This window comes from Diplotaxodon limnothrissa, linkage group LG2 (genome assembly GCF_057381915.1).
Source record: "Diplotaxodon limnothrissa isolate DT_005_m linkage group LG2, D_limnothrissa_male_GT1.1, whole genome shotgun sequence".
In the NCBI taxonomy this organism is placed as follows: domain Eukaryota; kingdom Metazoa; phylum Chordata; class Actinopteri; order Cichliformes; family Cichlidae; genus Diplotaxodon; species Diplotaxodon limnothrissa.
Window position 1 is genome coordinate 4,414,404 of NC_140597.1, and position 60,948 is coordinate 4,475,351.

Genomic DNA, 60,948 nt, shown 5'->3' on the forward strand with positions numbered 1-60,948 from the left:
TATACCAGCCGTCAAGCACGGTGGTGGACGGGTGATGATTTGGGCTTGTTTTGCAGCCACAGGACCTGGACACTTTGCAGTCAGAGAGTCAACCGTGAACTCCTCTGAATACCAAAGTGTTCTCGAGCCAAATGTGAGGTTGTCAGTCCGACAGCTAAAGCTCGGCCCAAATTGGATCATGCAACAGGTCCGTTATCCCAAACACAGACGCAAAGCTACAACAGAATGTTTAAAAAAAAGAAAATAATCAAGGTTGCAACCCGATTGAAATGCTGTGGTGGAACCATAAAAGAGCCGTGCATTAACAAATACCTGCAAACCTCAATGAATTTATTTAAGCAATAATGTGAAGAAGAGTGAGACAAAGTTCCTCCACATCAGTGTGAGAGACTGATAAAGCCATACAGTAAATAAATACTTTAAATTATGCAAGCTGTTGAGACAAAGTGTACTAAGTTTTTAGTTTTTCACTGAGATACCTGTAAAATTGTTTGTTCTTTACACAAGATTATTGTATTTTAACCGTGTTATTAATGGTGATCTATTGGATTTTGTTTAGATTTTTACCTATTAGGCTCCTTTGTGTCATTTGTTATATTGTATTCACTTCATTCAGCTTTTCTACTTTATTTAAGTTATTTTGTTATAGATTGTGTTTAATGTTTTAGCTACAGTAAAACAGGGGTTTTGCAACTTTTGCATGAAGTGTCCTATCTAAGCTTATTAATATTAATTTTTGGGACTCACAGTGGTTTTGGCTCTTAATACCTCACATACTTCACTGATCATATGCGCTGAGGAGTGCACAGCCCTCTCAACACTTACGTTTAAAGACTCGCTCTCTAATCGGCTCCCTATTTATGGTTCATAAGGATGTTTTAGATGCTGTATTTGTCATACGATGAGAGCTGATACTCAGACTTTTTTCTATATAACCAGCAGCAACATGTAAAAACCCTTCTGGGTAGAATTCATCGAAGCAGTAATCCCCACGTCTCTGCAAACATCTTACTTACTAAACAACAACCCTTTCACAGAAAAATAAACAAATTCTTACATTCACACACAACCAAGCCTTCATACTGTTAAGTACACAGAGGAAGGGGGTGGGGGGGGGGGTTGTTTCACCCTTATTAGCTTGGCACAGAGTTATCTCTTCAGACCTTAAACACACTACAGAATAGCCGCTGTTATCACACAAACCTGCACACACATACATAGACACACACAGAAAATTACACACAGGAAGTCTGTGATATGGGGCCAAAAATACATCACAAACCTTGCATCACCTTCCTCTCAGTGTGTCCACTCTTCCACTGTGTCCCAAAGCTGGGTGGAGGTGTGTGTGTGTGCGTACGGGAGGTGTGGCATGCAGTAGATAATGGGCCAATTGTAAGTGATTAGAGTTGGAGCCAACCAATCAGCACAGCCTGGTACTGGACTGTGGCCAATGGCAAGATGTTCAGCGCAGCTGGGGGAGGGCGCTCTCGCTCACACACAGGAAAAGAAATGTGGCCGAGCCTTTGCACAGTACCTCCTATAATTCAGTGCATGTGTGTAAATATGTTTTTACAATTTTGTTTCATTTTCTTTTTCAAATTGATTACATACAATTTATTTTTAGATGGACGTCCTTAAACAAAACCCAGAGTTGGTTTCCAAACAGACTAATGTGAACAAAATGAATAACTAACAGCTTTTTCTCCATCAGTGTCATTTGTTTACACTATGCCACAAACATTTTTTCATCTTTATCCTTTTTTATCTCTTTCTGCCTTTTCTGTAAATGTAGCAACGTGTTATTAATGTTTAAATATGAGTCACTCCTGTGCACCACATATAACTCGTTGTCATCGTCACCAGCCTTTACTGTAGTGTATAATTTTCCAGACTCCAGCTCATCATCTTGAGTTTGTTATTTTGTCCTGCAAACTTCAAAATATCCTTTACGCTGATTTAAAACAATGAAAGCAGCCGAATTCTGGCATTTGGAAAGATAAAAATGTTGTTTTCAGACTGATATCTCATCCTGATTATTGTAGGAGTAGCAAATTTTCTGTTCTTCCACCAGCTTCAATAATTGTTTAAGCATTATGCAGTTATACAAGGCTTTTTGTCCACAGCTTTGTGCTTCAGCTCTGAGCTTTTCTAGACTTTTACAAAGTCTGCATGTGTGAGACAACTCATGTAATTACGCAGTAAATTCACAGTAAACCACGGGGCATCAAGAGTCTGCCTTCTTGCACGCTCTACCCTGGCAGCTGCCTCACCTGAATATTTACAGTCGTCCTTTTGAGGCCAACATGTAAGTAAGAGAACTGCTCCTGCCTGGTTGATGCATGTAAATTGCTTCTCCTCTACCAAAGAGACACAAGGGTAAAGTCTAGAAATGTTCAGGGATGCAGTGCATGTTGAAAGCAGCTTAAGTGTCTCCAGTGTCATCCATTCGTTCTGCTTTTAGCCCAAAACCTCGTTTTTTCTCTTATCCCTGTTGGTTTTCATTTAACTGCATTTCTATTGTATATATAAATAAATGTGATGAGTGACTAAAAAGGATCAAACTAAGCTCTGCTTGAAAGGGATGATTCAATAAAACAAGCCTAGAGAAACCAATAAACACAATAAGAGGTTATTAAATCACACATTATTATTTTTATTTGGATGAAAGATTTGGTGCCAGGTGTTCATGTGAAATATGGTTTTAATACTGCGCGCTGTTTACATCAAAGCTGTTAAATGCATCATCTGTTTGTCTTCCTCAACATCTTTGTTATGACTTTGGCTCGTGTTCCCACGTGCCACTAATTTTTCCATTAATTTTTTTTGAGTTTCTTTATTTGAAGCATTTTTCTTTATCTGCACTCAAAAAAATGAATGAGGTGGATTGTTCAGTGTATATTAATTATTTATTTTCATTTTACTTAAAATATATGTTTTTGTTAAGTTAACATGTGTTTTTCTAATCAAGTCTACGTAATTGTGTCTATTATTCAACGTACATAATACTAATGTGTTACTTGATCGCATAACATTTAAGTTAAGTCAATTAGGATCGATATACCTTGTATATCCACAAGGTGGCAGTAATGCAAAAACAGTTGTAATGAAACCGCGCAGAACAAGAAGGTTTCACGGCTTGTGCCTGCTCATGCGCAAGACTTCAAATTTAACTGAAAAAGGCTGTTTTGGCGCCAAGCTGCTGTTTCTTTGAGAGGTAAGACCACTTTTTTCTTTGACTATGTTGTGTAGTATCTATATGTCCAGCATGGTTATATTTTGCGTTTGTCTTACAAGACATGTTATATCGTTTGCGTGTGCTTGTTTTACATTAGTTTTACTGGGTCCTGGACATGCTTATTTTGTGGACTGTGTAAGAAACATTTTTATTGTTTTTTGTTTTATTAACGGATTAGCTACAGGGGTTCATGGGGTTATTCTTTCAAGGGGTTATTTTTCCATTTGCTTTCTTGGGATTCCTTTTCTGTAATCCGAGAGTCGGAAATATCGAATAGGATAGCAAGGATAGCATAAAGTGACATTTAAAATCCAAAAAGTCAAGGGCGAAAGCCACTGTGACACCATTGTTCTGCTCTATCAGTAATCTGTATTATGTAAAAATGGTCTGTAAATACAGCATGTTTCCTAGCGGAGTTATACATATCAATGTAGTTATAAATTACAGTTTGTGAAAGTACACACTTAATTTTTTTAATAAAATTATTCAAGACATATGAGTGGACAGACAATGGAGGTCGACAGACCTGGTGATAATTGCTTCTATAGAAAGTTAGCACATGGCAGTGTCAATCTCTTGCTTTTCTTCTGAGTAGTATTTTATTTAGTTGTAATTCAAACAATAATTTGCTTCTTGAAATTAAGGAATTAATTATTTTTTTTCTTTATAAATCTCAGATCCTGCCTTTACCTGCTCCCTCCTATACTGATGTGGTGTATGTGGTATGTGAACTGTTATACTTTTAAAAACAAAACTGTTTTATAAGTTAAGTTTTCTTTTGTGACCCATCCCATGCCCCTGTTATTTCGTCTCCACATCTGAACCATGGTAAAGGTTGCAGTTCAAGGGCCTGAGGCATGAAATTCTTTTCAGATCAGCTGTGATCAATATTTTTTGGAACTTGATAAATAACAATAAAAGCTGTAATGGCTCCATTAGCATTTTGTGTAAATGTTTGTGTTAAAATTATAGCTTTAATGAGGTCTTACTACATTAGTTTTAGTTTGTATATGTGTACATATAGTATGTATATTTACAGTACAGTATGTTGTGTTTGTTGACATATTTTCAGGTGGAAGCAGAATATGTGAGGATTACTACTGCTGCACATGTTCCAAGGCTTTTTACACAACTTGACCAATACACTGACCAGCTCATAAAAGTCTTCAAGAAAAAAGGAGGCGTTGCAGGGAAGAAAATTAGACAAACTTTGGCCCCAGCCACACAGGTGCGTTATTCTGTTGGTAGCAAAATATTATGGCTAATAAGATAATTTTCAAATTTAAACAGCTAGTGTATGGTAGCTGCACAGTGCACTTACATTTATATTAAGCAAGACAAAGTTTGGTACTCAAAACGTTGGAAAATTTAAATTACCTAAACATATGTAAAATCTGATCCCTTGATTTAGGTTAAACCAGAAGTGAATGTTTTTATGTTATGTTTTGAATGCAAAAAAGATGATGTATTAGTTTGTCTTTACCTCCATTATGGACATATATAATGTGGTGGAAACCCTGCCCAACAGGTTAACTATTCATGTCCATGTGATGATTAGTTGGTCTTGTGTACATGTCTATCTGTGCAGTGGATATGTCATTCATTTTGCGTATAATGTGAGTTTCTGTCATCCTAAAGTATATCTGTTTTCTCTTCCTGTATCTCTGCCACTCTCTACAGAAGGAAACCATTGAAAAGGGGAGGGAGTGTGTCCTCAGGGCACTACCTTTTTACCTGAATGAAGACCCAAGCATCCTCTTCAAAGAATAATTGGTTGGTAATTTTAGTTTAGTTTTTTATCTGTATTAAACCAAATTTTGAATAACTAATGTTGTTGCATGTTGTAATGTTGTTGTTGTTGTAATTTGCATGGAACCTGTTTAAATGTTTTGGGAAATCTTCTTGTATACCCAAACTATTTATATTTATCGTTGAATCTGTAGTCTAAAATAGTGGCGCACTGGGGTGCATGTTCCTAATATTGTGTTTACGTCATTAAAGGGTAGCTTTGGCCCTTTTTCTTTCTTTTTTTAAAACTGGATGCCATTTTTCTATGTTTTTGTGTCTAAGCTACAGCTGTTCAGAGGGAGCTGGAACAAATTACCCTTGCTATCTTTACCATCGAAAGAGCTGATGCCAGCACTCCTCCAGCCGATGTGGGTGTAAGCGCCAGACGTCTGCTTTATATTTTTATTTACGATTGAGTTCATGTTTGTTTTATAATTCATAGATTCATTACATAAGTCATCTTTTCAGGATTAATAAATGTGAAAATATATGTGTTTACATAAAGTAATTTTAAGTCACTGTTTTGGGATTGGAACCTAAAAGGGGGTACCTCTCACTTTAATTATGTAAGTGCAATAGTAGCATGAAACCCTGTGTGAGAGGGAAGGGGAGGAGCATGGACAGAGAGGTTAGGAGTCTCACGGTTTTCTGACCGTGTGCACAGCTAGTTCTGGATAACTGCTATTTTTTGGAACTTTCATGCTTTTTAGGAAGGAGTTCATTGTTACATCTTCCGTTTGTAATAAATAAACAGTCTTCAAATCATAATGCAACTGGAAGCATTTCTTTTGGAAACCAGGAACACGCGTCAGCCATAGACTCTTCTTTTTTGAACTTGGTTTATTGGAAATTACCCTACAGTGGGTATAACCATCTAGTGTGTCCTGCATGACCTGGAAGACCTGGCCTCTGCATGTGCACTCTTAATGGGTGGGATATATGCACTGAATCTCAGTTAACCTCAAGACTGAAAGCTAAGAGACAATCAAAAGTATTGAGATTTAAAGGATTTAATTGAGAGATGATACTGCACCAGAAATGTTGAAGGGTGGTGTGTATATTAGCGTTCAAGGCATATTGTTATGAGGTGGAAATATGTTCATATTCAGTTTGTGTTACATTGTGTGCATTGTAAAGGTAATTGCAATACATACTAAAATTAAGGGTAAGTTAGGAGGTTGATCTGATATCCTCGTGTTGGTGTTGTTCCCAGATCATCATACTAAATGTTGTTCCAGGATCAACATTGCAAGTGACCAATCAGAATGTTGTGACGTCATACTTTTGCGACTTCGGGAAAAACCGGCGTAAAACAAAAAACTGTTCTAAAGCTGCGAGAAACCGCCTCTGTCCGCCGATCAACTGACCCTAACCCTAACCGTAACCCTTTAATAAACAGTAAGCAGAATTGATATTGTCCTTGCAACATTGGAATTTCATAAATGCACAAATGGCTTGGAATAGAATAACGTCACAACAATGTGATTGGTCACTTGCAATGTTGAACCTGGAACAACATTTTCATGATGGTCTGGGAACAACACCAACACGAGGATATCAGATCATCCAAGTTGGGAATGCAGGATGAATGTATATTTTGTGGACTTTTAAAGACGAACAATTGTTTCCATGTTAAAATGTTTCCATCTGAAGTTTTTTGCCCAAACACTGGTAAAATAAATGTTGACAGTGGCGAGTGTTAAATGGTTACTGCTGTGCTGTTGCAAAAAAACTGAACGCTGACAAGCTGTTTTATTGTTAGACCATAATGTTGGCATGTTTTGTTAAAGTTTTATTTGGGATGGTGATGTAATTTTCTTTGATTGCTAATATCAGTGGACTATTTATTATTATTATTATTATTATTATTATTATTATTGTTGTTGTTACATTTTTTTTTTTTTTTTTAATTGTGGCTGTTGAGGTGGACACTTCACTTTGCATTGTTAAAGGAAAGCACTTCATTGGCATTGTGTTACTGGACTGACCCTAAGCAATCATTGCAAATAGCAACTTTGCTATCCATTTTAGACACTAAAAGAAAAAAACACTCACAGACCTTACTAGCATCACATGTGCATAACTCAAGTGTCATCTTATCAATGTGTTATGTGATCTTCAATGCGTTTTTTTTTTTTCTTCTATTTCTGGTAGATACAGACATTTAATTTAAAGTCTTGATGTTGCATCTGTCTACATACTGTTAATTACTAACCCTAATGAGCTGTTGTGTTTTATTTTGGACTGGGTTTACACAAATGCTCACTGAATGTGTTGGCAATAAAATAAATTTAAAAAAATAAGTTGGATGTACTTAATTCATTTGTGTGGAACCTGTTGACAAAATAGATTTATGTAAAACTAATTAATAAAGCACAAGGTGGCTGAAAATATAATATTTGAATTAATCTAACTTAAATTTAACATTTTACTGCCACAAATAAGAAATGTGTTGAAGTAACTAATCTAAACTATCTAACCTGAAAATATATCATCTATGTTCATACAACATAACTTGATTTAGTTAGTCTTAAATATGTCTTGTTAATCTTAAGTAGTTTTTTTAAATTAGATGAACTAAAGATTTTTGCTTTAAACTAACATAATTCAATTTCGTGGAACCTGTTGACAAAATAATTTTAATTAAAGTCAACGTTTCATTTTTTTGAGTGTGGGCTTTTAAACCATTTAAAAACTAAGATCCATGTAAATATAGCCACTATTTATTTACTGATTTCATTACAGAAATATCTCACAGTAACGTTGGGTGCTTATGGTTGTTAAAGCTATTTTTCTCTATTATTGCTTGTTGTGATATTTTGATACCATGGTAGCATTTACAGGATATTGTTTTATAGTGATATTATACAGGAAAACTGTTACTCAATAAGGCCCATTTACTAGTTGTTTTTCTCTTTCTCTGTGACCCAAGAATTAATGTGTAAGAATCACAGGATGGTACCTCAAGGTCGAAAACACCACAGAGATCACTTCCTTACTCCCATCCTCCCTTCTTTATCTCCTAGAAAAGAGCTTGTTAAAGGCCAGGTGGTTTGTTTCAGAATTCACTAATGAAAGAACTCTATATTCTATGTCTAGGAGTGTATTTTGCTGGAATGATCATAAATTGTAGCTGAACTGATAAACTACACAAAGGATACTTCTTTGCTCAGAAGGCAGGAAGACGTTTCCTTATTTGGTCTGTACTGGTTTGAACTGAGAATCTGCTGACACACGAACCTTTTTTTCCTCTATATAAACTGTTGTATACTGAATAAACCTTTGAGTTGATTTTGGAAGAGCAACCTGAAGCAGTTTCTGTGTCATTTTGTTCTCCCAAGCTACTCCCGGCGCTGTAACTAACCTGCTGAACGGCATACCTGAGCTTACTTTGAATAATAAATTTTATACAGAACTCTGCTTATCGGTGCTCACGCCTTGGAGGAAACCCGATCCATGGAGAAACCCGGGACGGAGATTTCTTTCAATTTGGTGTCAGAAGTGGGATCGGCTGACGAAGGTAAATACACGTCTTTAATATTTATATGGGACTGTATTATACCTCTCTCAGTGATCGATCTATAATGAAACGGGATATGCTGACGAAGTTTCACTTAGTGATCCAGAGAGATACACTGACGACTTCCTTAGTCCCCGAATAAAGTAAATTAAAAGCAGAAAGACACAGGAAGTTGCCTGTTGTATTGCGAGAAGTTGCTCGTTAAGTGAGAAATTGCTCACCCAAACAAAAATTGCTAGCAATAAATTTAAAGTAACCTCAGCTGTGCCGCAGCAAAATACTAACATAAATCCTTCAAGCGTGTAAACCCCTCTGGAAATCACTGAACATGGGTCAGAATAATTCAAAGACCACAGACAGGTCCGATAAAAAATCGAAATTACCTGTAAAACCAAAAAATAATAAAATAAAATATAAAATCACAAATAACGGCTCAGTACAACTCCCACTTCCGGTGACGTGTAACCTACGTCCGCGAATCGGTGAAGACTTCCATGATTACGTATCCAGAACATGTGGAAGTGCTTATGTGACTGACTTTGTTTACAATTTAAGAACTGTAAGTTCAATGCATTTTAATTTATTTCCGGAGCCCTATCCCGAACGATTATCGCCAGAAAACAGGTCAGTAGAAATGTTGAATATCATTTGTGATAAGAAAAGTAGTCTGCTTAAACAGTCCTGTAGAAAATATATGATAGAATGCCGCGACGTGATACATCGAATGTTACCGCTATGGAAAAAGGGACCGGAACCAGGTGTAGATGCTTTAACATCAAATAAAACTAGTGCAGGCTCTAGCATAGAAAATAAATCTACCGCAGGAAAAGCTAGTCTTGCATGCTCAGCCGTTCAGCCTACAGCCCCACCCCCTTACGAAGATGAGACCGAATTAATCACATGCAACGGATCTTAGCCACCTAATTGAACAAGATCAGGAAAAACAATATATACGCCGCGAGGAAGAATTAGCAGAACATAGAAAAAGAGAAAAACTTTTGAAAGAAGAATGTGAGGAACTTATGAAAAACAATTTAGACGACTATGAAGAAAAACTTTTGCATCAGGCAGTGTCCACGATAGACACCCACATGAAACGCCACGATATCGTAGCTAGAGGTTTAGAGGTAGCTAAAGAAATACCTGTTACCCGAACTTTAATAAAGACTTATCTAAAAGGAAAAAAGGAAAAACAAAGCCAGAATGACAAAGGTCCTTACGCCAACACTCGCGGTAATAAACAAACAGAACCAAAATCTAGTGACGTCAATGACACTTACCCCTTTATGATAATAGGAGATCAGTGTTGTATTCAGCCCCCTAAAATCTCAGAATTAGTGGTAACTATTAAAGAGCTTCCCGATCCTCTTAAAAATCCTACAGCCTTTGTCTCTGCATTACAGAGAAGTACCAGATATCACCATTTGGGTGGTCCAGATTACAGGTACATATTGTGTCAATGCATTCCTGGAGTAACCGAGTCACAACTCATAGAAGAGATAGGTGAATTAGACCCAAAGCATGATAAAGCATCCACAACTGCAGAGTTTTTGTGGGTAAATAATGACAAAATCACCGATTTCTTTAACCCTCAGGGAGACCTACGGCCATTTTTTCGTCCTCAGCGTTTTTTAATATTAGGCCATTTTCACTGTGTTGAATAGAATATAGCCAAACCTTCCAACCCTTTTTTTTTTCATTTTTCTTTAGAATTGCCGTCTCCGTTTATTCGATTAGCTTAAGGTGGCTAAGCTAAAAACCGACATCCACTTGAGGTCCTAGAGCCATAAATCGCCCCATTGAAACCCATTATAAACGCTATTTTTCACTGCAGGATTTATACCGTAAGCATCTCGGCGATCGCTTAAGTATCATTTCCGTGTTGCAGAAGAGACCTTAGAGTTGTAATTTTTTTATTTGTCCACTGGGTGGCGCCCTTGCTCCACATTTGACCCCGGGCTGGAAAACAGCGGGCTGCCGTAACAGACCTGCGGGAAATGAAGCCTCATTTCCGGCGTGCAGCAGCGGCTTCGCCCGCTGATGGGGCGGGACCATTTTCGGTCCCTAGGACCATTAGAGGGTGCATTTTTTTTTTAGTCAACAGGAAATGACGTATTTGTTGTCACGTGGTATCGGACGTGTGTGCTGGAAAAATGAGTCCCCGGTGATCGTGCCCCGGTCATCGTCGCGACGTACCCCGGCAAGATGCACTTATTTCGGCCTAGAGGAGCAGCATTTGCCGCCTGGAGACCATTTTCTGGTCCTGAAAAAAAAAAAAAAAGGCGATCGAAATGACTGTTGGTGCCGATCTTTAGTCCATCTAAAGGCCTAATTATAATAACAATTGAATATTACCTCAAATGTTTTTTTTGGAAAATATTCAAGTTTTATGTTTTTTGGGGCAAAAAAAGCAGTGCGCTCATGTGACGAAACCGGGATATAAAGGGTTAAAATCCGCGAAATGTAATTAAAACTTGACATGAATATTTCAAGGAGAAGTAGGTCTAAAAGATTGGCTAATTTAAAGTGGAATAAAATATTAATATATAAATTTTTTATAGCACTTTTATGGGCGTGGTCGATTAGGACCGATAGTGTGTGCATTTTATGAAATGCGCTCCTGCAAAAAAAATAAAAGGCGATCGAAATGAATGTTGGTGCCGATCTTTGGTCCATCTAAAGGCCTAATTAAAAGTACAATAAAATATAACTTTCAAATGTATTTTATGGAAAATATTTAATTTTTTCATTTTTTTCGCCAAAAACGGCCGTGCGCTCATGTGACAAAACCGGGATATAGAGGGTTAAAATCCGCGAAATATAATTAAAACTTGACATGAATATTTCAAGGAGAAGTAGGTCTAAAAGATTGGCTAATTTAAAGTGGAATAAAATATTAATGTATAATCTTTTTATAGCACTTTTTATGGCAAGGTCGATTTTTGGCTCTAGGACCTCATAAGGGGTATTTATTTTACACGAGCTCCTGCAGAAAAACTAACGGCCGATCAAAGTGAAGGTCAGTGGTAATTTTTAGACCATCCAAAGGCCTAATTAAAAGTACAATAAAATATAACTTTCAAATGTATTTTATGGAAAATATTTAATTTTTTCATTTTTTTCGCCAAAAACGGCCGTGCGCTCATGTGACAAAACCGGGATATAAAGGGTTAAAATCCGCGAAATATAATTAAGAATCTAAAGAAATTCCTGCTAACAATGTCCAGAGACAAAATTGACTTAAATGCAGTAACTATGTGTAAACAGAAGCCTGATGAATCTATCCTAGTATTCATAAAACGCTTTATGCACTGTTGGACTAACGAGGCATGCATGCCAGAGGATGGTAATGATCAGATTTTCATTACTACCTTTTTGAACAATATCCACCCTGAATGCTCTCAGTTGCTAAAAGTGACAGCTACTGATAATCTCTACGAACTGAGTAAAGATGCTTTCTTAAAGCTTGTACAACTGAAGGCCAGTGCAGACCTTTTTCCTACTACCACAAAAGCTAAAAGTGTTAAGATGATGTTGAATTTTGATGTTGAAGGCTCAGAAGAAAGTGAGAAACTAATGTATGCAGGATCATCCGCTCCAGCACAGCCAGGAAGTTTCAGAGGACGGAAAGATAAGAGTAGAGATATGTGTTTTTGCTGTGGGAAGATAGGACATTGGTCTAGGGAGTGTCGATTTGCAGCTTCCAACAGGGCACACGCGCCTCGACCACAGAACGCAGTACAAGTTCCTGCCACTAGGCATCAGCGGAGCTCTTCCAGTCAAGGTAACTGGCAACCACAAGAAGCACGCAATAATGGCTCCACATCTAGGCAGCCTTACAACCCGAATTTTAACCCACAAGGTAGACAAGCTAGAGGTGCAAATTTAGCTCAGTTTTCCAGCAGCCGCAGACACCCAGAGCAAAAATGAATTTGTGTATTTCATTTAACACAAAGGGTGAAATGTTTGCTGACACTGATAACAGCTTATGTTTTTTCTTTGCTATGCACCGACATGATGGAGAAGGAACAGCCTCTGTGTCAGCTGGACGCCTCAGCAGAGAATGAACTCAACATCCTTTTTCTGGTATTCCACGTCACACACTGTGCCAAAAAAAAAAAAAAACGTGTACAAATATAACAAGCCACACTTTTGTCTCTCTCACACTGTTCAACAACATGATAACTGCTCACACCAGTGATTTATTGACTGCACACCTTATCACGCACAGCTGAAAAACAACAAGCCAGTATATGTCAAGCAATGTCTCATTTCTTTCCGAAAAAGCCGCAGCCCTAGATGTCATCATAGGAGATTTATTGACTACAGGAGTAATAAAGCCCACAGTATCTCCATATAACACTCCTGTCAATCCTGTGCCAAAGCCTAACAAACCTGGCGTATGGCGTTTCATACAAGACTTAAGGCAAATTAATGCAGTCATTATGCCTCTGCCACCTCTCAGACGTTCCCAGCATATTGACATCTATTCCATCCACAGCTATACATTTTACCGTGGTGGACCTGTGTTCCGCCTTTTTCTCAGTGCCTGTGCATGAAGACACACAGCCGTTATTTGCATTCACACATAGAAATAAGCAGTACACTTGGACTCGTTTGCCCCAAGGCATGATAGACAGCCCTGCGGCTTTCTCAATGGTGGTCCGTGCTACCCTGGATAGCTTCACTCCTCCGGAGGGCTGTACTGGATGACCTCCTCCTCTGTGCTCCGAGTGAGGAACTATGTCAAACTGCTACACACATGCTTCTCCAGCACCTCCAACAGACTGGCCACAAAGCATCAGCAAAGAAAATGCAGTACTGTCAGACTTCTGTTCAATATTTGGGATTCACACTGTCTCACGGAAAACGTTCCATGACTGCAGACAGGGTCAAAGCAGTGACCTCCGTCCCTCGGCCTACTACACAGAAGGAAATGTTGTCCTTCTTAGGCATGGTGAACTATTGCAGACAGTGGATACCAGACTGTTCTTTTCATGACCACATTCTGCGTGACTGTTGTAAAAAAGACAAGCCTCCTCGAATACTGTGGTCCACAGAAATGACTGCCTCTTTCAATTAAAGGGAGTGCTGACCTCCGCCACTCAAAGGTGCTGCCTGTGGATTGTTCAGGGGATGCCGGCCTGCCTGAGGGCGGTAGCAGCTTGCTCTATCATGATAAGGGACTGCGAGAAGCTTACACTCTCACATGACACTATTCTACACACCAATCACCAGGTCACGACCATTCTAGCAAACATAACTACACAACATATGCAAATCTCACTATAAAAGCGAGCAGCACACCCAATTCGCCAGCACATTTATTGATCCATATGCTGTGTTCTTCTGACCGACAGGATGGCTCAGACAGGCTTGACGATCATGACTGCATGACACGTATACAGGAATCCACAGCACCACGTCCAGATTTAGAGCAAACACCTATCCCAGACTCAGCCACGGTTTATGTGGACGGGTCCTGTTCAAGGCCGAATGACAACTCATTTCTTTGTGGCTATTCAGTGGTGACATTGCCTGACATCATACTAGAGGCTCACTCATTACCATTTCACTCAGCACAAAAAGCAGAGCTCATGGCTTTAATACGTGCCTGTGAGCTCCATTTGGATAAGCATGTGACAATTTACGCAGACAGCCGCTATGCGTTTGGCGTCGTACATGACTTTGGCACATTGTGGAGACAAAGAGGATTTAGATCTGCTGACGGAAAATCAATTGCTAAATTCTGATTTTGTTCAAAGATTTTTGCAGGCTATACAGCTACCATCGGCCATTGCAGTTGTAAAAACGAAAGGACACAGTACAGCTGACACAGACGAAGCAGCAGGTAATGCTCTAGTAGACGTGACTGCCAAGGCTGCAGCTGCATCGCAGCTCCCACCTCCACAGGAAGTATTATCTGTGCCCCTACAGTTGCCACTTGTTACACTCCCAGACTATTTAGAAACAAATGTTGATTTAAACTTTATACAAGAGCAGGCCTCTGCATCTGATTACACCTATTGGGAGGATAATGACTGTACCTTAGATGACAGAGATGGCCTATACAAAATTTTGAGGGTTTGATTGCCCTCCCATATTCCCTGATGCCAGTCCTTGTCCGACATTTTCACTGTGTGAGTCATGTCGGACAAAGAGGGGTAATAGGGGCAATAAAATCAAGATTTGTAATTGAGAAAACATCACATGCAGTAAAAAGCATATTACCAACCTGTCTAACATGTGCACGAACTAATGTAGGGAGACCAAAAGCGAAACATCAGCATTTACCACAACCAGATTTTCCATTTCATACATTATGACTCCATCTGCAGTAACCAAATTATCTCCATTTGAAATAAGACTATTTCCAACACCATGGTCAGCTTCCAGAGGGGCACCGCTAGTAGAAGGTGATGTATATTGCATTGTCCGACTATGTTCACAATCTGGTAGAAACACTGAATAATAACTATCAGAAAGTTTGTCTTTCTCAGCCTTTCCCCTCCACAGTTCCACCAGTGGAGACAAGGAGATGCGGTGTTGGTGAAGTCGCTAAAACCAAGGACACTCAGGGAGGCCGCGCGTTTTCCAGCCCCCAGACTGTACTGGCAGTGACGAAGAACCAGCATCCTCACAGACGGACAACCTCAGTGGATTCATGCCAGCAGGGTTAAGACCAGCCCAACCAGACCATCTCAGGCGTCGGATCAAGCAGACGACGTCTCCGGCGAGCCAACGCCCGGAACCAAAACAAATAAACACACAACGGGTAGATGACATCTCCGGCGAGCCAGCGCCCGGATCCAATCCACCTACACACACGCAATCACTGATTAACACACAACGTCTGAAAGAGCCACAGCAAGGTACTCGAACATCCAGCAGGAATAGAAAGCCGAGAGTACCACAGGATGTCTAATCTGATAAAGCTAGACTCATTCCATCCTGATAATGGAGAAAATGAAATGCCCATTGTCATCATACGACGCTTATTCTATGTCTCTCGAACCTGGGACCAGGCCAGAAGACGACTGAAGAACTGTTTTTCTTATATATTTTCTTATATATTTAGGTTATTTATCATATCTATCGCATTAACCTTAGGATTTTTCTTTGCTATTTTGTATTGTAAACTGCAACCATGTTCACATTTCTGCAGGTCATATTTTGCTGACTATACCTCATGCTCTACTTTGCGAGACACCTACTTAATACGCTCCTCACAATCAGTAAATAGCAACATAGACGCCACTAATAAACCATTTTATGCGCCCTCTAGAGCAGGAGTCAACTCCTGGTATGAAAATGCCAGAACAGCCGCTCGTGATTTAGGAAACAGTAACTGTTATGTCTGTTCAAAGGCTAATCCAGAACAGGTAATAGTAGGATACCCCATATCCGGTTTCCCCCTCACTGAGGGACTAGAGAAAATCGGCGGAGATAATGCTCTCCTTAGACACTTTACAGTTGACTCTGAGCCCTCTCGACTGCTTACTTAGACACACACACACACCAACTAACCCTGAGACTCCATTAGGCGAATTATTGAAGTTATCTAATGACACCGCAGGGACCTGCGCCCCAATGAAACGCCCCAAGAATAGGTTAAAACCCTCACTACCCCTAGGACAGATCCCTTTCCATTTTAATACTAGTATGATATGTCTGCGTAGACTAAAGTTAACTGGCCCAGACACACACATAGATTATACAAAGGATAACTATACATTCTTCTCTGACTCCCCAGGTGCACGCTGTAATGAGACATGGCTAGCTGTCTCTGTGGCTGAAGTTGTATCATATCTGGAGGAACACACACACAGTTCAAGTTCGAGCGGAGAATCGATCATTGTTCCCCCAGAGGGTGTATTAAATGACACTGACTGGGGGGAGTTAGTTAAATCACACATGGTCACGCGCCTAACTAGACCAATCCCTAACGGTTATTGGTTGTGCAATAATACTCTTAGACTAGCTTTACCTGTTAATTGGACCGGTACCTGTGGTCTAGTGACCGTTGATGTATGCTGTACTTTCATTCCCAATAACACCGCCCCTAACGGTTCATTCACACAAGCTATGAATAGACTTGAAGCATTGCAGATAGAACTAATTGCCAATACAGGCCACGGTCAGTGGCTACATAAGTGGCTACAGGACACGTTTGGAAAATGGAAGGAACTAATTGTAGCCTTTGTAACCGTTGCCGCATGTTTTCGATAATTATTGTCTGTTGTGTGATACCATGTATACGCTCTCAGAATTTTTGATATTAAGCTTGCTCGAAGGACCAGTTACATTTATGATTTGTTTTATGTTTATGATTTGTCTTTATATTATGTTATTACATTCTGTCTTTATACTATGTTATCATTTCATGATAAAAGGGGGGAACTGTTGTGATATTTTGATACCATGGTAGCATTTACAGGATATTGTTTTATAGTGATATTATACAGGAAAACTGTTACTCAATAAGGTCCATTTACTAGTTGTTTTTCTTTCTCTGTGACCCAAGAATTAATGTGTAAGAATCACAGGATGGTACCTCAAGGTCGAAAACACCACAGAGATCACTTCCTTACTCCCATCCTCCCTTCTTTATCTCCTAGAAAAGAGCTTGTTAAAGGCCAGGTGGTTTGTTTCAGAATTCACTAATGAAAGAACTCTGTATTCTATGTCTAGGAGTGTATTTTGCTGGAATGATCATAAATTGTAGCTGAACTGATAAACTACACAAAGGATACTTCTTTGCTCAGAAGGCAGGAAGACGTTTCCTTATTTGGTCTGTACCGATTTGAACTGAGAACATGCTGACACACGAACCTTTTTTTTCCTCTATATAAACTGTTGTGTACTGAATAAACCTTTGAGTTGATTTTGGAAGAGCAACCTGAAGCAGTTTCTGTGTCATTTTGTTCTCCCAAGCTACTCCCGGCGCTGTAACTAACCTGCTGAACGGCATACCTGAGCTTACTTTGAATAATTAATTTTATACAGAACTCTGCTTATCGGTGCTCACGCCTTGGAGGAAACCCGATCCATGGAGAAACCCGGGACGGAGATTTCTTTCATTGCTCATGACATTCAAGGCTGTGAAATGACAAAATATGCCTTTTTCTTTTTTACATTATTCTCACAAGTCTCAACACTTAGAGGACAATAATAATAATGATGATGGCTGGGCTCTTTTGGCTGCTTCCTTGTTTACCCAAGGGGCTCTGCAGCGGATAGAACTACATGTTTGATTTGGCACATTTTTTACCCCGGATGCCCTTCTGAATGCTCCCCTCCTATTTATCCAGGCTTGGGACTGGCACTGGGAGTACGCTAATACTCCTTAAATACAAATAAGCTGGGGGTTAGTTGACTGACACTGGGTCTGTGTCCTCCCAGCCCTAAAGAAGGGATATTTCATAACAATAATAAGAATGTTTCTTACCGACATGCAAAAACTGTTTACATGTTTCCAACACTAAAGGGTTATTCAGTCATTCATCCCTTTCCCTTGATGCTTTCTTTCTTCCTGCTGAATAACTTCAAACTTTTTAAAAACACAATGATGGTTAATTTTTTAACCATCATTGAACCTGTGACCAAAAAATCTACAGTAAGTTGTGTCAACAACTATTGGCCAATTCCTCTTACCATGATCATTCCTAAATACTTTGAAAGACTGCTATTCAATCACATAAAGCTATGCGTCACAGCGGAGGTAGATCACCAGGTATGAGATTTTAACACCAACTGCTCTCAGACTGTCAGCCTGGGCAGGCAAACACTCCCCATCCTCACTCTGACCACGGAGTTCTGCAAGGCTATGTGCCGAGACCCTTCCTGTATGCTCCGGACAGACATGACCATCAGTGCATGCACAAGACGAATACCACTGTTACGTTTACAGATGATACGACAGCCATTGCACTCAATTTGACATCATAACAATATGATGTCATGTGTGTGTTTTAATAACACACACACCAAAGAGATGATTATAGAGTCCCGAACCAAAAAGAAAACCACAGACACACCACTACACATCCATAGAGAGAGTCTACTGCGCACCACACTGCCACCAACACTGCAGCTTTTACAGCACAGTAGAGAGCATCCTCGCAGCTTGGTGTGGTAGCTGTACCAAAGCTGACAAAAGGCCCTCCAGCATGTTGTGGAAAGATTGTGGGCACAGAGCTACCATATCTGGATCATCTTTACACCACTTGCTGTGTGAAGAAGGCCACAAAGACTCTCCAGACCTCCATTTGTTCAAGCTTCGCCCATCAAGCAGGTACTTCAGAGGTGTACAAACACGCAAATAGGCTGAAACGCATCCTTACACACAGAAAAACAAAATCACCTTTCACTAAACAGGACAAACTGGAATGGGTTAAAACAGTGCAGCGCTCATCCTGGATGTCACCACCTTTCTGTACTTCTTCCTGGAGGTGTATTAGTCTTTTTTTTCCCATTTCATTTCTCAGAGTTGCAAATCTGAAAGTATTGGTGGAAGTTGCACTTGTTTAAATGTCTTATGTCCTTACTGTTTACATCCTTTTTTACTTAGACAGAAATACCCACCAAAATAATGTTCTATACCCAAGTTTGAGGCAACACACTGGACTTCTCTGAAAAGTGAGGAATAATCAAACTACAAAAACGTTTATGTTTAGGAATGCAAGCAAATAACTGTAAGGTATAAATACTTTTCTATTATCCTATTTATTTTTTATTTATTTTCCTCCTACTGTTTGTGTATGTACGTCCGTGCGTGTTGTGCTGTGTGTAAATGTTGTGCACAAGGTTAGGGAGGGAGTATAACTGTCACTTCGTTATGTTTCCATAGTAAGTGCTGAATCCTGAACGTCTTCAGAGTCAGTACTTACACCGTCCCACCAGATGGCGATAGTGAGCGCTGAGCCCATTCTGAGCTGATAGAAAAAAAACACAAACAACCACAAGAAAACCACAAAACCAAGATGGCGGTGCAGGAGACAGCATCTCAACTGTCCATGGCTCTCAAAGTCCAAGAATATCCCACCCTGAAGGTAAACACAAACGCATAATGGTGTATATTGATAGCCCAATGAGTCTGCTGTTGCAAAAATACGCGATGCGTGCTGTGCCACTTGGAAAGAAATCGGAATTAGTCGTTCATTAGATAGCGAGTGAACTCGTCAGGGAGGCTAACGCTAGCTGAATTAGCTTAGCCAGGCACCCAGTGTCCGTAAAGTGCTTGTTTTTATGAACGGATGTAAAAATATGAGTGGTCCCCTAAATGATATAAGCTGGGGGTTAGTTGGTTAGCTTCCTGCTGGGTTAATTCTTTTTTATTATGGACTCTGAGTCCGTCAGAGGCCCAAAAGCTGATCGCTTGACTTTTTGTTGGGTTTGGCCTGATTATCCTTTTAACCATGGCTCGTGAGCTCACCTAAGTACCTACCACCTACCTAAGGGTGCATCACCTTAAAGATGGCTGGCCTGTGGGAAGCATGCTTTTTTGTGTAGTGTATGTGTGCGAGTGTACAGCTTGTCTCCTGCGCTGACCTGGACATTTAAAAAAGACACTGGGATAGGAGGTTTAAGGGTTACAGTTTATATGGTTACATGGAAGCAGCATGGTTACTCGCCCCCAGTCAGAGAAGTGACATGCAAACGTGATTGGCCTGCTAACTCGGCCGTTAGCTTAGCTACGGCACTTAAAACCAGTATTTGTCGTGTTTAACGAGCAGCCTGCCCAATTCATAACGTCAAAGCAAGCGAAATCCGGGCTGGTTCGGAGATACGTGGGTTTAAAGCTTTCGGGGGAGGAGGAAGATCCCCTAACCCGGTGCTGTCAGGCGGAGAAGCAGCACTGTGAGTTAGCGCAGTGTCATCAGATTGCTGCTGCTGCTGCCTCTCTGTACTTCAAAATGGCCAGTGAGAGAAATCACAGCCTGCCGCCGCCGCACACACGCACGGTTTTCCTCCATTCCACATAACGCTGCTGCTGCGACACCGCTGCTAAAAGACAGGTCCGGGCTGCTTCCTGTGATCAGGAGAGCGTCGTCATATAAAGACAGCAGGGCTGTGAGTACCGGCGCATTTACTGCTTTTGTGTGGTAACTAATTGTGTAATGTTGCATGATGGATAGAGGCATTTCCTGCTGCAGCTGATGTTAAAATGCCTCTGTGCTGAGCATGCATGGCTTTGGTTTGGGGATGTCTCTGGCTGCTATGGTTGGATGCTGCAGTGAGATGATGGGCACCATTTTAAGACAGGAGTGATGGTTGTAATTGGCATCAAATGGGAGTCTACAGCTGCAGGACAGCAGTGTTGATTACATTTGGAGCTGTATTGAGCAGAATTTTATCATTGTAATAATGCCTGTCCCAGAAACTGAAGAAGGTTCTAATCTGATCTGTATTTCTGCATTACTAAGCATATATAAAGATCTCACAATTAAGACACAAAGGTATTAAAATGTTGACAGCAAAATGCAGTCAAAATGATAATTAAATCACTTGAGCCTTGTATTGATTATTACTGTGATTGTTATTAATATGTAATGTTTGCTGTTTGAAATGGGCTTCCTGTTGTCTCTTCCAAGGATTCACTTAAAACAATTATGAATGATAACCACCATACTCATATACTGTATGGCTTTTACTGTGATAACAGTCTGCTTTGTGTTCATGGCTGAATTACATGTTCACTCTTGACTAAATCAAGGTCATATCATAAAGGGGTTACTAATCTTAGCAATGTTATAACATCTAGTAGCCAGTCAAATTCAGAAAGGGGATATTTCAGTTTTCCCAACATGCAGCTAAAAATTTTTTGCAGACATGGGCCTTATGGATTATTTAAGAATATGTGTTATTTATTTTATAAAAATGTATCTGAAAAGCTGTTAACAAAAGACTTTATGGCTAAATTATAAAGGAGAATGTGTGCTTCCATGTGTGGTCACCACCCTCAAAGCCTTCTTTTTGAGCCAGGAAAAACCCTGGGTTAGCACAGTCTGTGCCAGCAGGTATGCCATTGACATGACCACCTACAGAAAAAGTTATGAGTCTGTTTGAATTGCCATGAGGATGAGTCTGCCACAGAAAAAATATGTAATCATTTTCAAGCAGCTTTTTAAAAAAATGAGCACCGAGTTTTGTAAAAGTTAATTAGAGCTTACCAATCTACCATTTAGCTACTATATTACTATGTTACCAAAGCCTGCTACATGTGTTTTTCCCCAGAACAAAATCAAAAACATTGACATGTTCAATAAGTGTTGTGAACTGAGGAGACTACACATTTGTGCCTGTCAGCTGGCCAATAACAGCAGGACAATTAATAGATTTATATTAAAAATGTAACACAGACATATTGAAATGACTTTGACGTAATGCAAACTGATTATCTCTAATGACCCTCTCTGAGCCAGGAAAAACCTTTTACCTATGTTATAAATATACCTCGGCTCTTCCTTACATCTTGCTAAAATCATCGTCTTCTGTGTTGAAAAATTTGAGTTGTGAGTACCGGTAGTTATTTGTTGATCTGGGCAACCAGAATATTTGCTGGTCAATAAGTAAGTATAAACCTTGTCTGTGGCGAATCCTGACTCTAATGTAGTCGTCACTGAAAGATATTAGGGAGTGGAGGCTGACATAAAGGTAATGTTTAATCTCTGTTATATTCTGATGGGAGCTGTTAGTGTAATACGAAAAATCCATCCAATAATTTTTTTGTATATACCAATATGTGGTAAAGTAAGCTATCTGAGAAATGCGGCCCATTTGGTGCTGCATTTTCCAGTTTGTCCCCCCCGATTCCTTCCTCGCCATCTTAGTAATCTGTGACATAAACTTGGCTCTGAGTTAAAAGAAACGCTCCTTTCAATCGGTCAAAGCACTTCTTTTGTTGATCCAGCATGTCAGCAGAGGGAATATCAAGAATCACATGAAACTAGTTAAGTACTTTTATTGTCGTGCAAAGAAAATAAGTACATCATTTAACAAAGCAGGTTTCTCTGAAAAGGACGTGGTTTCGAATGCTTTTTTAGCTTTTTCAAGCTGAGTTTTCAGAAGTTTACAGACTCTGACTGCGCTCCAGTGTGTGCCAACTGGTGAGGGGAAATGGTGTTTTTTTTTTCCCCCCTTCTCTTTGTGGTCTGGATGAAGTTCTTGAATCTGTTGTGACAGCTTACTTGCTTTTCTAAAATTGAATGACCATAAATTGATATGGAAGTTTTATTTAAAGTGAACTGACGGAGAAAGTAACATTTTTACAGAAATCTGTTGCAGTTTTTCAGTTTAAGTATTAGGAAATGTTTAAGCAGGAGTTTAGCATCATGTTTTTGTTCTTCATTCCAGATGAAACGGCATAAATTAGAGAACAGAACATCTCAAATTAAGGATAATGATGGCCAATTGTTCTGTATCAAGGATAAGAAAAAGTAAAGCTTTAGTATTTAAACAGTTTTCTACCATATTGTCTTGAGGTAATTCACATATTGAGCTATAATCGTAGCTTATAAAATTACACTAAGATGCATTAATCCCCTTGAATGAATGTCTGAAATAGAACATTTATGATGTCTACAGGTGCCATACGAGACTCTGAACAAACGCTTTAGAGCGGCTCAGAAGAACATCGACAGGGAGACGAGTCACGTCACAATGGTAGTTGCAGAGCTGGAGAAAACGCTCAGCAGCTTCCCCGTGGTTGACTCGGTGGTGTCCCTGCTGGATGGAGTGGTGGAGAAACTCAGTGCCCTGAAGAGGAAGGTAAGAGATACAGGCATACACATTTTCCAAGTGTAACAGTCAAGTCCTTCCAGACTGGTAAGAGTGCCAAGTTTCCTTTTAGTTTTAGTGAGGGAGTTTGCAGCTCTTGAACATCATGTTTTTGAAGGCATAAAAGTCGATATTTTCCGCCACCTTTTATGATAACACTTGATTTTATGAACATGCATAGCTTTGCACATGTTCTTTTCATCCCTAACAGTAAATCTCCGATGGCGCTGACTCTCTGCGGTTGCTTGTTTTCTGTTCCACTGAAGCTGACCACACAATAGAGGTTCTATCAGTTTCAACTTTAGCCTTTTCTCTGGAAGCAGTCAGAAGCACTGCTTTTATACAAAAAGGCAATTACAGAGATAATCAGGCCCAACAGGAAGATGGCTTTCAAGTGCAACTGTGCAGCTGTATATAGTTCTATCATAATAGTCATCCCTGTGTATGTTGTCATTGCTACACTTATAGGCCTGTGTTTTAAAATGTTTCTGGCATTATTTAAAATCTCGCTTCTGGAAAGAGAGAAAACGGTTTCCAGAAGGCCAGAGAAATCTCAATTTTCCTTGGCAGCTGTTTGAATGCGATTGAGGGAAGAAATAATTTGATGCTTTTTGTAAAGAGATAAAGTGCACGCCTTAAAAGAGGTACTTCAATCGTGCAGCTAAATTTTGGTCGTGCTCTGTGGGCCTTTCTGAGTTACTCGAACCCGTCTGCACACCATCATTTTGCCTAACATGTAAAATAGTGTGAAGAGGTAAAGCAGAACCAACCACCTACATCTTGTTAACCTGGAGTAGAAAAGCTGTTATACATCTATGCATCACATGTATTATCTTCTTTACAAACAAAATCTTGCTTCACGTAGAGCCGACCATGGAAAACCACAGTAATCACTGTTTTAGCAAAAGCACCTCATTAGGTGGATTGCATTTGTTTGCCAAGGAATGCTCCAAGGGTGGCTCGTGTGTTGAGCTGTCAAATCGCACTTTTGCTTTTTTTTAAAAATAAAAAATTTACCTTTATGTCGACATTCTCAGCAGATACAAAAGGTTCATTTTGGGCGGAGGAAGGGGGGGTACTTTAATTGTGTATCAGATGATGTCATTAGACACTGCACTGATTGGGCATCTGAAATCTGAGAAGTGAAAAATAAATCATGCTTTGTTCCATTTCTACCAGGAAAACAATGCTTATCTAAATTGGTGTTATACAATTTTATATTTGTTTCTTTTTCAATTTACTCTAAAAGTACAAGATGTGCTGAAAAGCGAGCCTAGGATTGTAATTATGTGCTGAAGGATCACCGAGTCCTTACTGCATGTAACAGTGGAAAGAAATTACTCCTTTGTGGTTGTGATCCATAATTTCCATCCTGCCATGTCTGTGAAGCAGAAAGCAGCAGTTTTGTTCCAACGAAACTTGAGCAGCGTTCAAGGTTTCTGACTTCTTGGTTTGAGTGTTCAGGGTTTGTTCCTGTTCTAAAGTCAACCATGTTACATGTCATAAACATAATTCATTTTAATTATCCTTCTTAGAGAAACGATTAACAGGAAGCATTTTGTAGCTCTCGTGATTGTGTTTGTGTCCCGTAGGCTGCAGAGTCCATTCAAGCAGAAGACGAGAGTGCCAAGCTGTGTAAGCGTCGCATCGAGCACTTAAAGGAGCACAGCAGCGACCAGCCAGCTTCAGTTAACCTGTGGAAGAAGAAACGGATGGACCGCATGATGGTGGAGCATCTGCTGCGCTGTGGCTACTACAACACAGCTGTGAAACTGGCCAGACAGAGCGGTATAGAGGTAATTACAGGGCTCCTACAGTTCATGTACAGAAAGAGGCAAAGGTTTTGGGTTTTCTGTATTTCTTCATAAATATGACCTGAAATCATTTTTTTAAAAAGAGAACCTAATTAAAGAAATTGTTCTATGATTTACATTTATTTACTGAGGGTTTGATCCAGTATTATGTATCTGCAAGGGGAAAAGGTATTAACCTTTACTGTCAGTATGTAGTGCAGGAGTAATTGCAACTTAACTTCTGATGTGCAGAACTTGTCGTTCTGCACATCAGTTTAAAGGACTTTTAACCAGTTCCTTATATACAGAGTGTTTAACTCCAAGAAGGATTTCGCTGATACAGACCAGCTGGTTGGTCAGTGGCAGGCCCTGTTCAGATCTGTGGCAGATCCCTGCTGGATCTCCATCTGCTCCTTGGCTGTTAGGAGATTTAGTGAATACAGCCCTGACTCTTAAAGCAGAGTTAATGGTACTGTCCTTGTGTTTCTGTGGCTTTTGGCTATTGAGAGTGAAGGATTATGGATGTTCTGTCTTTGCACATGTCCTTGCATATGGTCATTCAAAACAACAGCAGCATGTGGCACTACGGTGGTGATGATAGGCAGAGGTAGAGTTAAAGGGAGCAAGAGTGGAATTCAGCAGCAGCTTGAAGTACAGGCTGTGGCTACACTGGACAGCTTTCATTGTTCTTAACACTCTGTTTCTTTACACCATAAAAAGCTCTTTGTTATGATTTAGACTTGCAGTTGAAGGTAAACCAAAAAGACCAACAACAGCGCGTACACGAACAAGACAACTTTCCCCACTGCCCTGTGTTCATAATAAACAGCTACAACATGTAGACACCCCTAAGTAGGAATGTGGTTTTACATTAATAATGGATAAACATTAGTTTGTTTATCCAACAGGAAGAGCAGTGATAATGGCAACTCATATTTAATTGTATCTGCAGCGATATTGATCTATTTGTTGATAGGAAATCTAAAATGGGGGTAGTTTTAATGGGAGAACAAGCCAAATGGCCAAAAGGGAGCCTGCATTAGGCTACGTTCACACTGCAGGCGAAAGCGCATCAAATCCGATTTTTTTGACCCTGTGCGACACATATCCGATCATGGTATGACAGTGTGAACGGCACAAATCCGATATTTTCAAATCCGATCTGGGTCACTTTCGTATGTGGTGCTGAATCCGATACATATCCGATGTTTCAGAAAGCGACTGCTGTTTGATGGTCAAGTCGCATTAAATCCGTCTTTTACGTCACTGACACAAGACAGACGCCAATTATCAGCTCCGGAGTAGACACCATGAACACTTCCTGGCCATCCAGTGTAGATGTCAGTGAAACTGTTGGGAAAAAAAACGTTGGAGAAACGTGAACATTTTATTTGTATCTGCAGATTCTGACAGAAATCTGCAGCTATCCTTTGAAGCAGCGCTCCTCTTAAACAGCAATAAGGATCATTATTAGGCTATTTACATTATTATTGTGAAGTTCATTTGTCTGTGGATAATACTACTGAAAAGCATGGAAATAAATTGTGCTGTCAGTTAAAACTGTCTATTTACAAACATGCCCTGGCCAAACACACCAAAAGCATTACAGTGCTTCTCTTTTTCTGCAAGATTCAGTTGAATGCAGCCCACACAATCAGAGTTTCTGCTGGAAGAACGACTACTTGAATACTGAAGCACAGACATCACTTTGCTATGAATGGTGTGATTTCATGAGCCAATGCATGAAATCTACACAGTATTTTAAAAACCGTGTCACCAAACTAGTTGTAATTAGTGATTACTATACAGGACAGGACGTCCCCCATCCATGCCTGTCTCTAAAACCTTTCCCCTCACTTATTTTACAGTTTTTTGTCCTCGAGATACTGTTTCAGAACATTTTTTTAAATATTTATAATATTTTTTTAATCATCTAAGATGTGTGTGATTTTTGTCTTGGACTTAAATGGCCTCCAGCTGGATACAGAAATTCTGAGTGGCTTCATCGTTTTGAACTGCTTGCTTCAGGTCCTTTCAGAGCATTTGTATTGAATTTGCTCAGCACATGTTGCAAAACATTACCTTTACTCTTTTTAATCCTTCTTTTGTAGAATGACATGTGCTGAGCATTGCTGTCTTGCTGCACGACCCAGTTTGCTTTTTCTTTTTTTTACAGGCACATCCTGACATTTTAGAATTTTGTAGTATAATTCAAATGAATCGCCCCACTAAGGACCGGCAGACAAAGCCTACAAACCATGACTCGAACAGTACAGTGCGTTTCAGATGGGATGAGATTCAGATGCTGGAATGCTGTCTTTTTATTTCTTCAAATGTAGTGCTTATGATTTACACCAAACAGTTCCAGTGTCTTTTCTCTAACAAACAGCAGATGAGCAGCTGTGTTCTTTTGGAAGACCAGTGGCATTCTCCATTCAACCGTGACATGGATAACATTTTTGTTCAGTGTTCTGCTGATGGTGGGCTCAAAAACATGAGCGTGAGCCAGTGTGAGAGGCCTTTAGTTTCTGAGAAGCACGTTACCCGGGGTTACTTTGTCACCTCGGGTACTATTACACATTTTGCTCTCTGAGGAATATTTGTTAGTCAAGTATTCCCAGGGAGGGTAACAATGGTCTTGAATTTCTCTTTTTTTTTTTGTACAATGTCTGTCAGCCTCTATAGAGAGTACTCAATAGCCAGCCTAATGAGCATCACGTCCTTGTTTCTGAGGTCCTCGGAGATTTCTTTTGTTTAAGCCATGATTGACTTCATGAAAAATGTGTAGCGAAGATCAGACTTTAATAGATCTCTTCTTCTTTCAATTAATATCCTCATAGCTGTTTGTCAGCTTGTTAGTTAAAAGAAAAGTCTTCTCGTTCACACATACCTTTCACATACAGAAATAACCTGTGTTTTTCTGTTTTTCTGTCTCTGTTGTGTTTTTAGGATCTGGTGAACATTGAGATGTTCCTCACAGCTAAGGAGGTGGAGGAGTCTCTGGAGAGGCAGGAGACAGCCACTTGCCTGGCTTGGTGCCATGACAACAAGTCCCGCCTCCGCAAGATGAAGGTAGAATAATTAATGATGTTTCAAGGCATTGTTAATACTAGCTTTGATACCAGTGAACCCTGAAAAAAAACCCTGCTATCAGTTTTTTACATTGCATAGTTTTGGCTCTAATAAACAACAGTCAGCAGTGTAACCGGTTTTTGATGCAAAAAATTAAGTCTTGATTGCTTTTCTTGTAGCTTTCGCTCTGCTGAGAATCTCAGCAAGTTCCCATTTTAATCCCAACATTATTTTATTAGACAGGGTCTGAGTCCTCAGTAGAATTCAGACGGGAGTCAATAATCTGACTTGTTGGCTGTTAATTATTTATATGGACGTGGCTTTGTTTTAGTAAAATTTGGTTTAGTTTATCTTCTTGCCAGTTGGGCAATATGTAAATCAGAAAAACTATAGTTCCAGTTGGTAACAGATGTGGGTTTTTCCCTGCTCAGTCCATTTAGATGGTAAAATATAAACAGATCATTTTGCTGTTTGTTCTGTCTCGATTTCCATGGACATTATTAATTAACCATGGGGGGGTCGCCTCATTTTTTTAAACTCGATGCCTCCTCTTCCATCTTTCCTTTCTCTGGCAGAGTTGTCTTGAGTTCAGTCTGAGAATCCAGGAGTTCATTGAGCTCATCAGACAAAACAAGCGCATGGATGCAGTGCGGTACTTAAAACACACACACAAATAATTTTTTCACCTGAAGCCTTTTACTCACGTATTTCCACATTTGCAGTTGCGTTACTGAGATTGTGAGTCTCTCTGTGTGTATTAGACATGCTAGAAAGCACTTCAGCCAAGCAGAAGGTGGACAGTTGGATGAGGTTCGGCAGGTGATGGGCATGCTGGCCTTTCCATCAGATACGCACATCTCTCCATACAAGGTAACATTAGTGGTCTTTATCAGTGTGAATGTCTACAAGGATATCATTTGATTTGATCAGAAGTCATTACACAGCAATAGTTTGTGCTTTGGCTCAATAAAGATTTCTCAGATTTTCAGTCAGGCTGATAATTCTGACCTGGTCATTTTTGTTTTGTTTCTGTGTTCAAATATAGATAATTTATGCTTTCTAAAGAAAACTGATATGTTTAGAAATGCTGAAAATCTCTTGCTCTGTGTTAAGAAGAAAGAAAAACACTTGGGAAAATTTTGAGAAAAACTTTAAACTCCATGGGTCTGTCCTCGTGGAAATATTGGTACCACTTTGGGCAGAGCTGTGACCAAACCAGCCTGACTTCTTGTGTGTTTGAAGTAAAGAGAAAGCGCTATAGACACAGACCAGCCACCAGAGGGCCTCCATTGTCTTTTACAAAAAGCTCAATTCCCTTTTTGTACAGGCTTTCAGTGGCACTGCTGTTTTTAATTTTCCACTCCAACATCCTCTGAATTGTACTATGGCACACTGTCACCAAGGCTTTTTCTCAAAAAGCCCTTGGCTTTTTTTCTTTCGCTTTTAGGCAAGCCAGTGTAGTGTTTGTGCCAGCTGCTTGTGCCAGAGTTACAGAAACAGCCTCTCTTCCCTGCCAGTATGCTATTAACGGGAGAGCTTAGTAGCTTTCATTATTATCATAGTGTTTTTCCTCAGTGTCATGATTACTTATGTTCATAATAAAAGTAATCATAAATATAATCATGCTCAATAAAAATACTGCCAGGGGTAATTAAAAAGGATTAAACTGTAATTAATTTAGACAACGCAGTTACATTACTGATAGGATTACAGTCTCAGCTGTTCTTGGAAAAACCGTTAATCACAATTCACTTGAAATCAACATCGCTGATTAAAGACCAAGTCAGAATCTAAGACTTTCAGTGGGGCTTCTTTTTTTAGGTGGTCCAGAAAAGAGAGCATTACTGTAATAGACTCTGGAGGAAGTAAAAATGTGTCATAGTGTTGCTATTATTGTTATTGTTGTTGTTGCTATAAAAGTAGCTTAGAAACTGCTCCAAGAAGATAAATGTGATGAATATGTGTGGAATCTTGTGCCCCCCCAGAATATGGTCAGTGATGGTCCAGCCTTGTGAATCAATTTGTTGAGCCACAAAAAATGCAACACAAATTTCATTGTTTTAAACATTGAAATTTCAGCTCTTTGTATGTTATAACTTTGCTCTCCTGGAATGGAGAGGACAACAAACCTCTGCTCGACCATAAATTTCGTTTTATACGTGAAGTCTAAGGTGCACCCTGTGGTGTCCCAACATTACTAACCAGACAGGGTGTAGCTTCAGTTGTGTTTTAAGCTGTGCAGACCAAAGACAAATGTATGCCTTTTATACACAAAAGTAGACCTTTTTGTTTAATTCAGACTTTTTTTATATTGTACAAATTATAAAAGCCCCCTGTGCCAAATTAAACTTGATTATTTATTTATTAATTTTTCAGAAATGCAGTTGTAAAAAAAATCTTCCTTTTATTTTCTCTTTTTCTTTCTGATCTATCAGGATCTGTTGGATCCAGCCCGCTGGAAGATGCTGATCCAGCAGTTCCGATATGACAATTACAGACTGCATCAGCTGGGAAACAACTCTGTCTTCACCATCACCCTGCAGGCTGGTCTGTCTGCCATCAAGACACCGTATCCTTCCAGTGTGTGGTTACTCTTAACCCTGTCATTTCAACTTCTTAAGCTATATGAAGATGGATAGTGCTTTTTGTTCTAAGGGGGGTCTATTCTGTGTGTTATTCCCTAATCTGCATTAATCCTTAACTCCCATTTCCAAACCAGTCAGTGCTACAAGGAGGATGGCACCTCTAAAAACCCAGACTGCCCAGTGTGCAGTAAATCTCTTAACAAGTTGGCTCAGCCTCTACCCATGGCCCACTGCGCCAATTCCAGACTAGTCTGTAAAATCTCTGGAGAGGTCATGAATGAAAACAACCCTCCCATGATGCTGCCTAATGGATATGTTTACGGCTACAATGTGAGTAAAATGCATGATGCCAGCTGGGACTGTATAAAGGTGCTTCCATCCATGTTGAAGCAATTTAAAATGCAGACTTAAAGGATGATAAAGTTTCATAAAACACTCCTTGATATTTCATTATTATCTCTTCCAGTCTCTTCTGTCCATTCGCCAAGATGACAAAGTGGTGTGTCCCAGAACCAAAGAAGTCTTCAACTTCTCTCAGGCGGAGAAAGTGTACATCATGTGATTGCTCGGATGACGCTTCTGAGTATCAACCACATCAGATACGGCCCGTCGCCCATCACCTGTGACCCGGCCTGCTCAGAGCCACCTGTGGAGCTGTGATCCAGTGCCCTTCCTCCCACAGACAAAACCCACATGTCCGTGGAGACTCCACCACCCCAACCCATCCAGTTCCTCTACATGATTAGCTCAAGTTAGCCCATCCAGACCCCGTGCCCCCCCGCCCCCTCCATTTTATCTGACAAACTGGGCTCCTCTCCTTTAAGACTCTGTTTTAGATGTGGCTAGAAGTTGTTTAATCTGATCCATTCAAGCACATGGACTATCAGCATTGTCATTATCTTACAGGCCTTCACACTGAAGATTAGAGAGTAGAGAAAAAGACTGAAGAGTGGAAAAACTGCTAGATAGATGTTTGATTTTACTACAACAAATAAAATCCTGTTGAGGTTACTTTTGACTTTTTTCCTTTTACAAATGTTGTTTGTTACTGAAATAATGTGGCAGAAATGTGTTAAGTCGCTGCTTTAACCATTAACACAAGATTTGAGCCTTTTTTGTGAACAGACATGGCTTCCTAGTCACATCTCCTCCTGTGGTGCATGCTGTCTGCATCGTTTGTCTTATAGCCATGTTTATGTTGGTTGTTAGGGAATATTTTTAAATGCTTCCTTTAAACTACCTAACTGGATTAATTACATTTATCTCCCTCACGATTGAAACTGGAGGATGTTTTGGGCTACAAAAGGCTTCAGTTTTAATGTAAATATTAGGTAGGACTTGATCTTCATTTATAAATTCAGGAGTTTTAGAGAAATGTCATTTTAAAAAAACAAAATATTTGCCATCTGCACAGATTGCTGTGTAAATTTGAGTGTTTTCTCGGGTGTTTAAAACCTGATGTAGCCTTCAATATCCTCAAGTCAAGCGGTTTTTGCTTATAATTTCTCATATCTGGAGAAGCTCGTAGTTTCACAGACAGTAATATAAATTAAGCGGTACTTGCTCCCGTAAAGAAATGTACTAAGTTTTCAGACAAGAAAACCATCTCTGATGTTTTTAGCTTCCAAATGAAAAACACAAAAACAGTCTTCCCATTTTTGGTGTGACAGGTTTGGTGTTTATTTCAGTTTGTTTGAAATTTTGCCTTTAAAAAAAGACATTCTGGGTGATTTTTAGTCAACTGGACGTTGCCTACAGTCTGAATTTCATAACTATTTTCCCAGTGAAGCCTCGATAATAAAGAGAAGGACAATGGCGCTGCGTTACCAGTCTTGTACTCTATGTTGAAGCTGCTTGCAGCACCATTATTACAGGCTTTAAGACCATTTCATTTAATATACATTCACATGCCTTTACTGAAGGTAAAGACTTTGTCTTTCCTTACAAAGACAGGAGGAGGAGAGGAGTCACATTCAACCTTTATGGCTTTCAAACGTACTATAGAAGGACTGGGATATAAAATAATATGGAGAAGGACCTAAAGGTCACTCTGAAAATCAAGCCTGAACACCCAGAATACTCAAAAAATGCAGGTTAACATAATCAATTTTGTGGTCGGTCCTTTCTTCCATCTGTTGTTTTATCAGCAAACCACGAGTCACCTCGTTTGTGTCCATCTATAGTTTGGAGCTGTATCTGTGCAGACACAGACTGTCCTGTGTGTTTGTGTTGGTAGAGTAGAAATGGGGATTGTTTCATGAGCAATATGCCTCATAAAGGTTTCAGTAAACTTTGATTTTGGTGTTTCTTTGTTTGCCGTCTGCTTTGCTCTTGTCTGCTCTGAAATCTGCATTACCATAAGCTGTTGGTAGGTGTGGTTATTCTCTGCACAAGGTAATTAAATCAAGTGCCGTGTCTTTCACCTGAAACTACATCGCCATAGCCCGAGGACGTCGGGATTCGAGGGGAATTGGCCTTTTCTTTGTGTTTGATCACTTACATGGAGATCGTGGCAGGAAAGATAAGGGGAAAATAGGCAGGACGATTGGCTTATCTGTTACAACCGAAACCTGCAACTTCTGCAGAAAACACATCAGCCACTGACAAGGTTTTCTTCTCCAGATTAATCCAGTATTTTTCTCATTTTCTGTTTGACGTGTAAATTAGTGAAAAATAATGTCTGCTACAATTTCACACACTAGTTGAGAGCCTATTCAGTTTCTACAGCCTTTCTTACCTTGATAAATACGGAAGAGGATTAGGGCTGCTGGGGAAAAGTGAGCACGTCTTTTTTCTTCTTCTTCTTTTCCAGAATTCTGAGAAAAAAGTCAGAATTCTGACTTCAATCTCAGGATTCTGGAAAAGGGGGAAAAGACGTGCCCACTTTTTTCCCCCCCAGTGGCCCTAATCCTCTGCCGTAGATAAAACCAAATATAAAAATTGTAATTTCATTAGCAAATCTTCCAATGCCATATTTCGGAGAGATAGAAAAGAGAATAAGTCCGAATAAGTCTTTTTTGTTCATCCGATTTATTGGGTCATAGCCTCGCACTCTTTAAAATAATGAGGAGGAGATACGCAATACATAACAAGGTTCCCCACCTCCATGTTTTAAGGTCTAAGTTTTTGAGATCGATGTGGTTTGGTAATACGTGAGAAAAGGGTAGCATGGCCAAAACTATTCACTGTAGTTAAGTCTTTTTAAATCATGGGTTATTCATGTATCTTCAGTCTTTTTCTACAAAAGAAACAGCAGTGGACCGGAAAAGGCGGCGCTAATAGTCAGCCTAGCATGTCGTCACAGCGCGTATGATATAAATACAGCTGCGTTCTCCCCCACCTCCATCTTGAGTTCAGAGCGTTGTTGAGGGTGTTCGGGTGTAATCGATTCGCCATTTTTCAAAAATGACCGACCAGCTTTGTAAACTTTTCGTCGGTGGGCTCAACGTGGACACCGACGACGATGGCCTACGCAAGCATTTTGAGCAGTACGGCACGCTCACCGACTGCGTTGTCGTCGTGAACAAGCAGCTCCAGCGATCTCGCTGCTTCGGCTTTGTAACCTACTCCACGCCGGAGGAGGCCGACGCGGCAATGGCGGCTAGGCCGCACACCGTCGATGGCAACGCGGTCGAAGTGAAGCGAGCCGTGGCAAGAGAAGACGCAAACAAGCCCGAGGCCCTCGCTAAGGTGAAGAAAATCTTCGTTGGCGGTCTGAAAGACGACATCGAAGAGCAGCATCTGACCGAATACTTCTCCCAGTACGGACAGGTCGAGAAGTCCGAAGTGATCTCAGAGAAGGAGACCGGAAAGAAAAGGGGCTTCGGCTTTGTGTACTTCACCGATCACGACTCGGCCGATAAGGCGGTTGTCGTGAAATTCCACACCGTCAAAGGACACAAAGTTGAGGTAAAGAAAGCCCTGACCAAACAGGAGATGCAGGCAGCCAACAGAACCTCTATGACACCGAGAGGCAGAGGCGGTAGAGGTATGAGAGGAAATCAAAATGGCTACGGCGGCAGGGATTATGGCGGAAACTACAACTACGGTAATGGCGGAGGCTACAACTGTGGCGGCTACGGAGGGTACGGCAGCGGGCCATATGGGGGTGGCTATGGAGATCAGGGAAGTGGCTATGGCGGTGGCAACGGCTACAATGAGTTTGGCAGCGGCTATGGTCAGCATCCTTCTGGCTATGGCCCCATGAAAGGGCCACCTTTCGGCGGCCAGAGGAGCGCAGCTCCCTACACCAGAGGCGGCGGCGGCGGTGGCGGCTACGCAAGGGGGGGCTACGGCGGCGGCGGCTATTAAATGAGACTGCACGATGGAAAGCAACCCCTACTATTGTCCCACAAATTGCCCTCTCCCCTCAGCCCGGAATTGGACGCCAAGAGTCAAAGCCAGTAACGGGGCGTCTGCCGTGAAATCCAACCATGGCAGAGATACGGACACAAAGACCCCCTCCCCCAAATCATTACGAAGACCTCCAAACCCAAACAGGTAGGAAGGTCACTTCCCAGAACACCTGATTATAACGAGAAGCGGTTGTTGCCGTTCAACTAGGACACATTAAGACGAAGAATAACATCGCTTTTTATTATGTACTCACGCCTCCGGCGTCTAGTTGTCTAGAGTTGAATTTATTTTTTATTTGCGTTCACTCGTTGTTTTTGGATTTTTTCGATGTAGGATTGTTTTTCTGACAAGTTCTGATTTATTTTTAATATTTGCATTTTAAAGCAGTTCGTTTTCGATTTTGTTTTTTTCTGCAGAAAACTTAGTGTGACCTTTCAATGTATGAGGATGAGAAAGCATGTTTATGGTTTTTCATAGCTATGTCATTATTGATAACGGACATGTATTATTTACTTATTGGGTCATTCAGCAAAGGCGGGACGGGATGCAGGACCACTGTTTCCTTCTCCCTTATTGTACCAAACCTCTCAGCCAGTCTCAGTCTAAATATTGTTCATGTTTCCTTTACCTGTAGCAATATCTAATGTATATTGTATACTTTCATGTCTGGAGAACAAAACCTACTGTTAAAAAAAAACAATTTGCTATGCTCATGTATGTTCATTTTAAATAAAACGTTATACCACTTAGCTTAGTTATTTTACTTATTTAACCAGGCTTCCTCAAGTTCATCCACAGGTATATAAGTGGCATCACCTTGTTGCTCTTTAGTTACATGGCATCATTCCCACAGTTTATTCCCTTACACTCAGGTGGGTGAAATGGTTAATGGTTGTCTACCCACAGCCAATGCATGTAGGCTTTGTAGGGTGTGACGTTGTTTTAAAATTGTGGTTTTTAGATATTGCTAATAACTCTTTATTTTTCTTCTGAATACATATATTTATGTGGACATGAGGGCTCTGATATTTATCTTTGATTATTCCTACATTTAGGTGTTCTTACTCTTATTCCAGTAGGCTATCCCAGCCAAAATAGCCGTAGCAGTTTGTTTGTAGGCTACATCAGGACCCTGTTGATTACCTGGGGTCGATTGTGATAGGAGTCTGAAATATCTCTTTAGGATATCCACATCCAGCAAACTAGGTATGTAAATCAACCTGTCTTCACTCTGTGTTGGTCATTGTATGGCATATCTTTGAGATGGTGCACACGTGTGCCATTATTTAATTTATCAGCGTCTTATATAGCTAATCTTAAAATAAATAAAAGGGAGGGGTGGGTGGGTTAATTATTTTTTGATGGGGGGTTGGAAGGGGGTCCAAGTATTGTTCCATAATTAAATGAAACGATGGAACAAGTAAATTGGAGTCTCCTCCAGAGAAGCTTTGCTCGGTGCAGAATCTCACCCTGTTGTTTTCTTTCTCATCTCCTCCAGGTTGCTTCTGTAACCTGGGCACGAGGACGGTAACCCCCGAAACGATGGGGGTGTGTGTCTCTCCACGCTGACAGTGGGGACCAAAGAGTGGTTGTGCCTTCTTCCCCCACAGGTGAAGTCAGTTTTCAGAGGATTCCCCCAGTGTGGTCAAAGGCAGTGTTAATGTGCTTTTTAATGTGAACTGTTACTGGGTTTCCAGGGAATTTTGATTATACAGTACCCCAGTGCTACTGACTAACCAGTGTACACCTTTGATGCATTTGTTTTAAAAAAATAAGTACTGAATCCAAATCGGGGTTTTCTAGCCTTTTTGGTCTGGAACACCTTCTAAAATAAAGCGTTTTCTTAGTCCTCGTTAGTGTGTTCTTTTTGGTGTATTTGAGCTTTTACAGTTTTGACTTTCATCTAGGTAACTTATTAACTTGTGTTTAATACCAGAATAAATCCTCGTATGAAAGGAGAACTTGGCATTGAGTAACAGTACCCAAATAAAATTGAGGTCAAGTCTGAGAATTTTCTACTTGATTCAACATCTTGGTTGGAAACCACCAATGTTCATAGGGAGCATGGGCGTTTTTGCGCTGTTTCAAAAGTATTTAACACTTGAAGCTGATAATTGTAAAGCTTTTTAAGATGCATTTCAAGTCAGTCACATGCTTTGTGGGGTTTTGGCCAAAGGGAAACTGTTCAAATGGCTCTTGTAGTTCTGGTTTTACTTGTTTTGCAAGACCAGTAAAAATCTAGTTGATCTTTGTAAACAACACAGTTGACTCTACATTTGTCTACAGAATTGACTTCACATTTCATTTTATTAACTTGCAAATAAGTAATTAAAATAACCCATTGTCGGGTTTTAATGTGGTAATGGATGGTTGTAAAATTAAAACATGACGGGTCAGTAAATGGAAGGGGTGGGGAATAAAAACATGGGAGATGGTGGCAGACCCCACTGCAGCTCAATGCTTCTTACCTAAATTATTAAAGTGTTCAACAGCTGCAAAGTGGGCTAGCTGTTAAAACGGCCTCCACATTTGACAATGAACGTTAGTCATATATAATTGAACAGAGGGGAGATGATGCTACTTTGTATCAGGTAAAAGCCATAATGCACTCAGAATTTGCATAAACAAACACTGTAGACCAAACTAGTCATCTACACAGAGTGGACTATTATATTCAGCTATTTGGTTTTTCCAGCACTGCTTTAAGTCTTCAAGTCTGCTGACCACTGTCTAAAAGTGAATCTTGGTCTTTGTGGTTCTTGAAGCAGTTTTCTCAGATTAATTGAAAGATGTTCTAAAGAGCGCTTCAATGATGAAATGCAAGACAATACTTGATGTCTTGGCTTTAATGAGCACTAGAAAATCAGTACAAGAGTTGACTAAAACTCCCACAGTAATCTTAAGTATTTGTTAGGGTTTAAATAATAAAAAATGAAAACCAATCTGAGGTTTTGTGCTGATTTAAAAAGGAACTGCTTGATGTGGTCATGAGTGTAAATTATGCTTTTGTTCTCTTACCTTTTTTTTTTTTTTTTATAGGATGATGGTGCTTGGCGAATTCTGATCACCCTGTAGGAAAAGGAAACTTATATTGGCCTTTCTTTTTATGAATTCACAATAAATCAATATATTTTTGTATATCAAGATGTCTGTTATGTTGCTTTTTTACACTGAGGGCAGTCTGATTGCTTGTTTTCAATCTGTTGGGTGGAGGGTTTGCAGAGGTGGGAGCCCAGAGATGTAAAGCTGGTATGTGTTTTTGTTTTAGGGGTGTTTTATAAAACATGCAGAGTGCCCTTCTTTACTGTCCATCCCATGTGTTCCATAATACAGCTTGGATTTCATGGTTTTTCCATATGCATAGCACATACTGTGCCAGTTTTGAAGGTGCCTTGTGGAGGTCTGCCCATCACCATCACTCCTATTTGGCCTCCTTCCACTTTGGTTTTGCCTGCACATTGCTGCATGTTTTGGCTAAATAACTAGCTGAAATAATAGTTCAATAGTGGCAATAATAATAAAACCTTGGTGGTACCTTTTAACTATATTTTCACTTGGTTACAGTTGGTGTTTTGCAACATGTTTGCCAAACAAGATAAATAAGTATGTGTTAAATGAATAAATTATATCCAATCTCAGTTACCACTACTGAAAATTCACATAGAATTAAATTAACATAATTTACATTTCAGATCTGCACGACCACTAAGACTGAAGTTTAAATGGCTTGCAGAACAATCTCCACAAGGTGTCCTATCAAAATGTCTTTTTTTTCAATCAGAAATTAGGTGGATCAAACTAAGAAGCTGAATTTGATAGGAAAAATGCTTTTCGTGTGTCAGACTATGTGATGGGAGTTATTCGCTTCTGTCGGGCTCAAATCGTGTTCCAGGAACAAGGGGGGAGGGGCGCTGAGAGAAGTTGCATTTATTGTGAAGCGCCTGCCTCCAGCTAACCTAATTTATTAAGGCTGTAGCGACTTCAGATTTTCTCTGATCATAATAGTTTAACAGCGAAATGACTGCATTTCACAGCTGTAATTGCTGGAAACAGCCAGTCGTGCAGAGCTAATATACACTTAAAAAAATAAAACATGAAATTCAGGCTTATGAGTTTCGTTTATTTTAGGGTTGAACGTGGTTCACGTACACACTTGGAAAAAATATATTTTGTCCCAGTGGGTCTAAAGTGCGACACAAAATAAAACACGGATTGACGTTTTATGTGTTTTAAGTAAAATTAATTTATCGGGGGTGTAGCTTTATTACTGTATTCGAAGAAAAACAAAGGTCGAAATTTACGCGGTCCTTTTTCAGGAAATTAAGATTTCCGATGGGACCTGAAGGGAACAGGACAGTGACGCCAATCGCGCGCCGATTGTGAGGGGGTGATTTGGTTTAAGGTGACCAATCAGCGAGAGGAACGTCTTACGAAGACGTGAGTGAAACGGCCCGCCCTTACGTCGGTTCATTGAAGAAGAGGGACGGTCTGAGCTGCGCACCATCCTCCGGAGGAACCATGACATCCAAACTTTGTAAGCTTTTTGTTGGGGGATTGAACGTGGAGACCACCGATGAAGGCCTCCGCAAGTACTTCGAGCAGTATGGTACCCTTAGCGACTGCGTGGTGGTCATGAACCAGCAGCTTGGACGTTCCCGCTGTTTCGGTTTCATCACCTACTCCACGCCGGAGGAGGCCGACGCAGCAATGGCCGCTAAGCCACATGTCGTCGAAGGCAACAACGTGGAGGTGAAAAGGGCCATAGCGCGAGAGGATGCCAACAACCCGGACATACTCGCCAATGTCAAGAAAATCTTCGTCGGCGGCGTGAAAGACCACATCGTTGAGGAGAACCTGACCGAGTACTTCTCGCAATTTGGCGCGGTGGAGAAGGCCGAGATCATCTCCGACAAGCAGACCGGCAGGAAGAGAGGCTTCGGCTTTGTCTTCTTCGAGGATACCGACTCCGCCACCAAAGCGGTCCTGACCAAATACCACACCATCAACGGGAACAAGGTGGAGGTGAAAAAGGCTCTAACCAAGCAGGAAATGTCCACCAGCGGCCGGGGAGGAAGGGGTCGAGGGAGAGGGATGCAGAGTTACGGCGGCGGAAGAGGAGGCGGCGGCGGCAGCTACGGAGGCGGCTACGGCGGTAGTTACGGGGGTGGCTACGGCTACGGCGGGGGCTATAACGGGGGGGATGGCTACGGAGGCTACGGGGGATACGACGAATACGACAGCCAGATGGGTGGCGGGTACAGCAATGGGGACTTTGGGGACGGCTATGGACAGCAGCACTCCAGTTACGGAGCGATGAAGGGGGGCAACTATACTTCTTACCGGAGCGGGGCTCCTTATAACAGGGGTGGTGGATTTAGCAGTGGCTACTAATGGCGCCCTCAAACGATGAGAGATTCATTTCTAATTGAAATGGACTTGATTTACACACACGAGCTACACATGTCCAGGTAGGGGGTGAGAGGTGGTCTTCGAGTTCAATTAAAAAGAAGCAACGCCCATCACCCACACAGCCTGCTTTCTGGATCCCATCCACCCCCCACCAGGACTTCCCTTCTTGTCCTCTTATTCCACACGTTATGGACTTTAATACTAAGAATTGTGAATTATTGAACTGTATTTTGTTATGTTGAATTCTTTAAGTATAATTTTTGTCAGTCACTGCTTCAAATGAGAAAAAATCGATTGTTTGATTTGCAGATCTGTCAGTTTTGCCTGTTTTCACACCATGAACTCAGGGTTTTAGGTAAAGTTTGTGGCAGTGTCCGGCAGCATGGGACTGGATTTCTTCAGCTTCTTGACCCTAAAACATTTTTCTTTGCTCTCTTTTGTTTATTGTTTTGAGAAATGTCAGGGACTATTTTCACTGTACTCTTGCCCCACTTTCCCGTCCCAGTTTTCTTTTTGTTTTCTTTTTTTGTTTTGCCTAGATTAAAATCCTTTGAAATTCATGTGTTCAGCTCACCCCCTATGTTCTGCTTTTATTAAAGTTTTTAATGTTTTAAAAATCTATCTAATCTCGCAGTCTTAATTCAGATCAACAGAAAGTGCTTTTAAACCCCCCACTTTGGGAACGTTTGGGAACAATTATTTTTATTTCCTTTTTAAATCCTTAAACTCTCCTCTTTAAATTGGGTTCAGGAAACGACCACTAGGAGGTAGTATTGCCTGGAAATCATGGATTTCTGCTACATCGGCCATTTTGGAGGTGGTGAATCACCAAAGCAGTATTTGTTATTCCTATACAACATAAAAAATAAACGAGCATCCTCATTTTGATTAACTGCTTTGTGTTTTTTGTTTTTTTGTTTGTTTTTTTTAAGACTTACCAGTTGTCTTTTTATTTTTCCTCCATATTGATCTACAGAAACGCATCGATGACAGGTTTTCACAATATCAGGCTCCTAAAACCCTCACAGATTCAGCCAGCTGATAAATATTTTCACCTGGGAGCAACCAGTATTTAGTGTCCATCAAACAAAGGGGAGAGGTGTTAGGTATTGGCAGATATAGATGAACGTAACCGGCCATGGTGCTAAAGTGTGTACCAAATCCGCTTGTGTAAGGGCTGGATGTCATCAGCAACACCTACATGACCTACAAGATTTTATGGAGGAAAGTAGGTGCACAGGCAAAGGAAGAATAAAGTGAGAGCTCTCACTCTGAACCTGTTTCTGGTTTGGAAAATATCCAAATACTGGGTGTTTTTATATGAAAGTATTTTTCTTTTTAACATTGAGTGTTATAACCTGATGTTGTTACAGCTGTACACTGCATTTTATCACTCCTTTCATGCCTGATTTTTATAAAGCACGTTTAGTAGCATACATTCATTGTTTGACTGAATCATTTTGGCTTTAGATTAAATGGAATGAGAGTTGGAAGAGACCTCGAGCGAACTTAAAACTGAATGCTGGTCTTCTATTATCAGTTTAGTACATGGAAATGCACATACTCATCACAAACCTGACCTAAGAGGCCTGGAGATGAGAATGTGCATTTCCAGGAAGGAAATCAGAAATAAATGCAGAAAACAGGCCTGGAAAACCTATGATTTTAACGTTTCTGTGCAGCCTTGCCTTGTATCCTGTTTAATATATTTAATGAAAAGTTACACTTCACAAAAGGTTTGAGCGTTAATTTGTAATGCTTGTTTTGCAAAGTATTTTGAGCATAATCTTGCTAGATATAATGCTTGATTTAAACCAGATTAACAGATCCTAATAGAAAATGTAAAATAAAAAACTAAGGAGTAAAAATGATCCCCTGGGGTGTCGAGACTTAAGCACGAGCAGCAGAGAAAGACAAAGTGCCGCTGACACCTTCTCTCTTTCTTATTTAACCACATGTATTGTGCACAAGCGTAGACTCTAAATGCATATTAATGTGAAGCACCTCTCACATGCCAAACATATCAGGCCAAGCTTTGCTTTTCCAGTGTATTTGAGCGTGCCTATGTTCAGCATGCTTCCCAGTGTTTACTCCCTGTAAACTGTATGACAACCTCCCTTCAAAGCCACCCTACAGGGATCTAGGTACAGCTTCCCCAAAGGTCACACAGAGTTCAGTTCTTCAGGCACAGGGTTGCAGGTTTTTTTGTTTTTCACAGGTTACAAATAGGATTTTAAGTCAACTTCAATTCATAGCGAGTGAGATTAGCAATATTAAATGAGGCTAACTGAGAAGGTTCCGGTGTATAACTCATAATTATTCCCTTTAGAGTTTGTGAGAGGAGTGCTGTTGACACCAACCCGTTCAGTGTTTTACAACAGCAGAAAAATCTCTGACTCACAGGAAGCCAGAATAAAGCTCCGATCACTGGACAGATGACTGTGAATGTAAAATACTAAGTCAAACAGTGGGTGGAGCTAGAAAGATTTATTATAGAGACGACCATTATTTACACTACGTGCAGAACTTGATATGTAATTTTTTTAACTGTAGTCCAAAGAGTTATTTTTTGAGCCACTTTTATAATTTGCTGAATCCCTTGCAAATAGTGCATAAAAGTGCTAATACAAAGCCTATAAGCATTTTTATTTTAACCTCAACTGATAGAAGAAAGTTCCTCAAGTTATTTTTTGTTATTGCTGAAGTAAACTAAATGCATGTTTGTGCTGTTAAAATAGGAACAATTAACTTATAGAAATAGTTCTGCATACCCCTTTTGCTCAAATGTGAATTCAAAGGGTGGCTGACTTACGTTTGAAAGCTCACAATAATGGGTAGGAATTTTGCTTCGTGGTATTTGCAATCACTGAATGCTCCCATAGATTTTAAAATGGGACTCTTTCAGTGCAGATGTGACCAGATGTGACTATTTGTATTTGACTCCTTAGTAAGCATTTTATGATACACTAATAGACTAAATGCAGGCCACCAGTTGGTAAACAACCCTCCAGTAAGCAATTTTGGATTGTACAGTCTTGCTATTTAATAAAACCTAAATATTCATAATGTGGGCCTATTTAAGATGTGATTTTTAAGTCATCTAAATTCTTTTACTTTGGCAGTCCTTCCATTGCAGAGATTTAAAGACTAACAGCTCTTGCAATACAACTAAAATAACAAAAAAATGGCTTTATTTTATGTCTACAACGTTGCTGCATTTCCTGTTATCTTAAGTAGCTGGTAACGCCCCTGCTTTATACCAGGTGATGGATTTCACATTTCTTGTTAGAGTTGAAACAGTGATTTGATTAGCCAGATGATGGAAAATCAATTGTACTCATGAAGTCCTGCAAATGCAAAAGCATTTATTGACTGTGCTGCCTTTATAGTGCAAATGGAAACAAAAGGCATCGAAACGCATTTTCTTTTTAGTTAATCGGAATATCTGAATTATAATCATCCAGCTAATTTAAATTCAAATCAGTTGTGTTTTTAAGATAAGAGAAATTCAAGTTTATCGTGGGAGGAGCATTTAGTAATTTCAGGGAAATGTTGATCCCTGATCCTGTTTTCACTGGAAATGACAACAAAAGACGAATGATACAAAGAAAGAACGATGAACCCTATAACTCTTATGAAATTGTGGTCTTGTTGATAATTCTTGTCATTACTTATTATCTTTCAAAGGTTGGCTTACTGTGTTCTAATACAGTTTGTATAACTATTTTTAAAAATGTGCATAAAAATAAAGGGAGTGAGTCACCATATAAAACCATCTGTGTATGCCAGTCTTGCGGAGTTACTCATCTTTCTAATAGACGATCTGCGTGCAGCCGGCCGCTCGGCGCTCATGCCCGCTGTGTTCTCTGACTCCGGGAGGATGGACGGTGTGTCGTTGGGGTGAGTTGGCTCATCGGTGGGGATTATGTTTTCTAAAGATGGGATTCAGGCTGCTTCTGCATCTGCTGGATGACATTTGAACCTACGCGATGTAGTGGCCAGAAACCCAACACGGACAGCTCGAGAGCTCGCTCACAGCACGCGAACTCGGGGCTAGCTGTGTTGACTAGTTAGCGCCCGTTAGTCAGCTAGCATCACTGGCTGCTCAGCTGATGGCAGCCAACCAAACCAGACTGTAGATAGTTGACTGAAAGTGGGTTGGTTTGTAATTATTTTTAAAGTAGCTTAGAATACGATTTCAGTTGATATCCATGGCTGTCATAAGGTTATATGTTGGTTAGCAATGCTAGGAGCTAGCTAACTTAACCCACAACAAACTTAAAATGAATTGAACAGCTTCCTGTTGATTTGGTTTTTTTGGACGCATGAAGACAAGCTTACCGTAAGCTGTTAAACAAAAACGAATTACCGGGCAGCTACTGGGACTTTTCAGTGAAGCATCATAAATTCTTCGAAATGCTTGATTATCTGTGGGTGAAGAGACGGCTTGTTTTGAGAGTTAAGATAGCACATCGTACAGTACATGCACGGTGGAGACGGCCAAGCACTGTTTAAATAAACAGCGGTTTTTCTGTCCGACACTATCAGATGTGCTTTCAGCTCGCTGCAGGTCACATTTGCTTGTAAATTAATATCCTAAGGTTTGGGCTGAAGCTTCGGGTCTGCATGCTCTTTCTCCCCCCATTTCCTTGTAAGCATGTGTGAGGGCTTCTTTTTCTGTGCAGTCCCTGTGTAAAAGAAGTTACCAGTAATATGCACATGCCATCTGTGTGGCAGATGTTTGTTAATCTTCCACAGCAAATAGGCACTAATTGCTTAGCTCGTTAAAAGAAATGAAACCCTATATATTGTGGCTGTTTTTACCCTTTTAAAGGATGCACTGACCATAAAATGTATCCAGCTTTAATCCTTAATAAAGGATAGGGTCAAAGAACACCTTTCCTCCAATCATCTTGAATAGAGCAGGTATCCTCAGTTAAATAGACATGCTTGAATGGTTATTTGGTACCTTTGGATTAACGCGAAGATGACATCCATCAGTCTAATGGATCAGCTTTGAGTATACACATACTCATTTTTTTGTAGTTTGCTTCCAAGAAGCCAGACTCTGTTGTTGTTGTTGTTGTTTTGATTGTCTTGAGAAATCCAAACTTTCTACTTAACACCAACCATTCAAGGATAAAAAGGCACCTAACTCAAGGATGAGCCAGTGTTGTATCTACACAAAGACGTGACACAGGATCTGAGAGATGCATATGAACCTTCAGTTGATCTGTCCACTGTTTGCTGAAGCCTTATCAGAAATGGTCTCATTGGATATGTGGCTGTTCAAAATCTGTTCCTAAGGAAGGGAAATGAGGAGACAAGGCTGAGCTATGCCAAATTACATAAGAACTGGACTGTAGCAACAAGTTTTATGGAGTGAAGAAGCCGTATAAAATTATTTTTGGTTCAGATCATCCATATGTACAGAGGAGGTGAGGGGAGATGTACAACAGTGAGTGTCTACAGTCATCTGTAAAAGATGGTGGAGGCTTTGTTATGGTTTGTGGTTGCCTTTTGTCATCATCGCTATCCGCTGATCCAGACACCGCCTCTTATGTCTTACCAGTCTGGTTGCCACACCGGCCTCACCGCGTCCACCATGTGCCACCGATTCAGAAGAGGACACGGTGAATGGAGGGATGCACACCTTCAACCAGACGCACATGAGGAAAGCGTTTCAGTTGATGAACGACCTGAGGAGGTGCGTAGCTCAAATTGTGGTTTCTACCGTTTCATTTTAACTTGAGAACGAAGAGGCCGTATCGAGTTTTGTAAGCCAGAAAGGACATGCAAGTCTTCGCTTGTTCACCTGGCTTGTCTGAAAATGTCAGTGCAGCAGTACATGACTTCTGCCTGAACTGAACTGCTGCATTTTTAAAGAAGCGACTTCAACTGCAAATCACTGTCGAACAGCTACTGGCAAACCTCTTCTGTTGGGTGGGGATGTTTTATTCTGCACATGCATGACAAAAACGACTGTGGGCTTGTTAATTGTGAAATGTGAACCTCAACACAACTGGCCCAGGTTCATGTATTTTACTGTGATATTTCATCAACTGGTGATGAATACCAGAGTTTTTGTACTTCAAAGGTGCCCCTCTTCCCTGGCTCGGCTCTTGAGTGCAGATTTAACTTCACATTTGTACAAAAAACATTTTAATAATTCTGTCTTATATTTTTGACGCAACTCAAATAATCCTTCCAGAACTCTCAATTGACAAAGCAACTGGAATGACCAGAAGCATTAATGCTTATCTGTTGCTCTATTTTGTGTTTATCGTATGTCTGTGACATATTTATGTTCTAATGTCAGTAATTCTTTTAGTCTTTATCGAAAAGTGAGTTAAATTCTCTTTGTTTCAATGCCTTAATCTCATAGTGTTACTGCCACATGTCTGTTTAGATTTACTTTCTAATAAACGTCGTGTTTGTAGGTGTGTAACATTAGGAAATTGAGTGTTTCTGCACAAAAATAATGACGAATCTGAAAATTGCAAGCGATAAAATCAGATGTCTAGTTATGGACATCGTCAGTTGAAGGTTCTCGTACATAACGCCGTCTGTTTGTCCTTCCTCCAGTAAAAAGATGCTGTGTGACGTCCAGCTGGTAGCCGGGAGCGTTGAAGTGCCAGCTCACAGGGTGGTCTTGGCGTCCTGTAGCCCTTACTTCTGTGCCATGTTCACAGGTACATGCACACTATTGTTGGTGCATTGTGTATGATGCTGCACACAGTTGTGTGTATGCTTAGCTGTGTGTGTCTGTGTGTGCGCAGGTGATATGAGTGAGAGTAAAGCTCACCAGGTGGAGATCAGAGAGGTGGACGGTCAGACTCTGAGAAAACTGGTCGACTATATTTACACAGCAGAGATCGAGGTCACAGAGGACAACGTCCAGGTGAGAATCCTAGATTTCCTTCCCGTTTCTGCTCTCTTATGGTGGCTTGTGTGTTCATTTGAAGACTGCTTGTGCTTTAAAACGACTCTTGTATATTAGCAGCAATAACATAATCACCTTTGCTAATAACGCCTAGCCCTGTAAGCTGGTCGTCTCCTCTGTTTAATGGTTAACAGTGGAGAAGTAAACATGGAGCTGCCTGGGGAGCTGCATATTAAAACATCATGTTGTCACACTTTCTTTTTTCACACTTGTTTAACAAGTTAGATAATTATATCAAAGTGGTGCTGCTGCTGCTCCAAGCAAAACGATCGCAGCATAAGTCTGGCTCTTACAAAACATCCTTTGTTTTAAGAAGGAAATTTGTAACTTGCTGCCCTTTTCTTTATCCTGACCTTTGTTTTTGTTCACCAGTTTAAGTACAAGAAAGAATAACTGCATATTAATCCTGTTTGGGGTGGATAAAAGCTTTAATTTTTTTAAACACTGTTGCTAAACTATAAACTAAACACATATTTTGAACTGTCCTTCTTGGGGAAAGTGCCTCTATTTACCTGTTTTAAGACCTAAATTAATTTTAATAAGTGTTGCTCACAAAAGCATTTTAATGATATTATTGTTTTTGTTTCTAATCATAAATGTGTTTCAGACACAGCTGCATAATACCTGAAAGGGATTGTCGTCATTTTAAGTCTTTCCCTTTTATCAGGATGGTCCGATTGGCCGTGTTTGAGGAGCAGATGTTTACTACAGAGGACAAACACAGAGCTTTCTGTGGGGTTTTCTGCTGTGAAAGCACAGCGCTGAGGCTTTGGTTAGCTCGGTGGCATTAACCTGTGGTAGCTGCATTACTTCTCTCACAGCTCAGCTTGATCCAGCTGCAGGCAAGATACTTCCTCTGATTATTAGTGCAGGAAGTGTGCATGGACAAGGCAGGAAATCCTCCAACTGTTAGCAGCGTGCCTCGCTGATTGGCTCTCAGTTTTTGTGTGTGTGTGTGTGTGTGTGTGTGTGTGTGTGTGTGTGTGTGTGTGTGTGTGTGTGTGTGTGTGTGTGTTTTGACAAAAAAAAAAATCTGTCAAAAGTTGGATTTAGACTCTTTTTCTTTTCTTGAAAGTCAGCGTTTCTCTGTACTAAAAGTGTTTTTGTTTTGCTTGCAGCCGTGTGTGTTTTGGTGTGTCACAGCTGCTGTAAACAGAGTTTCACTGGGCCTGATGCTGTGTTTTAGAAGATGCAAGGCTTCGGGGCAGCTGTGTACAGGAAACAGAGGACACAGTGACAATACTCATTCAGTGGATGAGTGTGTGTGTCTGAAGAAACAGCGAGGTGTTGAGGCAGGCAGACACTGACCTACTTAAACTAATGAGTAGCTTTGTTAGCATCAGTTTCTCGGCAGTTCCCTAGATGCTTGTCACAAATGTTGAAATGGACAAAAAGCGGCACCCGTTTTAAAAACATAGCCGTAGCCAAAAAAATGAGGGCTGGTCTAGAAAATAGTTTCAAGTGGCCAAGGTCAGTACTGATCGAGCAGTAAGTGTTGCCAGTTGAATGTGTGCAAACTCTTATTTGGTCTTATTAATCTTTTTTCTTTTTCGTCTATCTTTATGTCACAGTGATGAGTTTAGCATAATATCTAGTGTTCTAACAATAAAATCACAATACAAACAAAAGCTGCAGAAGGCGGACTGGAGCCAGATTTTTCAGATAACTCTTTATTTAGGACTTTATTTATATCGTGTTGATAAAAAGCTCTTTTCTAGTTACCTTTATTTGAGCTGCGATAAACAGGGACTCGGTTTGGCGTGCCAAGGAGGGGTGAAAGCGCTCTGCTGTAAAGGATAAGGACTTGCTTTGTTTTTAACACAACAAAAAAAGGCAGATTTACAGTGAAGGCTAAGCTTTTCTCCCTAATTGCAGTAAGTTGCAGGATCTTCTTTAGTGGAAAGAGGTACACGTAACTGAAAATGAGTTGCTGCACACCCACTTTTACTTACCAAACAGAAGCAGGTTCAACAGGTTTATATAACAAAATCAATTTCAGGTACTTGAATAATGTTTCCAGTGTTCCTAACTTCAGCAGACATCAAGCTCTTTTTCTTTTTCACTTGTCTCTGCTTTGAGCCTTTGCTTGTACCGAGGCTGCCGTCTTAGTCCTGGCTCTGAGCTCTGGATAGCTTTAGCCTTTGTTAGCCTCAGTTAATGTCAGTGTTCAGCGAGATGAAGGTGATTTTAAGTGTCTGATTAGGTTTGTTGTTTCAAGTGTTTTTGGGGTCGTCGCCATGCGGTGTTGTGTATTCACGCCCAGTGAGAAGCTTTCATGTTGGCGCGTGGCTGTCGGCGTGTATGTGTTGTGCATGCATGAATCGGACTGGCTTGTGATCATATATGAGGTCGACTCTGGTCAGGACCAAGGACTATGGCTATTGGCTGATTATGGTCCCGGGCTGGATTTATTTATTTTTCATTGCTGGTAAAGAAAATAGAGGGATGAAGAATTGCAGAAAATTGTTAAATCCATGATGTTTGTGTTTATAAACTCTAAGTGGCAAGCATAGCTGACATGTTTGTGACCTTTCGTTTTAGAGGCTGTTGCACCAAGTTGAAAGTCTTGCAGGAAGTCGTTTAGTAGCTCCTCATTCAAAGTAGAGATCAAAACCAAATGTGAGTTTCTCTACTTTAAGGAGCTTGCAAAGAAAAGCGTCTGGACTTTTTTAAAGTTGCTTGAAGACGATTCACCTCTCATCCGAGAAGCTTCTTCAGTTCTGTCCGATCCTTAAAGTTAATCCTACTGATAAACTTACCGGGTATCAGTTTGCTTCCTAACCTGAATGATGCGTTTGAGTTTGTTTGATTAGCTCACTGAATAACAGACCTGCTGTGCTGATGAAGGCTTGAGTTGTGTACACAGGGAATGGCTGTGGAGGTAAACTGCTAACTCAACTTTTTGTGACTTTTTAAAAAAAAACAAATATTAGGTACTGCTGCCTGCAGCCAGCCTCCTCCAGCTGATGGATGTGCGTCAGGTTTGTTGCGAATTCCTGCAATCTCAGCTTCATCCCACCAACTGCTTGGGCATCAGAGCCTTTGCTGACCTGCATACATGCACACAGCTTCTCAACCAGGCTCATGCTTACGCTGGTAAGATTTTTGTTTTTTCTTTCTCTATTCGCGCCACATAATCTGTCACTTTATGAGTTGGCTGATTTATGAGGTGTTTAAAATCTGACACGAGTCTAGGGAATACATTAGGTGTCTTGGACAGCAAAGACAACGAACATGTTTTCATTTAAGCTTCGCTTGCTGGGACAGTGTTTAATGTGTGCTGTGGATGTTTGTGTCTCTCAGAGCAGCATTTTACTGATGTGGTGCAGGGCGAGGAGTTTCTGAGCCTTTCTCTGCAGCAGGTGTGCAGCCTCATCTCCAGCGACAAACTCACCGTGTCAACAGAGGAAAAGGTCAGGCGTCACCATAAAGATAGAGATTTTTATTCTTTTTTTTTTTTTTTTTAAAGATGCTTGAGTGAAAATGAAATCCATAACAGATTTTCACTTCAGTGATCACAAAATCTCTGAAGTAAAGCAGACTTCAGAAAAAGGGACAGTAAAAAAGAGTCATCCCACACTTGCTGTGTATGATGGGCTGAATCTGACAGCAGACGTATATTCCTGGGGATGGCGCATCTGTCTGCAGTTAACCTGTCAAACAGCAAGAGTTTGATGTAGCAGCTGTGTGACATGCTGCTGTCAGAGCACTGACAGCAAAGGTTGATTCAAACATAAACACGGGGAGTTGGATGCTGTCACGCTAACCATGAAGCGCCAAACAAACTGCATCAGCAGACACAGTCATTTAGCTCTGATTTACCTGCTGCAGCTGTTTTGTGAGTGGATTAAATGAAGTGAGTGGATTAACTTCTTGAGGTCATTTTTGTGTATTGTCTCAATTTGACTTTGTTCTTCCATCATGTGAGTGTTCATGCATCATTGAAACAGGGTTCCCCCTCTATTAACCTCTTAGTTGAGAGGAGAATAACCCAAATTGCAGTTTTTATTGCTTTACATTGTGCAAAAGTCTTGCATCAGCCGTTATTTCTTTATATTTTGCAAGGAAAATTGAAAATGGGTGCAGTGATGGATTGAAATGTGCAATCCTATATAAAAATACAGCATATAAGGCAAAAACAGAACTGGTATAAACACAAAGGAGCTTGACAGTCTGTATTTGCTATGATCACCTTTATTCTTAAACAGCCGGACTCTTAAAGAAATTACTAGAAAGCTTGTCTGAGTTGTCTTCAGGAGTAGTTCTCCAGGCTTTGGATGTTGGTGGCTGCCTTTTGTTCTGTTGTGTCAAGATGATCCCGCACTGCTTCAGTAATGTTGAGGTTTGGGCTCTGGTTAATCCAGTCCAAATTTAAATTTGGATTCATCACTTCATCAAAACCGCTGCCACTGGTTTTCAGTCCACTTCTCTTCCATGAGAATGGCTTCTTAACAGCCACCCTTCCCCTCACACCATTTCTGACGAGGCTTTAACAAACAACTGGCTCAACAAAAGGGCCAGTTGGGTTTTTGCTGGATTTTGTCTCATTTGTTAAGGACGTAACTTTCAGATAGTGATTTATTTGCTGGTAGTTTTTAGCTCCCAGTTGCCCATTTCTGCTATTGGACTAGTTTCCTCTAATCTTGGAAGTGCATACTGCCACAATAAGTTAGGTTTCCACCTAATAGCACTTTGGTATTTGCCCTACTGGTGGAAAAACACGATTTCTATGCACGTCAAACTGTTATCTTTGGTGTTTTTTTTTCTTTCAAAGATTCAGCTAAAGAAATGGGAACAAATTGTGTTTGCATTTCTGACAGGCTTTCTAGTAATGAATTGTGTAAAGATGCGATTTAAAACAGTTTTTTTTGCTAGGTTGTTTGTTATGTTTAGAGAAAAACTGGTGCATCCCTTGAGTTGGGTGAGTCTTTTTATGCTACCATCGCTGGAGTCCTTTGTGCACAATGTGAGGGGCACGCAGCCCCCCCTTTGCTCTTGTGGAGCTGCCCTACAGGCAATCAAGAGATAAATGGGACTGAAGTGGCACAATGAATATGAATGTGGTGTGGCATGAAACTAGTGTCTGCAGCCTCTGTTCTGTCGATTGCTCCCTGGAGCGATCAGTCTTGAAACTTCACGGCATCTACAAAACAGGAAAGTCGTTGGGATTATGAGGTGTCGTGTATTTATACACTGGTAGTCTCACTGTTTCAGTCTCAGCCTGCACATTTCTAACATCCAGCAGCTTCCAAGAAAAATCTGTCACACCCTCTTAACTTCAAGGGGATGGGATAAAATTGGGCTTGTGTCAACAGGTTTTGTTCCCAGTTTTAAAATTTTTGATCCCAAAAGTTTTCAAACTTTCACACACCCCTGAAAATGTGGAGTACTGATGTAGATAAGCACCTGTAAATACAAAGTGGGGCCAAACAAAGTAACTGAGTCTATGTAATAAACTGCTGTGGTCGCTTCTACCTCGGAGCAGTTTCTCCATATCCTTCATATTTTTCCTTGTTCTTAGGTGTTCGAGGCAATGATATCGTGGATCAAACATGATAAACCAGCTCGTCTGGAATACATGCCCAAACTAATGGAGCATGTGAGACTTCCACTGCTTTCCAGAGATTACCTGGTACAGGTAAAACGAATTCTGTTTAAACATTATCGGTCTTTGACCAACAGGGGACGGGGGTTAATCATGGCTTTCAGTCAGCCGTGCCATCAGATATAATTGAATATTCAAAAGAGCTTTTTCAAACCTAAGACTGCTATCGCTCATTATGTGAGCTAAAAATCTCCTCTGGCCAACCCACAACTTTGACCATCACACCAGTGTATCAAGCATTTCCTTCATTATGTTGTCCTTGATTTGATTGTTAATGATTTGCTTGTTTAGTTTCTCAATCCGCTTTACATTTGAGAGCCCCACTGTTAATGTGATATACAATAAATTCAGCTCATAGCTTTGTTTGCCGTACCTTGATGGCTCGTCCCAGTTGGGAATCGCTGCTCTACTAAGATGTTAGACTAGTTTCTGGCCTTTAGGTTGGATAACAAAGTCACTCCCACAGCTACAAATGGTTTTCATCACAGTATGTTAAGAAGAGTTGATGCTGAAATAAATCACTGTTTGTTCGTCTTTGTGCAGTACATTAGTCATCGTGTTTGTGGGCCAGCTGCTACAATTAGTGTGCCTACATGCAAATCTTTCAGCAGCACTGATTTTTTTTTTTGCTCAAGTCACACACAAGAAACCGGTTTCCCACGTAATTTTTTTTTTTCTCTCGCCTCCCACCTGTAGTGTTCATGTCTCTGCCACTGTTGCCACATTTTAAACAGGTATTGCAACAACAGAGGGACTTGATGAAAGGAGTTATTACATTTAGAAATGCCTCCAGAGACTGAAAGGCTGAGTACTCAACAGAAATCTACTGTGTCTTCATCTTGAATGAAATCTGATCCTTGTTTCAGATTGTAGAGGAAGAAGCTTTGATAAAGAACAACAACACTTGTAAAGATTTCCTCATAGAAGCAATGAAGTATCACCTGTTGCCTGCTGACCAGCGTCACCTCATAAAGACTGATAGGACGCGACCACGAACTCCGATCAGCATCCCAAAGGTACACGCAGAAATGTGCCAAAGCTGAAGGTTTTTAACATAAAATACACGTGTGCGCTTGTATTTTCTTACTGTGGGTCTGTGTGGACGTGCAGGTGATGATTGTAGTGGGTGGTCAGGCTCCCAAAGCCATCCGCAGCGTGGAGTGTTACGACTTCCAGGAAGATCGTTGGTACCAAGTGGCCGATCTGCCCTCTAGACGCTGCCGGGCAGGTTAGTTCATTACTTGGTGTGTCTAGTGACATCTGAAAACAGCGGGTTGGATAACACTGCTGCAAATGCACTTCTGATGGAAAAATAGAAATAATGGCTGCATTTCAATCAGTTTTGGGGACTGTCTGCACTGTTCCCAGGGAATTGTGTACCGCCCAAACCTTATTTCTCACCTCTTATTTCTACATTTGTTTGCAGTGTGTTGGATGCCCTGTACTATGTTGACAGGAATATATGGTCTTATATACCAGGTTAAAATGTATATTATATAGGATCAATTTACGGTGCATTAATATTTCCTTATTTATCCACTTTTTAAGGTTTACATGTATATTTTTGCAATGCTGGTGGCTTGTGCTGCATTTATGTTCAATGACTAATCTATATACATGTATACCTGTACTAGTTTTGCTTTATCCAGATTACTCAAGCCTACATATATGTATGGACCAAAACTACTGACTCTGTAGTAGCAGATAAAACGGCCCCAAAAAGTTCTGTAAACTTATTATGGTTTTGGTTCCTGCACTCCAAAATAGGGCTGTTCGATATGACGATATAAAAACATCTGTCGTTTCATTTTACGCTATCGTTTGTTTCGTGATGTCGCAAAATAAACTAAACTGTTCACGGCGATATTTTTCATCATTTTGATGGTCACTGTAGTGGCTGTATTAATTTCTTAAAGTTCTCTCTTTCTCTTATATTTAATATAACCACACTACAAGCGCCTGTTTTTATGCGTTGTGGTTAGCAACAATGACGGTAACACCTTCGCGTGTCTGCTTGTTTATGTTCCACATAAACCTTTCACAATAAAGCGGGGTTATATCAGGATATGAGATTTTGGTCATATCGCACAGCCCTACTCCAAAAGCACTGAAAAAAGGAGAAACAATCAGTAGAACAATGCAGCAGACCAGCTGTGGTCTAGTAGAGTCCTATGAAGGAGGTTCAGCAAGGGTGTAACAAAGACTGTTAAAGATACAAGGATTCAAGACAGACTTTGTGCATTTCTGACATGTTGGTTTCTAAACATTCTTGTGGTTTCCTCATAGAAGCAATGACTTTTGGAATTTAACAAGCTATGATCTCATCCCCAAATTCTTTGTCTTGTTTCCCAGGTGTGGTTTCCATGGCGGGCCGAGTGTTTGCGGTTGGAGGTTTCAACAGTTCGCTGCGGGAGCGTACGGTGGACGTGTACGACGGCACAAGAGACCAGTGGAGTGCGGTGTCGAGCATGCAGGAGAGACGCAGCACGCTGGGAGCCGCTGTGCTGGGCGATTTACTGTATGCTGTGGGAGGCTTTAATGGAAGCATAGGTACACATAATGCATGTAGCTATTAATAGCAGTGGGTTTATGCATAATGTGCCTGTTGGTAACTCAAATAAACACATTTTTAAGTTTAGTAAATTTCAGTCGGAATAGATACATTTGTCACATTATTGCAGTTTGAGAACTATCACACATCCAGTTGCTGCTCACAGGGATCTCATTGCACTGCCTTCAATTAATATAAAAATACTGATTATGAACTGTTTATACTGAAGGAAATTAAGGTAAATTTCTATGCAAGTGAAGAAAAATATTTTCCCTTTAGAAAAAAAGTTGTTTTTCCTTGGTATCATCATCTGACTGTTCTCCTCATTTGATACATTTGCTTGTAGTGGCACAGCGCTCTTATGCTCTATTAAACCCCATTAAAACACAGGAGGCAGGAGATCTATTTTCTTCTCACAACACATCTACCAGCTGGGTGTAGAAGGCTCACAGACTGATGTGATAACGCACTCGGTAACCCTTTACCGCAGACCTTCGCTTCCAGTCTTTCCCATTTCTACATCTCTCCCTTCTTTCTTTGCATCTGTGTCTCAGGTTTGTCAACAGTCGAGGTTTACAACTATAAAACCAACGAGTGGACGTACGTCGCCTCCATGAACACCAGACGCAGCAGCGTGGGTGTAGGGGTGGTTGATGGTAAGAATGACTTGTGTGTCAGCTACCTTTTATGCCATCAGAATGAAAATCCAAGCTTTAAATATGTATATGCTGTTTTTAACCGGTTTGTGTTTATCTGTAGGTAAACTGTACGCAGTAGGGGGTTATGATGGTGCATCACGCCAGTGTCTCAGTACAGTGGAAGAATATGACCCAGTCTCTAATCAGTGGTGCTATGTAGCTGAGATGGGCACACGGCGAAGTGGAGCAGGTACCACACACTGTATCCTGCCTACTGTACATCCACACAGGGAGCAGCATCACAGCTCAACCCTTAGTATTCAGGAAAAATAGAAATTTCCATCAGTGGGATCCAAGCGAATTCTCACATGCTCTGATCATAATGTGTTGTGTAATATCAGTATTAGAAGCATCTAATCATCCCGCTCTATGATGGTGAATTGGCCTTTTTCTAACCATTTAACTGGTAGAAACAGCACCCCCTGGTGGACGCTAACTGCTTTGTAAAAATAATCTGAACAAAATCAGAACTTGTTTTGTTAAAGCTCTTCATTTGTGGTGAATTTGCACTATATTTGGGGTTTTGGAGGATTTCACCGTCACAGTCTCCTGATATTTATTTAAAAAATATTTCTGTCCAGGTGTGGGTGTGTTGGGTGGTCAGCTGTATGCAGCAGGAGGCCATGACGGTCCTCTGGTGAGAAAGAGTGTGGAGGTGTACGACCCACAGACCAACACCTGGAGGCTGGTCTGCGACATGAACATGTGTCGACGAAACGCAGGTCAGACTGCGGTCACAGCATCTATCGATCTATTCATCGTACGCTCTGGCTAAAGCTTTATTTCTCCCTCTGAAAAGCTGATGACTGCCTTTCTTTTTGGTCCTTGAGTTATTTAAATTGTTACTAATAAATAACTATTCAGCTGCCGTTTATGGGTAAGAGAGCCATTTGTTAGATTTACATGTACAAATATTTACAATATTTTCTTGCATGATGTTCAGATTGGCTTTAAGATGTTCATGTACTCTACTGGCCTGTGCTTTAAAGATATTCGATCTGTAAGAGATGACTAAAAACCTTTATTCTCCTGTATTGCTAATAAAACATACGTAAACGTGGTGTACGCTGATTATTTTGTAAATTGGGTCATTTAATGATAAATGGGACAAATTTCCTGTGCTGATCTTTAAAATAAACATGTTACATTGCTCCCCCCCAGGTGTTTGTGCCATTAACGGGCTGCTGTATGTGATCGGTGGAGATGACGGGTCCTGCAATCTGTCCTCTGTAGAGTTTTACAACCCAGCCACAGACAAGTGGAGCCTCATTCCCACCAACATGAGCAATGGACGAAGTTATGCTGGTAGGTCTCCTTGCAGGCAGTATTTCTACAGTACCGGGAGAAATGAACGTGATGGGCTGAACACGTATTACCTGTTTGCAAATCTGCTTTCTCTGATTGGTCGTCTCGTTGTTTCAGGAGTCGCAGTGATTGACAAGCTGTTATGACGGCATCTGCTCCGCATCAGCGAACTGAAGCTCAGCAAGCAATCGGGAAAGCGGAACAAACACGAGACGCCCTCAGTCTTCAGCTAACGTGATTATTATTATTATATTTTTTTTTTTTTAGGGGGGTACATCTGTTTTGTTTTTCTTGTCATTTCAATTCAAGCTGTGTCAGATCCTGTTTGAGGGCAGTGTTGCACTGGATAAGAAGCAGCAGCCACAGGAGAGTGGGCTTTTTCAAATGCTAAGCACACAACCAGCAGCTGTAATAAGACTCAAAGGAAGGAAGTGATCCTAGTGGACCAAATGGAGACGTACGGTTTTCTTTTTTGGAGAATTTCCTGGAGAATTAAAGCTTTGAAACATCAGCTGAGGAAGGAAAAAAGAAACAACTTGACTCGATGGACTGCACGAAGGTTTCAGACTGCTCACAACATCGTTGAGGCGATAATCTCGACGCTCCAATGCTGGCCTGTGATTGGCTGCTGCAGGAACATCATTCACAAGATTATTGTAATCTGGGTGAGCAGTTGAGACCTTTCTTCTTCTTCCTTTTTTAAATTATAGGACTCACCCAGCAACTCTGCTCAACTTTATTCTGAGGAGTTGAGCTGGTTCGCCTCCAAGAATCCTGGACCCGGAGAGCTGCACAGTTAGTGTAAAGAATGTATAAAATATGCAAATTAAGAGTGATATTTAATATTTTTAGGGGCTCTGACCTAGGCCGGTTGATGGGACTTTGCTGTTGTCGACACACTACTGAAGCACTGATCACTTGCACTGACTGACGCAGAGCGGCGGAGCGGACACACCGACCGACCTCTCTCTGACTGACCAACGAACTTGATCGCTCAGCTGTTTCTGATCGCACTCACAGGAGCTTTTACATTCACTTCTTAAAGGCCAATAATTGTAAAAAAACAACAACAACTGTATGCCAGTTTGAATCGTAATCAAAAAAATGCTGGAGATGTTTTTACCGCTTAAGTAAATTAAGAATCGATCGTGTCAAAAATGCACTGTAGTAATTCAGCTGTAATGTGTAAAACATGCAGATTTAACATTTTATTTATTATTATTATTATTATTATTATTATTATTATTATTATTATTATTATTTGGTTGACTTTTATCACACAGCATTCATCCGCATCCAAGTCTTAGCATCATAATGTCACTTTGTGCCCCCGTCTGGATGATGGTGGGTGTCTTTTAGATGTAGATGACTGACTGGTGCCATGGCTTTTGATCTGAAGAGAGTTTTATAAAAAAAAAAAAGTTTTATGTAACGTCGACTTTTGTAATTTCTGTTTTTGATTTCCCTAAAATCATGACATAATGGTTAACCTTTCAAAGCAGTCTCACAGAGAACTATAAATACTACATAGTTCTTAAAATTTCAGACTTGGAGTGACTTGAATTTGCTCGAGATATATGAATGGATCACTGTGACTATTCCAGTTTGGGGTAGTGATCTGAAGAGCTAGAGTTCAGCATCAGGACAGCCTTTAACACTTTAACCTCTACACTGTGTAGTGTCGCAAGTGGCTCGGGCCACGTGGTGCATTTAGGAGTCCATGTCACTCAGTGAGGTTAGAGGCTCTTTATTCCTTCATGTCCTCTGCTGTGTTTGAAAGCATTCACCACTTCCTATGTTATAGATCCTCAACGCTGATTAGGTGAAATGTGTGTAAATTTCTTCTTATTTTTCAGGGCACTACTTAAAGCACAGATCGCACGCCGAGTTTTAGACACTTAACTAAAATGGGTGAAACTTTAGAGACATGCACTTGGCAGCAATAAGAGGTGATTTCAGAGCCTCCCATCAGCACTTGAACGCATCACCAAGTATTTTTGCTTTCTTAGATCTTTTCTTCACCTAAAAAATAAAACCTACTCACACTTGCATCTGTCTCGAGCAAATCTAAGTGTTTATTAGCAGACGTTCACATTGCTCTACCAGAAGCATTGGGATTTTTTTTTTTCTAAAAAAACAAAGCTATGATAACAATATGCAGTTTCATGTAGATGGCAAATTAAACCCATTTGGTCATGATTATGGCGATTTTTATCGAAGCTTCAGGTCATAATGATGTTCTTACAGCAGATGTTATATTTTTTAATATAAACTGTGGATGTTGTGACTGAAACGGCTGCTGTTGTGAGTTTGTTAACTGTTCAATGTGTTCATGAAATGAAGCTGAGCTAATGTGCAAGAGGAGCTTAAAACTGACTCTGTGTGGAAATTTAAGGATGTTTTGTATGAAGTGGACTTTGCCTTCTATGGAAAAGTAGTAAGCAGCTGGTATTGAGTGAGCAAGTGCACAGTGGTGGTTTCTAATCAGCCCAAATGCATAACATTTATTGCCACAGTTGATGGTGTCCTGTCTGTCACACCAACCCTCTGCACACCACCTTCACTAACAGAATCTTTTCGGAGAACTTCCTCCTTCCTGGCAGCTCCATGTTTAACATCCTTAGTCCAATATATCCACTTTCCCACCTCTGCACGTGTCCAAACATTCCAGCCTTGCATCACTAAGTTTGTCTCCAAATCGCTCAACCTTCTTCTGCTGGCTCCCCCCACCTCTCCAGGCTCTCTACTCTCACAACAGGTTGCAGTTGCCATCTGCAAAACTCATAGGCCAGGGAGATTCCATGATCCCACCCCAACCTTGAACCCGTCTGTCACTACTCGCCACTATCTCATTGTCTTCTTAAATCTCCTGCACCACGCTCTCATATTCTCTGCCACTCCGGGCTTTCTAAGATCCTCTATTTGCAACCTATTACCTGTCTGCTCTTGCTCTTGACGAAGGCGGTCGCACTTTTCTCCTCTCCTCCTCTCCCTTAGCTTCCCTGCTTAGCCTCTTATGTCCTTGTCTAGTCTCGTGTTTTTTGTATTACTTTTCCCTGGAACATTCTCTCACAGTCTGTTCTCTAAAACCTAAAAGAGAATTATGGATTTGATCAACTGGTCTCTGAATGCAATTGACACCCCTTCTCAACAAGAAGTCTGGGCTCGGGTGAGCCTGACTGCTGAAGATATCTACCTATTCGGAACCATGGTAACAGGGTTCTGGCGGATCGGAGCTGGCTTGGCCCTGACTTATTAAGGAATTAAGGAAGCGGAACCGGCTGTTCAAACCCCCACAAGGCTGCCC

The 60,948-nt window shown here is 40.6% G+C and overlaps 4 protein-coding genes across 6 annotated transcripts; all 4 read left to right on the plus strand.

The window, feature by feature from the left end:
* Positions 1-19,528: 19,528 nt before the first annotated feature.
* Positions 19,529-31,721, plus strand: maea (macrophage erythroblast attacher, E3 ubiquitin ligase). The gene is made up of 9 exons (XM_085365958.1): positions 19,529-19,597; positions 23,133-23,315; positions 24,917-25,120; positions 28,067-28,189; positions 28,765-28,841; positions 28,951-29,059; positions 30,625-30,758; positions 30,909-31,104; positions 31,241-31,721. The coding sequence occupies exons 1-9, from the start codon at positions 19,529-19,531 to the stop codon at positions 31,334-31,336; spliced, it is 1,191 nt and encodes a 396-aa protein (XP_085222084.1). The 3' UTR covers positions 31,337-31,721.
* A 2,415-nt stretch (positions 31,722-34,136) lies between these two features.
* On the plus strand, positions 34,137-38,240 carry LOC146638100 (heterogeneous nuclear ribonucleoprotein A0-like). Of its 3 annotated transcripts, XM_085365985.1 has the most exons (4): positions 34,137-35,274; positions 36,186-36,336; positions 36,629-36,740; positions 38,170-38,240. In XM_085365985.1, the coding sequence occupies exon 1, from the start codon at positions 34,180-34,182 to the stop codon at positions 35,083-35,085; it is 906 nt and encodes a 301-aa protein (XP_085222111.1). In that variant the 5' UTR covers positions 34,137-34,179; the 3' UTR covers positions 35,086-35,274; positions 36,186-36,336; positions 36,629-36,740; positions 38,170-38,240. The 3 variants fall into 3 exon arrangements, with proteins under 3 accessions (XP_085222111.1, XP_085222095.1, XP_085222103.1); XM_085365969.1 differs by having other exon boundaries at positions 34,137-36,336; XM_085365977.1 differs by lacking the exon at positions 36,186-36,336.
* Positions 38,241-39,353: 1,113 nt separating this feature from the next.
* Positions 39,354-41,408, plus strand: LOC146638101 (heterogeneous nuclear ribonucleoprotein A0-like). The gene has a single exon (XM_085365995.1). The coding sequence runs from the start codon at positions 39,649-39,651 to the stop codon at positions 40,519-40,521; it is 873 nt and encodes a 290-aa protein (XP_085222121.1). The 5' UTR covers positions 39,354-39,648; the 3' UTR covers positions 40,522-41,408.
* Positions 41,409-44,376: 2,968 nt separating this feature from the next.
* klhl3 (kelch-like family member 3) lies at positions 44,377-57,900 on the plus strand. The gene is made up of 15 exons (XM_085366005.1): positions 44,377-44,439; positions 46,112-46,246; positions 47,125-47,231; positions 47,319-47,440; positions 50,416-50,578; positions 50,786-50,895; positions 53,004-53,120; positions 53,954-54,103; positions 54,198-54,315; positions 55,440-55,637; positions 56,193-56,294; positions 56,398-56,526; positions 56,918-57,058; positions 57,498-57,641; positions 57,759-57,900. The coding sequence occupies exons 1-15, from the start codon at positions 44,390-44,392 to the stop codon at positions 57,785-57,787; spliced, it is 1,815 nt and encodes a 604-aa protein (XP_085222131.1). The 5' UTR covers positions 44,377-44,389; the 3' UTR covers positions 57,788-57,900.
* Positions 57,901-60,948: the final 3,048 nt, after the last annotated feature.

What these genes read in the sequence shown, in the direction of transcription:
- LOC146638101 (XM_085365995.1), top strand. Translation starts at nt 39,649, where the DNA reads ATGACATCCAAACTTTGTAAGCTTTTTGTTGGGGGATTGAACGTGGAG.
- maea (XM_085365958.1), top strand. Translation starts at nt 19,529, where the DNA reads ATGGCGGTGCAGGAGACAGCATCTCAACTGTCCATGGCTCTCAAAGTC. An exon ending in CCCGCCTCCGCAAGATGAAG is followed by an intron (nt 28,190 to 28,764) that starts GTAGAATAATTA and finishes TTTCTCTGGCAG; the next exon opens with AGTTGTCTTGAGTTCAGTCT. An exon ending in GATATGTTTACGGCTACAAT is followed by an intron (nt 31,105 to 31,240) that starts GTGAGTAAAATG and finishes TATCTCTTCCAG; the next exon opens with TCTCTTCTGTCCATTCGCCA.
- klhl3 (XM_085366005.1), top strand. Translation starts at nt 44,390, where the DNA reads ATGCCCGCTGTGTTCTCTGACTCCGGGAGGATGGACGGTGTGTCGTTG. An exon ending in CCAGAGATTACCTGGTACAG is followed by an intron (nt 53,121 to 53,953) that starts GTAAAACGAATT and finishes TCCTTGTTTCAG; the next exon opens with ATTGTAGAGGAAGAAGCTTT. An exon ending in GGGTGTAGGGGTGGTTGATG is followed by an intron (nt 56,295 to 56,397) that starts GTAAGAATGACT and finishes GTTTATCTGTAG; the next exon opens with GTAAACTGTACGCAGTAGGG.
- LOC146638100 (XM_085365969.1), top strand. Translation starts at nt 34,180, where the DNA reads ATGACCGACCAGCTTTGTAAACTTTTCGTCGGTGGGCTCAACGTGGAC.